General features: G+C 42.7%; 1 long non-coding RNA gene across 1 annotated transcript; it reads left to right on the forward strand.

Moving 5' to 3' along the window:
• Positions 1–16,643: 16,643 nt before the first annotated feature.
• On the forward strand, positions 16,644–50,694 carry LOC144289626 (uncharacterized). The gene is made up of 4 exons (XR_013357469.1): positions 16,644–16,773; positions 17,477–17,647; positions 21,187–21,404; positions 50,372–50,694. It is a non-coding gene; the product is annotated as an uncharacterized LOC144289626 (long non-coding RNA).
• Positions 50,695–72,089: the final 21,395 nt, after the last annotated feature.

The following is a 72,089-nucleotide window of genomic DNA, read 5'->3' on the forward strand; positions in this document are numbered from 1 at the left end:
AACAACAAGGCAGATTGGGTGTGTCCAGCACAGATGCCCCTGCCCATTAACATGCAGTTTCCCGATCAAGTCATCGTTGCTCCCTCCTGCCAAGATGCCAACAGGAGTGCCCAATTAGTGCCAATTTGTTTCTTGTAACACGGACACCTGTCACCAAAGAGCTTGACAAAAACAACCAACCCAGTCACTGCAGATCCGACCTGGGCCCAGACTAATCACCTCGAGGGAAATAGGAAGCCTTCAAATCCCATTGCAAATTCTCCAAGGGACCCCATTCCTCTGCCCGTGGACAAATTTATGGTGTATTTCTGACTGATGGCAAGACACCGACTGGCAATTGATATTTTTTTTTCTTTAAATGCAAGTTATCAGCCTTCCCTTGCAGTCAGCTACAGGCTCCCCCCTGGCAGTTCAAGACTCACAGTGATAATGGATTATCTTTTCTTTTAATAGCAAACCGCCTTCCACTGAGATGGAATGGAAGTTGCAGGAGAATGAGAACAGATTGCACCGAGAAGTCCTTTAACTCTCTTCAGGAAACACCTCTAGTTCAAGCATTTTACAAAAAATAACCTTTAAAAACTAACCAGGTTTCTGCTGCGTGGTTGAGCCAGCCATGAGGGTTGTGCTGGTTACATCTGAATTAGCCCTGCTTGACAATCGCTCTCAAACTCGGTTCCTACTTCACGCCAGCAGTTCTGCTCCCTGGGTGTGTGATCGTATGGGGCAGACGCCTTCGAAGGAGCTATCGGACCCAGATTAAGAACGCATCGTATACAAGAAGCAAATGAGAAGGCACGACATTTTCCCAAAATCACCCAGGCAGGAAAATCAACACGTCCTGCTCTTCAATAGAGGGCCCATCTCGCTCCCTGCTTTATGGGGAGCAGAAATGTCTGGAATCTAAATCTGCCACAGGAGGGGTTTCTTTGCCTTCTCTCGATGCTGTGAGCTGAATGGCAGATTTCATCACCTCCATTGTAAGGCACCTCTCATTATGAGAAACCAAACACAGATCCTGGCTCCTAACTGGAGTATTAATAATGAAAATGGATTATGTGCATCCTGTTTGCTAAGCAATTATCCCAAGGCAAGGATTGAGTCCAGATTTTTTGCCTCACTGCCTGAGTAGCAGAACATGAATAGATAGACAGGTATTTGCATGCAGTGTCTCTGACCTGGAGAAAATGTCAGGAGCTTGGGAGACGACCGGGAGAGCTGTAGATGCATATTCTTTTGAAATCTGGTTGGGATTTTCAGTCTATTCTTGGAAAAGGCAAAGAAAGGGGGAAAGACTCTGGATTTGCTGTCACTGTTTAAAGATAGCCTCCTGAGTCGAGGCGAGAGCATTTTACTTTGCCCACCGTAAGTTTTTCATTAACTGCGAGTGACTCCGGCTCCTACCTTCTCAAGGAGATGAAATGAGTTTTATGTGGTTGATGATGAGGGGTGCTTTCCCTAGATCTTTTATAAAATCTAGATCTGATCTTCTTAACCTAGGCACTTTTTAATAAGAGTAGGCATTTCTCTGATGCCTTGGATCTAAATTTTCCTCTTCCCTTCATTCGCTTGCTGGGCTCCTGCAAGGTGCCAGCTGACTTCCTCTCTCTGATGCCCATGTGCTATTTTGGGGCCGTGCATCTAGGCTAAAATGAATCTGTGCTCAGTGTATGCAGTGCTTTGGGATCCTTCGGAGAAACCACTGCCAACAGCTGTGTCGCCTCCCGTCTCTCCCTGCCCACCCTCCTGCTCCTTTATGGTATACTCGCACATCAAGATGGCAGATTGAGAGGCAGCAGTGAGCATTCCTACGGACAAGCTTCATTATTCCCACAGGACCAGAGAGTCATCTTAGAAGATAGAGGGGAATATCAGGGGCAGGACATCCCTGTGGCAGTCACTCAACCCCTAACAATGACTTCACAATAGATTAAAATTGCCTGGAAAATGGATAGACATCTGTGGCACATCCACACAGCGGAATGCTACTCAGCAATCAAGATGAATAAGGTGCTGAGGCACACAACTCCAGGAGCGAATCTCTGACTCATTATTCAAAGTGAGGGCGGTCAGACATAAAAAGCAATGGTTTCTTGGAGTTGGGGCAGAGAGAGAGGTTCACTGAAAAGTGTGACCAAAAGTCCTGGTTTGCTTGAGACTGTCCCAGTGTTAGCTTATAATGTCTCCCTTTCTGGAAATACCTCAGTCCCAGGCAAACTGAGACAGCCGGTCCCCCTGGACCTGGACAGAGGGATTTTTAGGAGGATGGGACTGTGCTTTGCAAATATCCCAGAGCTATACACTTAAAAGGTAAATTTTACTCTCTGCAAATCATACCTCAGAAAAGACTGGAAAGAGTTGCCTAGTGTCTCATCAGTCCCCCCATTAGACAGTGCGTTCTCTGCATGCAGGGATTCCGTGTCCCATGTCATTGACCCCTAGCACTGACATGGCACGGCATGGAATAATTTGCTGAAAGATTGCACCATGCTCCTGTTTCTCAGCTGCTACCTGTTGTGCTACCACCAATAGATTGTTTAAACTATCCAGTGGTCTCATAGCATGGAATTTTCTCCACAGAACTACAAAAAATTAAGGTTTTATCTCTTTCTTTTAGATTGTGTTTTGATAGCTATGGTCTTGAAATGAGACAACAATAATAATCAGTGCTTTCCAAGTATCCTGAGCATAATGAATTCCTAGAATACTTGTTAAAAGAAAAATACAAGTTCCTGGAACCCTATCTAGACCCGTCAGATCTGAATTTCCAGGGGAAGGGCCTGGGAATCTGTATATTTAACAGGTGTCTCCAAAGATCCTTCAGATCTATCATGGAAAGCAGGAAGACAGAAAACCTGGGCTCAGAAAACCTCAGCACTAGCCTCAGGTGTGGTCCTATCCTGGCCCCCATGTTGCCCATGTGATGCTTCTGCTAGAGTCTTTCTCCTGGCGCATCATTTGTTCATTAATTCTACTTGGGAAATATTTATTGAGCACCTACTCTGCACTAGGGCTACAGCTGTGAAAAAGCAAACAAATAAATACACAAGATAAGCTCAGCCACTGGTAGGTAATGTGAGGGAAACAGCAGAGCAACGTGGTAGGGTAGTGCCTCGACTGGGTACTTCTTAAACACAACAGTCAAGAAGGATGCGGTCTTTGTGGATTTCTGGTACTGACCTTCAGCAGGTTTCTCATGGCGAGCAAAGTTGGAAAGCCAGAAGCGTATGCCCCAGTCCCAGCATTGCCATCAACAGCTGACACAGACTAGCCACAGTGTCCTCATCTGTAAAATGAGGGGTTAGATCTGAATGTTCATCTCTAAGGTCCCACCCAATCCCAATGTTCTGTTTCTGGAGTTTATTATTCGAATAAAATAAAACTAATCTGATACATATTTAATGATATACGTAATTGTTTTCATGTTGCATGATAATTAGCTATCAATGGTCAGCAGCTCACATAAATGACTGTAATTAATATTTCTTATACACAGCCAACCCAAATTTTGCTTTTTTTTCTCTTCCCACTTTATTATTTTGTAATTAGCATCCAGGTCCTCTGTCCTTCTGTACCATGTACCCTTCTCTCTCATGCACCCACATAGCAATATTGACACTTTAAAATATCTGGGTACAGTGTATTATCCCCTGAGATAATTTGGTGTTCCAGCCACCACTGAGGGGCCTTTCAGATAATACCTGCTCTTGGCTCTTTCATATAATGTCTTGAGTGCTAGAAGGACCAAAAGAAGCCATGAAAAGTTTAGACCATTCATGTATTGTCTCCCCTGTTGGTTTTCCAGAAAATTCCAATTTTCAGACAATATATGAATATTAACCCAATGTCTTTGGCTCTGAGACTCTGGTAGCAGAAAGAAACGTGTATTATTTTGGTTGGGCTATCACAACAAAACACCACAGACTAGAGGACTTAAACAACAGAAATTTATTTTCTCACAGTTCTGGAGGCTAGAAATCCAAGATCAAGGAGTCAGCAAGTTTGGTTCGTCAGAGGCCTCTTCTGTTGGCTTGCATATGGCTGCCATCTTTCTGGATCCTCACATGGTCTTTCCTCTGTGCATGCATGTTTCTGGTGTCTCTTTCTGTGTCCAAATTTCAGATTGATTCACAGCCTACTTAGAAACCTCATTTTAATTTAATCATCACTTTAGAGACCTTATCACCAAACACTTACATGCTGAGGTACTTTGGGGTTAGAACATAAGCATATGAATGTTGAAGGGAACACAATTTAACCATTACAGGATGTAAGCTGTGAGGAAGAGTACACTCTCTTACAAATATACAAAAACTGGGAAGGCAGTCTTTCCTCTTGGTCTGCAATTCCCAGACCTGCTCTTCTGAGATCCCTCAAGAAAGCAGTCCATGCCATTCGCTAATGATCAGAGCTTCACACACCTTTCCACCGCAGGAATGGAAGTCTTAAAGGATGTCAATACTTGATACCTGATAAGCAAGCCTTGGGGGTGAGGAAGACTTCCTGACATCTTATCATAGTCCATCCCTCTTTTGATAAGGAGAAGGCAGGAAGCTGAGGGTGAACCTGGCCAGCTCTGCAGGCCTGGTGGATATTCTGTGCCAGTCCACTCATGGTCAGACAGATGGGCTCATGGTCCACTGAGTGAGCCAGCTTGCAGCAGGCCCCTGCGGGCACACAGACTCGTGCTCCCTTCTGCACTCTCTACATTGCATCAGGGCCCCCGTGACTCCCCAGTGGCAAACTGATTGTGAGATTTGAAAACAGAAACTCAAGGGTGAGAGACGCTTGCTCATAAGCATTTAAAACAAAGCAGCAATGGAAGAAAGCCCCCAAACCCCCCAGGACCATTTTCAAAGGGTCAAGAGCAGCAACTCTACCCTTTGCACAGTATGATAGGCATGAAAGCACTCTGTCATGGAGAAAAAATAGAAATGTAAGCAAAGAAAAGTAGATCCAGGGACAGAATTGGAAAAATAGGAATATGTAATGCTAGAAAAGGATTTTACTTTAATTGGTCTCTTAATAGTATAGGCTTTTCTTTCTTTCGTTCTCTCTCTTTCTCTCTCTCCTCTCTCTTCTCTCTCTTCTCTCTCTCTCTCTTTTAAATCCGTGATCTGAAAACAAGAGGCCTAGGTTTCAGTCTTCCTGCTCTGTTACAGTCAATGAGCTAGTCATCTCAACCTCTCTGGGTATGGTGTCTACAACCTTGGTTTGAAGAAATTGTAGAAAACATTATCTTGGAGATTGGACATTTTCTTTCTGCTAATGTTGACAAAATAAGAACTGATCCAAATAATTAGTGAAGGAAAACTTAGTTACTGTTATACTCTTTCTGTTTGTTAAGTCAGCTAACTTGTGCATACTAAAGTCTCCTGTTCTGTTTCCAACAAAACCCATGATTGCTCATCTATAGAGTGGGGATAATATCTGTCTTGCTAGGTTTTCTGATGATTAAATTAGATAAGGATGTAAATGAGACAATGGCGGTTGCATAGCAGATGCTGAATAAGTGTTAGTTCTTTTCTTATTAACCCTGGTAACCCCCTTGGTGCCCGGCTGGGTTGTGTGATAAATATTTGACCGTAGCATGGAGGCACCACTCTGGTGAGAACCTAAAGCAAATATAGACCAAAGGGACTAAGACCATCAAATAAGGGGGTGCTGAAGTTGTCTATCCTCTTATTCCCTAAAACACAGTGCTCTGTGCCTAAACAAACATGCTCAGATTTGCCAAGAACTTAAATTTCCAGCTGTCATATTTCAGTATATGCTCGGCATAACCTGGTGAACTGCAATGGTTCCGGATGGCCTGAGAAGGGCCAAGACCTAAAAAAGGCATTCCAGGTGATTATTAATAATAGTGGGAGTCCAGCTGTGTTCAAAGGGGCAGTCATGAGAGTACAATCAGCAGCAACATAGTAGTGAGTCCATGAGGACTTCACACGTGATTTTATTTCTTGTCACAATTCTTCAAGGTGGCAGTGATAGTCTCACTTTCCTGATAACGGAGTTGTTGCTCCAAGAGATGAAGAACCGTGTCCAGCATTTGAACTCAAGACCCCTTTTCTCCAGAGCCCTTGTAGGCTATGCTTCAGGGACAGATAATCCAGGAACAGCGCTTTAGAACTAGACACTTGCATTAGGGATTTTGGTCAGGTGGTACCCGGTGATCAGGCTATGAGCATAGGGTCAAGACAAACCTCCAGAGTTGTATGAGGACCATCCAAACACAAGAAGGGTCTCCTGATGGATTACTGAGATGGGATCTCAGACCTTAAGGGTAAAGTAGAGTTCCTGAGTTCAGTGCAGCGCATAAGACAAATGGTCTCTGGACAAGCCAGAAACCTTATTGTAAGAATAGAGATAAAAGGTCTGAGGCAGATAAGCAGCCTGTATGGCTCCATGTTCTAACATATAGAGCAGAAGCCTCCTATGTTCTGACAATGATAGTTCCTAGAATTATCAAAAGGATGGGAGAAGCAGAAGGGGAGAAAAGGAGTCCCTACTGGGAAGAGAGAAATGTTCTGAAAGAATCCAGTTCTGGTTCATTGAAAGTTATGGTAATCAGACCAGACATACCTCCCAAAGGATTTGAGAGCATGAGCTTTGGTGCCATCCACTGTCATCTGTTTTATCTTAAAGCCCAGAAAGTTTGTTTATGTGGCGAACAAGCCCAAGAACTAGGGTCTGTCTCATTCTTTATATGAGAGAGCCCTTTCTAGAGAATCTCACAGAACCGTCTGCTTCCTGGTATAACGCATGACTTAAACTGAGTCTTATCAATGCCCATCTCAGCATAGTGTCCTGCAAAAGATAAAAACTGACATTCAAATAAGCACTGAAAAGTAATTTAAATATTTACTGAAATCTCTCAGAAGCACCAGAGAAGATATTACATTTTATGACACAGAAAGATCCCAGTGATTCTCTTTACCTGTCTTTCTCCCCAAAGTCCCATTCATTACTGTTGCTGCTTACTCCTCCTAAATATTTTTTCTCTCTTCCTCCCCTAAATCTAAAAAAATCCCTATCATGGCAGAAGGCAGAAGGAGGAAAGCTATAAATAATAGGCACCATTTTCTATTTTCTCCCCATCACAGCTTCTCTGGGTGGATTGTGAACATAGAGCAAACCAGCACTGGGAGAGCCATCAGCTATTGTTGATCACCTGGCTTTACTCCCCGTGCCATCTGCTTTGCAAGTGTCTCCCTGCCATTGCCACCAAATAGACACACACAGTCATTCTATCAGCCGAACACCTAGTGAAGTGTTGATCCTGCACAGTGCAGAGTGAAGTGAGAGACGTGTAAGACACAAACCCTGCTCTCTAGGAACCTAGAATTAAATAAAGATGATAGGATATACATCGAAATTACTGCAATAAAATGTATTCAGTGATTGGTCCATAAGATGTGGATTAAGATCCAGGATACTCTGGAGAATCAACTGAAACAAATCCCACAATATACTCACTACCTACTCCTGCTTCCATCTGCAAGACACTCATACAATCTTCTTGTTTCTTTTCATATATTACAAAGATATTTCTCCAGTTATGTTACCTTAAAGGAGAATGAAATTAGATCAAAATGGACATCGGTCCAGACTTGATGGAAGAGAATGCACTAAAAGAGAAAAATGAGTCTTCGTAAAAGAAATAACAATCTGACCAATAGCCTTGTGAGAATAACCAGAAGCCCTCAAGAATTTTATGTTATCAATAGATCTTACTGACCTAATCTCTACAGTGACTATCATCAAGACAATTTCTGAGAAATAATCTGATCATGTCTCATTGAAAATGTCTCATCACTTTTGAGTCTCCCTCTTATCCTCTGATTATGTCCAAATCCTTAATATGCTGCACAAGTTCATCTTTGAGTAGATTCCCTCCTATCTCCCTAGGCACGTACCAGACTACTCATCATGGCCTGCATATTCTCTGCTTCAATCCTACTTAATTATTTGCCGTAATGGGCAACCTGTCAGCCCACTCCATTCCTGTCCTTACCACCCCACACTGTGTTTGCCTCTTCCCAAGTATTTTACCTCCCAGGCGATAAGCCCCCCTAGGCCTATCAGAGTCAACATTGTACCCCTCAGAACCTATCTGATACATATTTAAAGAACATTGCTTGAGTGAATAGCTAAGAACATAAGGAATCACTGTCTTTAGTTGGGTTCCCTGGAAACGTACTCTGAGATGGAGATTTTCAGGCAGGAGTTTTACCAGGGAGTGATTGAAGTAGGACTACACAGAGGAAGAAGTTCAACTGTGATGTGGTTCCTATAAGCTCTAAAGCTGAGACAGCCTTCAGAGTTGCCCCTTATAGAGGTACAAGGGCCAGGTCTTTCTATCCCTGGATCGACTAGTCAGCAAATGCCAGCTGCCTCCAAAGAGGAGTTATCAACTTGGGTGATTCATCTCCCTTTGGATAGAAGCTATGCCTGGAGAAGAATTCAGCTATGAGTCCTCAGCATCAAACCCTCATAACAGCTGGAGGAATGATGGCCTCAGTATTGAAAGAGAATTTGTACAATACCCTATGGTGTCTGCTACATTTCCCTTTGACTGGCAACATAAGGCATGTGTGCCTCAATTCGCTAAACTCTAAGTGTCCCTCTGCCTTGAAATTCATCTAATAACTGGGAAGCCCATGTGCTTAGAAAGGAGTGAGAGATGGTGAATCCAGTAGGAAATGAGGTGAGAGAAGCAGAAGGGAGGGGCAGATTATAGAACATTATAATGACTTTGTCCTACACGCTCAGTAAGCTGTGAGGCAATGGAGAATATGAGTAGAAGAGTAACAAGATGGACTCACTTTTTAAAGGATCATCTGATGGCTATTAGAAATAGGTATACAGGGAAAGGACAGGAGCAGGAAGCACAGTTAAAAGACTATTAATGTATGCCAGGCACCAAACGATGGGGACTTGGGACAAGTCAATAGTAATAGAAATGTGGAGAAGTAGTAGATTCCAGAAATATTTTTCAGGTAGAGCTAACAGGATTTGCTTGTAGATGGGATATAGATTATGAGAGGAAATGAGGAACCAAGGATTTCAGTCTGAGCAACGGAAAGCATAGGTCTTCCATTTACAGAGATAAGGAAAAGAACCTCAATGAGGGTAGCCCACTCTAGGGAAATGATCAGGAGTTCAGGTTTGGCCATGTTAAGGACAAAGGCCTATTGGACATCCAAGTGGAGGTGACCAACATATGTGAAGTGCAAAGAGAAGTCCATGCTCGAGATAAAAATGATAATAGCCATCAGCACACAGATGGTATTTAAAGCCTTGGGACTAAATGAGATCACCAAAAGAATGAGTATGGAGAAGCCAGGGCAGTTCTAAAGATAGCCCTGAGGCATTGCACACATGGCCTTTCAATGCTGCGCACGGCCTACTACATCATTCTCATCCTGTACCAGGAGAACTTGCGTTGGACAGAAGTACATCCCTCATCATCCCAGCATGACCAAAAGAGCTTGGGCCTAAGAATGAGATACACTATATTGGACTATGGTGTCTGATATTCACTATGGTGATTAGATTTTGGGTTCTAATTCTTCACTGACCTGTATTTATTGGTCCTGTGATAAGAGGGGTGTATTTCTTCACTCCCTTGGGCTTGGCCATGTGTCTTGCCTTTTCCAATGAGTTTTAGTGATTGTGATATAAGCAGAGACCTGAAATATGCTCGTACAACTGGGTTTGCTCGCTTATACTTACGTCATTAGCATGAGAAGAAATGCTTCCGGTAGCATCACCTCCAGTCTGAGATTCAGAATGAGATGCTTGGAACAAGGCCACCCTAGCTTCCTCACTGACAAATAAGAGAGATGCCTATTATTGTATGCCGCTGTGGGTTTGTACTTGCTTTTGTACTTGACTGATGCAATATTGACTGATTCGCTGTGCAGCTTTGTAACTGTAGTTTGTTCATCTACCCAAAGAGGATTGAATATGCTCCTTCTCTCTGAGTTTTAATGAAGATTAGGTAAAATAATATATGCAAAAATCCTGGCATCATTACAGGCACAATATGGAATGCATGTGAAAAGTTAGTATCCTCGGATTTCTTCCCTTCAGAGTGATGGTCAACAGTGACTTTCTGCACTAGCATGGTTTCCAAGAGTCATAAGATTTTTGTCAAAAACAGGGTCACCCTTGCCAAAGAGAAGGGGCAGGTATCCAAGTTGATTTGGCAATTGGCTTCATCATTTAGAATTTTAACACATGCTACAGCAATGTAATGCCTTAGGTTCGCTGATAAACAACTAGAGCCAGAAAAGCCGGCAAATCTAGTTCCATTGTTTCTTCATGGGACCCACTATCTTTAGAAATATAAGCCTATTTCAGCAGTGCACTTAGGATACCCTATGTCCCTTGAGAAATTACTGGCTTTTGTTTATAACAAGCCAGAATGCATGCACACGTGCACACACTACACCATACACACTGCCCTTCATCAGCCCAGGCTTTTGTTCATCAAAATAATAGCAAGTGGTGGCATAAAGCCATTCTCTGAGAAATAATTCATTGCAAACAAAATCAACCAAATGCCAGTTCTTCTGCCCAGAATGACCTTCAACGGGATAGCCTCTGAAAACTCACCTGCAGCCGCCAGTGGCAGCAACACAATATTAACTCAGCCATGTTCATTGCCTCGCTGGGCTGTCACTAGCTTTGGCTAATCCTTTTTTACCTTTACTTTCCGAAGCTGACCTTTAATCCTTGCAATCAGAATGCAAACAGTTCAATAGCTCAAGTAGCTTTTTCTGAGGCTGTGGTGATGAGCTGGGTAACACTTCATGAAATCCCCCCACCTTTTCAGATAAAGCTAGAAGGAAAGTTTGACCAAGGCCTTTATACAGATCCAGGGCAGCTAGTCCATGTTAAAAAATGAACCAACTATAGAGAGAGAGAAAAAAAAAAAAAGGTTGTTGCAGGTATGAATGCCAGTCCACAGAAACAAGACATGTGATTAACATCCATTTCCTTACTTTCTTAAATCCCCATGGCCTGGCAAGAAATTTAGTGCATTCATTATTGGAATGCACCTGAGGATTGCCCTAGAGTATTAAGGTCTTACTTAGGGTCAAGATATCAGGAAGGTTCTTCCTGGTATGGATCCATGCCGGATACCACCAGGATGCCCATTGTCCCAGTTTCATACCCTTGAAGCCTTTGGTCCCAACGGCCATACATACATGAAGTATCAGAGTCTTTGCCAACGGCTGGCACCCCAGAGAACCAGCCTCCCAATGCACATCACTGCCTTGTAGCCTGCTCTGGGGTCGGCAACAAAGAATGTGAGTCCTGGGCTCCTCTCATATTACTTCAGCTAGTGCTTCTAACTCAGTCTGACCTCTAACATCTTTTTTTAGAGGTCTCTCTTCTCCCAATTATCCTCAAACAATGGCTCTCTCCTCCAGCTATCCTAAGAATACTTAGCACCTCTCCAAAACATTTTGACTTTTGAAAATAAATGATAGAAAAGGCAAAGTCTTCCAAGTATCTTCTTCTCTTGTCAGAAAATTCTCTATGCAGGTTTGGGTTGAGAGTGGAGGAAGAATACAAGTTAACATCTCAGAATAGTGCCCTGCTACAGATTGATTATTTTATTATTTCTAGAACACCTGATCCTTTTAAAGAAAGAATAAAGTGGGGGATCCCTTGGTGACTCAGCAGTTTAGCACTGGCCTTCGGCCCAGGGCGTAATCCCGGCCCCGGGGTCAATCCCACAGTGGGCTCCCTGCAGGGAGCCTGCTTCTCCCTCTGCCTGTGTCTCTGCCTTTCTCTCTGTGTCTCTCATGTGTAAATAATAATAAAAAAAAATCTTTAAAAGAATAGAGTAGATGGTTGAGTTCCAGACATATGGGAGTAGAAAAGAAAAACTGGATACAGAATCTGCTTCTTGAATCAAACCGTAGGAATTTAACCTTAGCCAGGGTGTTCCGGAAAGCAGAGCCTGAGGCAGAGGCTTGTGCAGCTAACAGGAAAAAGGGTGCTCCCAGGAAGCTAGAGTGAGGGGCAGGGGAGTGGAATAGAGAAGCAAGAGGGCTAGTACAAGCCACTGTGGAGCCAACCACCTCTAAATGTGACTAATTGCCCACTTTCACTGGACCATCCCATCTGAAGCTGAATACAGTCCATCTCGGCACCTTCCATCTTGTGGGGGGACCAAGATAAATGTATTCACCACTTCCTATCTCTCTCAGATCAGAACTGGCCCTGTGGGGGCATAACTCTTCCCCCATAATTCCAGCTATAGATGCCTGGGTGCCAAGCACAGTACTGCAGGGGTCCACATCTGGACGTCGACCAGGAAGCCTTGTTGCTGGAGCCAGGAGGCTCCCAGACAGCACCTGTGTGCAGCTGGTTGGAGCATACGGAGCTGGTCACCTCACAGACATCTGAACCTCTAACAGATGAGGCCAAGAAAGAGCATCTAAAGGGGTATTGAACAGGTGGGGTATATGGTAATCTGCAAGGGTACACTAAAAGGAATTATGAGTGAATTCTTTACAAACATGCTAAGATAGCATCCTTAAATGCATACAAATATTTTATAGAAATGACACAACATAAAATATATAAATAATACATGATTAATAGAATATATAAATAAATATCTGAAAACAGATGTAAATATATAACAAATATATAATACATAAACAGTACATTTGTTATGTATTGTATATGTATCACACCCTGAATCTAAATGAACATTGTCTCTATCAAAGTTCCCATTCCTTCCTTCATCCAGTCATTCATTCCCAGGCATTGGTTGGGTTCCCAGTCTAGCAGCAAACAGAGTAGGTGACCTCCCTGTTCAAGAATGATAACATTTGAAGAAATGTTTGTCAGACTCTTAAAAGTGCCTTAAAGGTTGACACTGAATTCTTTTAATATCTAATCATCCTAATCTTTCCTTTTATGGATCCAGTTGACTTTTCTGGAATTACCAGGAGTGAAAACATTCAGATCAAGAAACACTGGGAAGTCAGCCTGAGTAATAAAGTTATTGGCCAAAACAGAGATGTCAGTATAAAAACATGAGACTAAGTTCCTTGTAGGATTTGGGAGTAGGCTCTTCTAGAAAATGCCAAAATTTTAAAATGGAGTATGTGCATTTTAAAAAGTAGAATGTACCTATATTTTCTGAGACTCGCCTCCTTTTAATGTGAGAAGCATTACTTTGGAAGAGACAGCAAGATAAGTGCTAAGTAGCTTTCTTTGTAATCTTCCCTCCTCTAAGACATATCAGGAAACTATGACAATCCTAAAAAGGCTGACATTCTCCTCACTTAAGAATGAGGATTGAGGGATCCCTGGGTGGCACAGCGGTTTGGTGCCTGCCTTTGGCCCAGGGCGCGATCCTGGAGACCCAGGATCGAATCCCACGTCGGGCTCCCGGTGCATGGAGCCTGCTTCTCTCTCTGCCTGTGTCTCAGCCTCTCTCCTCTCTCTGTGCGACCATCATAAATAAATAAAAATTAAAAAAAAAAAAAAAAAAAAAAAAAAAAAAAAGAATGAGGATTGAAATAAAAGACATTTCTCCTTCTTGTTCAAAAAATATACAAGCAACTATATAGTCTTCTTCTAAAATGGAGAAGCTCTTGAATTGGAGACTCCAGATGACAGTTTATTATCTTGGCAAGTAAAAAAAATTAACACAAATAATCACTATGACCCCTCACCTAGAACACTCTAAAATGTGAAATGGAGTATAATACCCACTTTACAAAATTATACCCAGTGTACTTTATGCTCATCAATCATTCCTTTGGTCTTTTCCACAAAAATTAGTATGCACTTCAAACTATGCTTGAGGATCTCTAAAATTACATGCCCCTATTCTATAAATGAGGTAACTAAGGCCCAGAGAGGAGATGAATCTTAGCTAAAGCTCTATTAATTAATGAGCATGGATAGTCCATAAGATGAGGGTAGAACTCCTGGATCAGAGATTTTTCTTATATAAAATCCCTCATGGCAGGGGATATTAAAAATAACTTAAACATCTTATGACCTCTTTCCTTCTTTGTCGTATAAGGCCAGGTATGTTTTATAGAGCAATTCAGCTCTGCCTCAGATTTTGCATATATTCATTATCTTATTGCTCAGCCAAACAAAAAAAGCATTCAATTAACCAGGCTCCTTAGACAATAATTTACCAGTCATAAATGTTTTGTCTAGCATAGCATTCGGGGGTCTCACCTTCTATCTGTATACTACTGCCATCCTAAAAGATTCCTGAAACACAGTATTTATGAGAAATATTATCTCAGATGTGGTTTTCTCCATCTCACTACATATCTGCATATATTAAATTTTTATTTTTAAAATATAATATACTTTTCTGAATCATCATTCATCCATTTATTCAACAAATGTGTGTCAAGATCTATTCTAATCAAAATATCATAAAATATCTTTTCCAAATTACAGAATAAAGTTCTACAGCATTGTTTCAAATGGCTGCATGATCTTCCCTTATGTAATTTTACCAAAGTGTATTTAACAGGTTCCCTATTATTAAAGTGTAGCAATCCTGATAGTCTACCTACCACTGGGTGTCTTTGTGGAGGTGATGGTGTCTCTGAAGATTCTTGTCTAATAGATCAAAACATCTATCTTGTATCCTCTAATGTAATTGGACCAAATCTTGAAGAAGAACATGGAACAGCAGTGAGTCCTCACCTTTTTCTGAGAGAAGAATCATAAGCACTCATTCTTTCTTTAGTGAGTCATTCAACCAGAATTTGTCACATCCCTCTTTCAGGTCAAGTGCTGTGATAGAGCTAGCAGTGGAAGGATGAGTAAGGCATGCTGTTTTACTAGGGAGTATCACAGTCAGAGGACAGCCATTTGCTGAAGTTAGACAGTTATTCTCCCACTGAAGCAGAGCAAAGACTAAGCTGACTTTAACACTTCCTGGTCCAGAATATAATTCCAGTGTATGCACCTCACTTCTGCAGAGTTCTTTTGTTCAATGTCAGGATTTGTATTAGTTATCCGTTGCTGCATAATGAATTACCCTAAAACTTAACAGTTTAAAACACTGAACATTTATTATCTCACAGTTTCTGTGGGTCAGGTATGTGGGAGCTGCTTAGCTGATAGTTCAAGGCTCTCTGAAGCTGGGGCTGCATCATCTGAGGGATTGACTGGGATTGGGAAACCCGCTTCCAAGAGGGCTCTCTCACATGGCCACTGGCAGGAAATCTCATTTCCTTTGGGGTTCTTGGCAGGAAATCTCCATTTCTTGCCATGTGGATTTTCCACAGAGCTGCATCATGGCAGCTGGCTTCCCCCAGAGTGAGTTATCAAGAAAGAGCAAGGTGAAATTCATGAGGTCTTCCACGGTCTAGGCTTGGGACTAACATCACTTCTGCTTTAGGTATTGGTCACACACACACCAACTCTAATACAGTATAGGAGGGGTACAACACAATGTTGTGAGTACAAGGAGGCAAGAATCATAGGAACTTATCAGTTGAGGCTTTAGCAATTTAAAAATCCCAGGCAGCCTAAAAACTCAGAAAAATGATAAGAATATTTTATTTTGGTAGCAGATATGAAGGTTGCACAATAGGTACAAATTACCTATTGTTTCATGAGAGAAAATAGAATAACCTATAAAGTAGAGAACTTTGAGATTATTTTCCTACTCTTATCATTTGACCTGTATTTCAGTGTACCTGATGAAGCAAACTTTACAAAAAAGAAATTATACCATCCACTAGACAGATTACCACTTTAAGAAAGGTTTACTTGATTATAGAAAAAGGTTCCTGAGAGGCCCACCTTGATTCATAAATGTAAGGCAGGTAGGTAACCACAGCCCCAGAAAAAAAAAAAATGTGTATTTTGTGTATGTGTTTCCTCAAAGACCTCCTGTCCCAGTATCTCTTGCTGTGTAGAGCTCGGGGAGGGTGGTACCCATATTTCCTAGAGATCCCAAAAGAAATCTGGAGAAGAGACATCAAAACCAAAATCCTTATCCCCAAAAGCGAAGGAAACCTGTCCAGATAGACCAAGTAATTCTGACAAAGCCCCCAAAGTAGGAAGGGCAATGATGCTATAGAGTTGCAGTGCCTCTGAGGGTGGGCTTTTCTATAAGGTTGGTGTGAAGCAGTGTGGGGACTGAGTCTCTGTGCCTGTGAGCTGGTGGCAGTACTGCATGTTACCTGTTCTCTGCCCTCCAGGCGACAAGCTTTTCGTTGGGAAAATGAATTAGAATCAATCAGCGGAGTGTCGAGAACCCTGACCAGTCCTCTGAGTCAATGTAACCCTGGGGAGGAAGATTGCCTCCTGCGGAGAACCCTGATGGGGGCCAACCACATGGTGCCTGAGAATTTCGGCAGAGCACAGATCAGAGATGGCAGGAAGCTAACTTTGTTAACAGAGTTTGAAGCTCTGGATCTAGTCATACCGTGGGCCCAGGACGTGTCATTAAGAATGACTCTCTGATCTGTTTGAGCTGGTTTTCTTTCTTGTTTTTTCTTATGGAACTCAGGTCCACAGATTTGGATGAATTGTGATCCTTGGTTCATGACAACTGTTATCCCAAGCATTCTCTTCTAATTATTTTTAAAATATAATGACTACTCATTATCTTTCACCTCCAACAGGAACTATAACCTAATATCAGTATCACAGATTGAATTGCATCCTCCTACCTTCACATCTTGAAGTCCTTACCACCACTACCTCAGAACATGACCTTATTTGGAAATAGGACCATTCCAGATATAATTCGTAAGTGAAGATGAGGTTATTCGGGTGGGCTCTAATCCTGTGTGGTGTCCTTATAAAAAAGGGGAGACGTTCACCCAGAGGCAGACACACATAGTGGCAAGAGGATGTGAAGGGACGGGGAGAAAACGGCCATCTGCAAGCCAGGGACAGAGCTTCCCTCACAGCCTGCACAGGAACCAGCCTTCATCTTGGACTTCTAGCCTCCAGATCTGTGAGGCTACTGTCTAAGGCTCCTGGTTTATGGTCCTATGTTACAATAGCCCTGGCAAGCTAACACAATCAGTAACTTGTTTTTACCAACATGCTGTTCCCCATTCCACCCTCCTGCCTTCCCTTTGAATTAACATGACCTAAACTTTGTATTTATCATAACCTACCACTGTCTTTCTTTAGGAGTATTAGCGGCAGTTTTCTTTTTTATTATTTTTATTTTTATTATATATACTTTATAATTTATGCTTTATATATACTTTATGTATGTACAGGTATATTATATAAAGAATATATATAACATATATACTTTACATGTAAAGCATACATAATGTATGTAATGTATACATATCCATAAATTAATATCTGCACACATACGTAGGGAAATTTAATGGGACATTATGATAGATACTGTGAATAAGGTAACCGTAATCTTACTATCTGAATAATAATCTCGATATCCCTTCCATTCTACCTGTGCTTGCCTCCACAGTGAAGCTAAACTCTGTAGAGTAAAATCGTGTGGTACCAAGACGCAGCCACAGTAACACAATCACAGCTGGGTACTGGCTCCCATGTTCTGCCCAGCTTCTGTCTGTGGATCAAAGTTCCTTTCTTCTTCAGGAGAAGGAATGGGGCTAGGAAGTGACCAGGATTTTCTCAGGTCAGTGGATGGTGAGCTAAGTACGGGAATATTTCAATGTTGCTGTAAAACAGTACAACTAGACCAAAAAATTATAATTTTGTTAACCTCAAAGCAATGCAGTCCTGAATTTTATGCAGTTATATTTTGGACCTCACTAATCCATGTGATGGCTGAGTTCTACTGCATTCACTTCCCCAGCATCTCTTGAGCCTGGGATTGGTATCTGACACAGTTCTGACCAATCAGACCTAAGCCTGAATCTGCCTGAATCTGCCAGGGAGGTTGAGAGAAAGCTTTTGTTCTTCTAAAAAAGGGGCAGATGTGGCTGCTGCCACCTACGCCCTCTCCCTTTTTCTCCCCATCCCCTGCTTTTAATGCAGCCTTGAAAGAGGATTTGCTGCCATAGCTGTGGTGGTCAACTCACCACCAAAGGCAAAAAGATAGGAAAGCTGCCAACGCAGCAGTCCTGATATAACTGAGCCGCTGAACAAAAGCCAGCAGCTGCCTATCCCTAGAATTCAAATTATGCAAGAAAATAAACACTTAAGTCTTCAAGTCACTCTTAGAGCTTCTGTTACTTGCAACCAAAGTCATTACTGATGAGTATAGAGGTGGACTGGATTTCCTGCTGGGGCGGGTGGGCATTAGAGTCTGAGAATTATGTTTTGGAACTCAGCTCGTAGAGAAGAGTTCTGAACATTCAGATCACTAAATATAAAGTCAGACACCTCAGCTGCCTAAAAATGGGTAAACAGAGGCTCAAGGAAGGAAAATGATTTGCTCATGGAGAGATATCTGGCAGGAACTAGCTTTGGATAAAGTACTAATATGTGCCCACACTTTTAAGATTGAAACTGAGGCTGAGAGTGGTAAATATAGACTTCTCCCAATTCCCAGCTCTATAATTTTGATTGTCTTATTCCCAGCTTAGCTTTCTATTCACTGGACTTAGTTTTATCTCAATTTGTCTCCCACTTAGCCAAAAGGATCTCACACAACCTAAGCTGTATATCACTTTCATTACTCTCTCCAGTCATGAAGCAACACTGACATTCCTGGATGAGAACCCTGTGAAACAGCTGTTTCAATTAAGTGCTTCTAGGGTGTTTGGAGAAAATTCTAACTTTTGGTCATCGTTAGATGCTGTGTCTGTGCTCTGACTCCCTGTCCTGTGCTTTTCTTTTTCTTTTCTATTACAAATACTCTTCACCCCATGAGTAAACTCACACTATTCTGGAGTGTATTCTTGGAAAATAATCTGCTGAAAAAGATTACCAAGAAATGGCACTTGGTTGAAAAAAAATGATCTAATCACTAATAGGATACATCTGGAGTCCTTGGCTTTGTTAGTAGGAGGGGGAAGATAGCATTATTCCTCTCTCTTGGTATAGAGCGTAGCTGTATGTTTTTCTAATTAAGTTCCCATTGAGTGGCCTCAACAAAGCTGCATTCTGTTGTCTCTTAACTTGGTCCCCAAAGTGCTGGAGAAAACTTTATGCTACTAAATTGCCACAACAAAAGTGATGGAAATCATTAATAGCTCTGATAATGCAGACATTAAGGTTTGGATTACTGCTCTGGGATATTGTTTCTAATGAAACAATGGTTTGCTATACTGCAACCATTCACCATATCACAAAGAACAAATTTCTACATGTGGACACTATTGTTGGTACCTACTTTGGGAGTGGAGTTGGCAGTGTTATACCTCAAGAATTTGAAAGTAATGGCATTGTATTACAGACAGAGTACAATGTCTACACGGTGGATTAGAGCCAATATAGGCCAGTTAATAAGGCACGTTAATAAGGGAATGGTTCCATGCCAATAAAACTAAGCTAGTAGGAGAATAAAGATACTAACAGATCCTGAGAAATGCTGTCAATCAAGAGAAGAAATGGTCTGAAATGAAAGTATAGACCAAAAGAGTTACAGTATCAACTGTTAAGTTGCCAAACCAAACATGACCAGGGGAGGAGTCTTGTCCAGTGGGGCTTCAATATCAGGATTTTGCTGGTATATTTCTGTATAGAAATAAAGACATCAAGCTAATTTACCCTATGCCATTTATGTTAAAAATCACCTATCCCCCATTATCCTGATAAGATCCCCAACAGCCAGGATGCCTGGGTGGCTCAGTGGTTGAGTATCGGCCTTTGGCTCAAGTCGTGATCCTGGTGTCCTGGTATTGAGTCCCACAATGGGCTCCCCACAGGGGAGCCTGCTTCTCCTTCTGCCTATGCCTCTGCCTCTCTCTGTGTGTCACTCATGAATAAATAAATAAATAAATTATTTTTTAAAAATCCCCAACAGCTAATTTCTTGATTATCTGGCTGCCCATGGGTATCTTCATACAAGGGAGAGATGTGCTAATATAAATATTAGAGTTCACAGCACAAAAAGACTTCCAAATATAAGTTAATAAATAAAGATTGTAATTTTCTGGTTTTAAATATCAATATCTGCTAGCTTGGCTAGGGTAAGTCTGCCCCTGAACAATGTACCCACTTTCAGTGGATGAAAATCCAGTTTTGTAGCCCTATGATGAGACTGAAGACTGTGACAAACATAATATAGTGGCATCTCCATGTCACATGTCCTCATGTGGCTGGGACCTTGCCAGGTGTCTTCAGTTTAAATTCAATAGATAGGGTCCAGGGGGAACCAAGGTGATAGAGCTGGATCCTGGAGCTCTTATATTTCCTACTCAAGTCTTCAGAAGGCTAACATTCCTGTCTTCATCAAAGCCTTACTCTCAAGTCAGAATGACCCATTGGCAAACACTACAATTTGGCTAGAGCTTACATGAACATCTAGCTCATCTTCTTGAACTCAGTTAAACCATCAACTTGCTTTTGTCAAATACCCACAGAGAAGAAGGATATCTGTCAAGAACCCCCTGAAGACAGATGCCATTTTTGCATTTCAATTTAAAGTGGCCAAATGAGACTCTTTCGATGAAAGTACAAAAACTAGCCAATTTTAAAAATAGAGATTCTTTTATGGAAGCCACTATTCTACTGTTAATTGTGGAAAAAAAAAAAAAAAAAAGGACTTGTCAGCTTTTGGAAATGGGTCACTTATTGCTCCACATACTGAGGGATAGGAAAGAACGGTGAGAGAGGCAAAGTGGTGTAGAGACAGCTGCAGCATAGGAGCCCCGATGCCCGAGTTTGAGTTTTGGTTCAGTGGCTTCAGAAAGGCATGACTTCTGTCTCCTCTCTTCACTTTACTACCCTCTGTCAAAGCATAGCCCTGACCTATGTGAGATCTAAAATCCCTTCCAGGGCTAACATTCTGTGAGGCCAGGGGGAAAGGGAGGAAACTTCTGCCTAGAAAGGGCACTCGGCTTTTGTCTTTTCTGCTACGTAATTCCTCAAAGCCCCCCAGAAAATTTGCATGTGAGTCATTAGGTGGCTGAGCATCTCATTGGACCAAGCCTCCCTAATTCATACCCCAGCTGTCCCTCCATGCCAGAGTTGGGTTTGCATTCGCGTTATTATGAGATCTGCTGGTAAGGGAAGTAATGACTAATTTGTATTATTTGGGAACTGCAGATCATGTCACCTTGATGCTTCCCTGAAGCTGCAGGAGTCTCACTTCCAGCTGAAGGTGTCTGCAGGCTTGTCATTCCTGGATGTTGCTATTTATGCTGGTCACCCACTGAGGATGTGGAAACTTCGGGTGCCTGCATGATCACTGAACAGCATGGATCTGGTGATGCTGATGGCTCCTGGGTGAGGACCTGAAGTGGCAGCAGAGGTGCTGGGAAAGGGTAAGAAAATTGAGACATATGTTGAATGTGGGAGGTTAGGATGGACTGTGAAGCCTCAACAGGGATCTCGAGCAGAGATGCCTCATTGACAGAAACTATGGAGTTAAGTGCCTACTCCCTCAGTCGCCCCTGCAGGGTTCACCTGCAAAGTTAATAGCAACATTTTCTGTAGCAATCTTGTTATAAGAAACACACCAACCCCAAACAAGAAATGTGACATCTAAGAAGCTTTGTAGGCAGAGAATTACCAACCATTTACTAACTTATCTTGCTCTATGTGGGCAAATGAAAAATTAAGCCAAGTCCAGGGATCAGCTCATCTTCCAGCAGAGCCATACATTAGAATAATTCATTTTCTTCTCAGCACTTAGAAACTAAAAGAAGGCATTGAAAAGGAGGCCTTGCATGAGACACACACCACCCTGAGGTACAATGCACTTGACCCAAACAAATGCTGCCCTGAATTTGCAGAACATCACATGTATAGATGCACCAACATATGTGCATATATACAAGAAGGATAACACATACTTAAAGAAAAAGCAATCTTCCCAGCATGGAAAGAAATAATTTCTCAGCATGGAGAGTATACAACACTAGGGTAAGAGTCCCTTGCAGAAACATAGATTCTTATAAGGATCAGATAGTAAGTACAACCACCCACCATATTTTAAGTCAAAAATGATTAAGATGATTGGAGTTTGGAGTTCTCCGGGATACTGCAAGCAAGCATTCAGTGGGCCATCTGGTCAGTGGATGCCTTCTGGCCCAAGCTGACTGCACCTAAGTTGATAGGAAATCCTTTTATAGATTTTGCTGCTGTTCTATGTTGTATCAGTTAAGCACCCGTGTTGGTGAGAACATAATATTATGGAAAAGGACATAATGATGACTTACAGATTGAAGGGGGGTGGCTTTCATTCTGGAAGGGATGGTTACTACCCACCGGATTCAAAGTGGATGTGGCAGATGGAAGGAACGGGAATAGGTTCTTGGCCTGCAGGGTTCAATGAATGGACAAAGCTGCCTTGCCAATGAGCCGAATGGCTTCAGATAACTTGGCAGGCCTCTACCAGAGTAATCTCTAAGAGGGCATGGAAAAAATAATAGAGTGCAAATTTTAATTTGGGGGATAATTTTATGTCTAATGAACTTGAAAAAAAGTGATTGAGTAATGGACATCAGCCCTTTTTAGTATTTTATACATGCATCATTTTTTGACAAAATATACAAACCTTATCAGCGTTTCCTACAAAGGCATTTGAGGAGAAAAAAAATGTTTCCTTCTGTCACTTCAAACTTCAGGAAGCACAACTCCACTCACGATACTTTGTTTTGTTTTATGGCCATGTCAGTATAGACTTGCTCTTTTTAAAGTGCATACTTGGGCTTCGCCTATCTCTAATTATATGTTATGAATCATTATGATGCTTATTTGGATTTTTTCTAATCTAGCAAATGACAGTTCCGGAGCCCAGTACTCTCAGAAGCCTATCATAAATATCTGTTGCATTAACTATACTCTTTTTGCCCGCCCATATTAAAACTCAGTATTTTGAATCACTGTCTCAAGTGTGGTCCTCAGATAGGATAAAAGATGTAGGAATGTAAAGGAGGTTTCCAATCTCATTCCAGGAGGAAAAGTGCATTCCATTCTCCAGAAATACTGAGTATTTTATAGATGGAGGCATTGCAGATTATCTAACCAGACTCCTTCATCCTATAGATGAAGACAAGCTCAGTTATAAGATACGTAAGTAGGGATGTTTCATCAGACTACCCTCCTTCCATAATGCAGTGTTCTTTAAAAAACAAAACAAAACAAAAAAGTCTTTTTTCAAAATAATACTTGTAACATTAAAAATAGTATAGAATAAAAATTAATAAGTATTAACAAAATATAATAGAATACCCATTCCATCCTTGCCTGGCCCCGGTTCTGTTACTGAGAAGACCATTTCTCTAAATGTGTAATTCTAAATAGTAGTAAGTAACTGGATTCCTTGATTTATTGATTTTAGCGATTTTTCATTGACTTCTTCATTAAGAAAGATAAGGATTTAGCTCACTTCAAATACCCTTTTTGCACAGATAAATTTTATAATATTGTTACCACTGCTTCCAGTAGTACTTTGTAGCATTAAATGATGTGCTAGGACATTGTAGGTCATATTTCATTAATTTTATCCAGTGTTTCTTGATTCTCTATGCGTAAGATAAGGATATCTCTGCCTGAATCTCTGCCCTTCCAAAGCCCAATTCCTGTCCTCAGATCCTTAAATTTGCATTACAGTCTATAGCCATAATTATAATAAGTCTTTATTTTTTTTTGATAGATTGATTTTTAGAGCTGAAATGAACAGTGTTGATTATTACTTGCCCACGTAAAGCCAAGTATGTTCTAAGGTTACAATGCCTTTCTCTGTGAGGCTGAGATGACCACTGTACCCACCAAGAGGATGATCCTAGAATCTAGGTCAAATGGAAAAAGTAGACTCATCTACTTCATCAGTCTCAAAATCATGCTACCTTTTAGTTTGCTTCATATTTTGACCATGACTTTCCTATTAGGATTTTATTTCTCCTGGTGTTAGTTATATTTTCTTCAGAGAAGTGGTGCATGATTTCTTTTTTTTTTTTTTTTTTTTTTTTTTTGGTGCATGATTTCTTTATCATGTTTTTCAGACTTTCCTTTTTTTTTTTTTTTCAAGATTTTATTTGAGAGAGAGAGAGAATGTATGTGTGCATATACATGAGCCAGGGAGGAACAGAGGCAGAGGGACAGGGAAGGAATCCCAAGCCAGCTCTGCATGAGCAGAAGCCTGACGTGAGGTTTTACCCTGTGACCCAAGAGACCATGACATGAGCCAAAACCAAGAGACTGACTCTCAATGGACTGAGCCACCCAGGAGCCCCAGACTTTCCTTTCTAATGCCTTGAAATCATTCCATTCTTCTTCTTGGAGACATTCTTAGAGTTTGTTGACTTCCTAATATAAAATAAATCAGTTGCTTTCAAATCCTATCTAAATGTCTCAGCCTATGATTTCATTTCATTGGACTCTGTATCATTCAATGCCCAGGGCAAAAAAACAGAAACTACTCTAGATAATTAACACAGGGGGAGATGAATTAGACCTTGAGATAGTTCATTACTAAAGTGTTGTAAAGACTGGAAGAGCAAAAGAGAAAAGATGCTGTTACACGGGAACAGTGACTCCAGTAAGCCTCTAACCACCACCCTTGCTGGAACTCCTGAGACCATAGTCTTTTCTGCCACCAAGGAGAAGCTTACAAGCTTCCAGCCCCTTGATGCTCCAGGAACACATGCTCCATGAGTGTTGTTGGAAGTTCTACCAATGGACTGGTGCTATTGTGTTGCAGATACTGAAACATAGTCAAAAGTACTTCTACCTCCCTCCTACTTCCTAATTTCATTCGAAATTTGACCATTGGCCAAAAAAAAAAGTAAAACAGAACCAGCTGGCAATGGAGTTTCAAAAAGATAGTTTCAGACTGTCAGAGCTAGAAGTAGAGAGGAAAGTACAGAAGACTATTGTGGAGCTGAGTGCCAACAGACAGTATCTGAAACAGACTTTTGGATTAGTTCTATCATTTTTATGGCTTATATTTTCCACATTCTTATTTATTTTTTTTAAAAAATAAAACCTCTAATCCCTCAACTAATTCTTCAGAAGATATGACCACATGGTAAACATTTCTGAATCTTTGCATATTGGAAATATCTGGATTTTGTCTTCACATTTGATTGATAGGTTAAGTACAGAATTCTTGGTTTGAAATAGTTTTCACTTAAAATTGAAAGGCCTGGCTCTGTTGTCTTCTAGAATTCTTTATACCTCTTGAGAGGTCCATTACAAGGCTGGTTTTTATTCCAGAGTTTTTAACTGCTCTTCTCTCTGGAAAACAAAACAAAGCAAACAAACAAACAAAAAAACCTAGCCTTGAAATCAATTCTTCCTCAAACTCTATCCTAAGTATATTCCCTTCTCCCACCCTAGACAGTTCTGCCGTCACCTTAGAATAGACCCACTAAGACTTTCAACTGGGTTATTGCAATATGGCCTCCCCAACTGCTCTGTTTCCACTCTTGGCACCACCTCCCCAAACTATTACCCACAGAAAGCCAGAGTTATCTTTTTAAAATGTAAGTCAGCTAATGTTATCCTTCTAATTAGAATAATTCAGCAGCTTCTTTTATCTTCCTGTTAACTTCTGCATAACAAATCAACCCAAAAACTCAGTGGCCACAAAAAACAAATATCTGGATTTCCTTTGCACTTTTGTGAGTCAATGGGAAGTACTTCTGGCCTGGCTGAGTTTATGTAAAGCTGAATATACAAAGATAGTCTCGCTCAGATGTCTGGCAGTTGGTAGACTAATTGGTCTCAAGGTTGCAGGGGTGGCACCTAAGTTGAGCAGCTTATCATTTATCTGCATGGCATCGAATCCTCTAATACACTAGCTTCCCTCCTTCACATGGCAGTCTCAGGGCTCCTTCAGCATTGAAAGAGAACATGACCCAGTGTGCAAGTACTCTTCCAGTTTCTGCTGGCATCATATTTACTAAGGTCTTCTACCTAAACCAGATCACCTAGCCAAAGACTAATAGGTTAAAGAAAAACCTATTTTTGTCCATATAGATCTAAGAGATCACATGAAATCCAATGCATAAAGCATCATCTATCAACAGATGGGTTCTTTAGTAGAGATCTTTCCAGAAAAGTCTAAACTTCACTTGAATAATCTGTCACTGTGTGTCTACTATGTACCAAGGGCTGAAGATACAAACGTCCCAAAGACATAGTCTCTATTTTAAAGAGGCCACTGGAATGAGGCAGCCACACACAGTTAATTAAGATTAAGATAATTGAAGGAACCTACCTAAAGAGAACAAGACAAATGTGCCAATTGAGAGAGCCTACGGTGTCACATTTTCTAAGAACTGACAAACCAAATTTATACAAACCCTGGCAAAATATCTCAATCTCAAATATAAAGAAAAAAATTCTTTAACTATAAGGGAAATAAAATATAGGAATCATCAAAGGGGAAAGATATCACGTTGACCTCACATTTTTCTGAAACATATGTAGGAATTCATGGGAGCATGAAAAGGTTGTGACCTACACATTTTTTCCCAAATGATTTCTGTCTTTAAAGAAGAAAAGTCCTCAGATTTACAAGGACTTTCCTTTAAAAAAAATTGCTTGGGTATGCACTTCACTTAATGGAGAAATGAAGTCATATTAGGAATTCTAGAATGGAGAATTTAGGTTATAAAAAGGCTTGAAGGTCATCCCTTCCCATTTAGCCTATAAACTCAAGAATCCATTTGGATTGTATTCATGTGTTGTGAGGTGGAGCCTGCAGCCTGCAGCAAGGGTGTGGCCTTGTATTCAATTATTCTTTATTTCTGTTTCTGCTTTTTTCCCAGGAAGATGAAATATTTTTATTATCCATATTCATCTCTGGGGACCCAGACCCTCTTTAATTTGTGGTTCTTCCATTTCAACAGGTGACCCCTAAGGTCTTTCTGGGAGTTGTGCCCATTCCTGCATTCCAGAAAGAGAAAAGATGTCCCGCTGGGAGGATTGTATGGGTGGTGCCTGGGAGTCACCTACATCACTTTTCTCCACCTCCCTGTAGGCCAAATCTCAGTCATTTGGACACACTTAGTTGCAAGAGAAGCTGGGACATGCAGTCTAGTTGTGCTCCCATCGTGTAGAAAAATGAGTGCTGGCTAACACATCAAAGTCTTGGCCACAATCTGCTCCTCTGGTTACTAAATAGCCATTTACTCTGATTCTCACACACAGAACACATTTGCCCTTCCCCAGAGACAACTTGGAAGACAATTCAGAAGTTCCAGCTCGCCCAGCACCCGTCTCAAAGCCCTACATTTCCAGAGGAAGCACAGTCCATACCATCTGTCCAGATGTGGCTCCTTGTGGTCCAACAGACTTTAAATTAAAAAGCAGGTAACTTTCCATGCATCTTATCCCAATATACCCATCCACTCAGTTCTGGGAGAGGGAGAGGATAAAAGTAATATGAATTCCCAAGCAGGCAGTGGAGAGATAGGGCCACATGCCGCAAACTCTGGTATCTGGCAACACCGTGATCCTGCCAGGCTGGCATTCTGAGGTTGTCTGCCCTAGCCAAGAGAGCTGGCTTTGTTTAAACCCTGTTTTTCCTCTCGGGGAGCAGCTCTCGCTCATGGTTCCTGGCCTCTGGTTCTGCCTCTTGAGAAATTCCTTATTGTCCATTTTCAAAGTTACTAAGTGAAGAAAAAAGAAAGCCTCCCTGGGAGCTGTACAGTTTTCACAGCACACTTCAAGCCATTATAAATTTGGGGGCCTGAAAGTTGTTTTAAGCCTCAAATAGTTAGAGGGATTTTCATTCCAGGCTTGTGGTTTGGTTGGCAATCCCCATGCCCTAAAAGACATAGTCGCTTCTGGCATATTTGCCTTCATTTAGTTCCATGTATCACTAGCTATACTCAAAGTTCTTTCCTAAGCATTTCTGTCAGGCCTAACTTATTGCTTTGCATTGTTTCCACCCCTACTCTACCACACCCCAACACCCCCCCGCCATGCCTTTCTCACCTCAGGGATGACTTTCTTGAAGCTTTCTAGAATTCTGATGCATCTGGTAAGGCCATGCCCTCTGCTGGCGTGCACCACAGAGCTGAACATGACTGGGCCTTTGTGCACAAATCCTGTTCCATGCTTGTCTCTTACTATGCGGGGCTTAAGAGCAAACAGTTTTTCCAATCTTTGGTGCTCTAAATTTCTGGGCTCTGTAATCCATTTCATCCCACTAGCAAACTTGTCAATTCTATCCTGAGGTTATCTCCTTTTTTCTTGTAATAGCCAAATATCCGTAGCATAAAGTTTACCATCTTATTTGTCAATGGACCATTCTTTGATTCTTGGGCAACCACCACCACCACCCACATGATCCTTGTCATCTTCCCCAGCTAAAACTCCATCCCATTCAACACTCACTCTCCACTTTCCTCCCAGCCCTTGGCAATGACCATTTACTTTCTGTAAACCAGTCTGATGGCTCCAGGTCCCTCATACATGCAGAATCATATAGTATTTGTCCTTTTATGTCTGGCTTTTGTCATATAGCATAATGTCTTCAAGCTTCATGTTATGTCATGTGTCAAAAGTCCTTTCCTTTTTGAGGATGACTGGTGTTCCATTATATGCATAGACCATCCTTTGCTTATCCATTCATCCAGGATTTTCTTTTTTTGCAATAATATGCTAAAAGTAGAAAATAAAAGCCAACAAATTCCATCACTCTGGTTTGGGCAACCACTTCCCCTCAAGTCAGTCTCAATAACTCCTAGTCTGTCTTGTAGGCCACCATAGAAAACAGTTTTACCCAGTGTTTTGTCACTCTATAAAATATCTTTTCTTCAGCCTCCAATATCTGTTTCTTCACCACCCTGTTCTGACCTCTACATCAGTGCCCCATGTGTCACTGTTATTTATAACTCAGCATCCCACTAAACAGTATTACGTATTTTATTTAAAGAACTCTGGTAAAAAAAAAAAAAAAAAAAAAAAAGAACTCTGGTAGTTGTAATTGATAAATCCTGAATATCAATGGCTATCTAAAGTTTGTGTTTCCCCAAAAGCAGAAGCCATCAAGGACCTGCGGGATGGGGGTTCACATGCAAAGTGATCATAGGAGGCAAGAATGGAGGAATAAGCAGAGTAAGGGAGGGAAGGAGAACATCATATAAAATGTGTTCTCTGCTGTGGGCTCAGCTCTGGAGTGAAGTGTGAGGCCTCTGCTGTGGGCTCAGCTCTGGAATGCAGTGTAAGGATAGTAGGTAAAGTGGATTATTTTTTAAATTTTTATTTTAATTAAGTTAATTAACATATAATGCATTATTGTTTCTAGAAGTAGAGTTCAGTGAATCATCGTCTTATATAACACCCAGTGTTCGTGACATCATGTGCCCTCCTTAATGCCCATCACCCAGTTACCTCATTCCCAAAACCCCTACCCCTCCAGTGACCCTAAGTTTGTTTCCAGTGATTAAAAGTCTCATATGGTTTGTCTCCCTCTCCGATTTTGTCTTATTTTATTTTTTCCTCTCTTCCCCTACGATCTTCTGTTTTGTTTCTTAAATTCCACATATGAGTGAGATCATATGATTATTGTATTTCTCTGATTGGCTTATTTCGCTTAGCACAATATCCTCTAGTTCCATCCACATCATTCCATATGGCAAGATTTCATTTTTTTTAAAAGATTTTATTTATTTATTCGTGAGAGACACAGAGAAAGGCAGAGACATAGGCAGAGGGAGGAAAAGCAGGCTTCATGCAAGGAACCCGATGCAGAACTCAATCCCAGGACTCCAGGATTATGCCCTGAGCCAAAGGCAGATGCTCAACCCCTGAGCCACCCAGGCTCCCCCAAGATGTCTCTTTTTTTCATGTGTGAGTAGTATTCCAGTGTGTGTGTGTGTGTGTGTGTGTGTGTGTGTACCTCTGGAAAACAGTTTGGAGATTCCTCAAAAAGTTGAAAATAGAGCTATCCTATGAGCCAGCAATTGCACTACTGGGTATTTACTCCAAGGATATATAAGAAAGGGGTTATTTTACATGAGGTTATTCATTGAAGGTGCCTCTGTAGAGTAAAATTTGGACAGAGACCAGAAGAGGTCACATGTGAGAGATGAATGTTGAGAAGGAGTGGACTATGAAAGAGCAAGGGCATGACCGTGAGGTGAGCGTGCAGGTCACTTTGTCACAAATGACGGCATTTCCTTCTTTTCTGAAGGCTAAATAATGTTCTACTGTATATATACAAATATATAGAACATATATATTCGTTTATCTGTTGAACACACATATACAAATATATATATGCATGTATATTTACATATATATTTAGATTTTATTTATTTATTCATGAGAGACACACAGAGAGAGGCAGAGACATAGGCAGAAGAAAAAGCAGGCTCCCTGTAGGGAGCCTGATACGGGACTAGATCCCAGGACCCCAGGATCACAACCTGAGCCGAAGGCAGACACTCAACCACTGAGCCACACAGGCACCCCACAAATATATATTTATATATATTTACACATATATAATCATTCATCAGTTGATGGACACACATACATATGCAAAAAAAAAAAAATATATATATATATATATACATTGGTTGATGGACACTTAGATTGTTTCCATATCTTGGCTACTGTGAATAATGCTGCAGTGAATGTGGAGTGCAAATATATCTTCAAGATAGCAATTTTATTTCCTTTGAGTAAATACTCAGAAGTCAGCCTGCTGGATCATATGGGATTTCTATTTTTCATTTTTTGAGGGGTCTGCATACTGCTTCCCATGATGGCTATGCCAATTTACATTCCCCACCAGTAGGGCACAAGGGTTCCCTTTTATCTCCCATACTTGCCACACATAGTATCTCTTGACTTTTTGATAATATTAATCCTAACAGGTATGAAGTGATACCTCACTGTGGTTTCGATTTCTACTTCCCTGACAATGAATGATGTTGAGCATCTTTTCATCTATCTGTTGGTCACTTATTGATCTTCTTTGGAAAAATATCTGTTCAAGTCTTTTGCCCATTTTTAAAATCTGGTTACTCATGTTTTTGCAAGTAAGTTGCACAAATTCCTTATATATCTGGGATATCAAACCCCTTATCAGATATTTGAGACAACCTGGATGGACTTGAAGGACATGGTGCTAAGTGAAATGAGCCGGACACAGAAAGACAAATATCGATGATCTCACAGAAGTGTGGAATCTTAAAACAAACAAACTCTTTGAAAAAATCAAACTCATAGTAACAGAGAATAGAATTGTGGTTACTGGCAGCTAGACATAAGGAAAAAGGGGAGATACTGATCAAAGGGCACAGACTTTCCTTGAAAGATAAGTTTTGGAGACCTAACCCACAATATCATAACTAAAGTTAATGATACTGTAACACATAAGAGTAGAGTTCAGGTGTTCTCCCTACACCCAAATGAGAAAATGATAACCATGGGAGGTGATGAATGTGTTTATTATGCATTTCAAAGTGTATATATAAATCAAAATATCACATGGTACACTTTAAATGTTTATAAATGTATACAATTTCTATTTGTCAAAACAAAGAGAGAGCATGTGGGATAGACTTGATGATTAGCAAGAGGCCATGATGGCTGGAGCTCAGTGAGTGAGGGGGAAGTGTAGACACGTGTAATCAGAGGGACAGCGGGGATTGGAGGCCACAATAGGAATTTTGGATTATATTCCAAACATAAGGGGATGCCACTGAATGGTTTTGAAGAAGGGATTGTTTGATATGATTCACATTTTGAATGGTTCATTCTGTGCATCTGGAGAATATTGGTAACCTCTTGGTTACAACTTTTGGAGTAGTTTTTGTTTTCTTTGTGTTTCTGTTTTAATAATAAGCATATTTCAGTTTTACAAGCAAAAACAAGGCATAAAAAGACATTTGTATTAGTTATTTATTGCTGCATGAAAAATTACCGTAACATTTAGGAGCTGAAAACCACAAATGTTTATTGTCTCACAGTTTCTGTGGGTTAGGAGTCATGGGGCAGCTTAGTTGAGTGCCTCTGGCTAGGAGTCTCCCAAAAGATGGGGTCAATGTGACTATAGTGCCGCAGTCAGTCTCTGGCTTGACTAGAAGATCTGCATCCAGACTCCGTCAAATGGCTGTTGGCCAGCCTCAGATCCTTACCAGCTTGATGACTGGAGACATCAGTTCTTCAACAAAAGGGCAACTTTCTTTCTTTAGAGTGAGAATATCCCAAGAAGGAGAGAAAACAAGAGAGAGTCCTTAAGACAGAAGCCAAAGCCTTTTTAGAAGCCAAAGCCTTTTTATAACCTAATCTCAGAAGTGATGTCCCATCATTTCTGCCATATTCCAATTATTAGGAGTCACTAGATCTCTCTAGCACACCAGAATATCTCTCACTAGCATACCATCAAGGAGGAGAGGATGAATACTGCAAGGGCATGAACATTGGGGAGCCATCTTGGAGGTGCTACCACAATAGCCATTTCTCCCAAACTCCCTATTTTCAGAAGCAGAAACCCCCCTGAATTATAAACCTAGACTCTACTACTCACCTTGGGCCCCTCAGAGGATGGTTGTGATGGTATGTCTGAAAGGGCTTTGGAAACTACCCAGCACAAGAAAAATGTGGGAGCTTATTTTGCTTTTCTCATGGACACAGTCCCTTGGTGTTCATTCCAGATCTGGTCTGCATTCTTCCCATTCCCTTGAATTAATGATTTGTCTCTCATGCATGGGTAATGTTTCTTGGTTTGTTTGTTTGTTTGTTTGTTTGTTTAAAGTGAAAGCCTTCCTGTTTGCACAGAGAAATAACACCAGGAAGAAAACAGAGTGCCAGCTCCTCCAGATTCAGGAAGAGCTTTCTTTGTAATTGTTTACATCCCAGTAACCGAAGTTCTGATAACCCGGTCCCCAAAGACCTGCACATCTAGCAGAGATGAGGGCAAGGGCAACAGAATGGGTACGTTGTGCAGGAAGGGGTCAGTATTCGAGACTTGTCTTACATCATTGCACACTTATCCAAATGTGATTATAAGATCCTCCAAGGTAGAGACCTTCATTGTCTCATAACTCTGGATTCAAGCTCCACCATTAAATAGTTCCCTGGGGAAAATGCTCATCTATTAAAGGAACTGGGTAAAAAAAAAAAAAAAAAAAAAAAAAAGCAGCAGTGACAAAACAACCTTAAAATTCAACCTTGCCAACATTATGTCATGCTACTCCACAAAAAAAGAAAAAAAAAATACTTCCTCAGAAGATAGCTCCTGTTTCAAGACACAAACATCCAACTCTGGGCCATTTACAGCCTCTTTGTGATGGGCTATTTCACCCTGGCTTCCATTTCTGGGCCCTCCTCCTACCGCAAGTGACTTCTTCATCTTCAGCCTCCTCTTCAAGTACTACCATTTTACTCTTCTACCTACTTCCGTCTGAGTTCTCTGAGAAATTCATTCATACTCAAGCACTACCGCAGCCCAGTATCTGCACGGACACCATCTCTCCCCTGGTCTGATTACATTACGGAAGTCTTTTCCATCAGTTGGAAGAAATCTTAGGGAGCAGCAGGCGGCCATTGGGAGCATGGAAGAAAGGGAGCCCTCAAATCACAATAGATCTATTTGTTTGAGCCTAAAATTAAGCAAGATTCAGTCTCTTTAGGGTGAATGAATTAGAAGGGAGGTGTCAGAATGGACTGTCCATTATCTGAATCTCTTGTGAATACATTAGCATTAATTAATACATACATGAATATGTTTTACATTAATTTGTGTTGTTGAAATATGAAATATATGTGGGCCAGCCATCTGCCTGAGGGCATGCAGGAAGCGTTCCCAGAATTCGCTCAGTGGCCACGAACTAAAGAGTTCGCCTCTATGTTCTCTGTCCATGGTTAGACGAGAGATGTTTCGGCTCCTCACACAATTAGGTAAAGACTTGTTTACAGGAAAGAAGATGAAGACAGGAAGATGCTGGCATCAGTAAGCATTCTATTTAGATCCATGGCAAATGACACCCACTCTAAATGTCTGGTGGTTAAGCTCTGCTGGTCATTGACTCTCTGACTGTATTCAGAGAAGCTAGAGGGGAGAAGAGGCTAGAGGTCATTGATCCATTATGAGTCTCAGATACCTGACACACGTTATTTTATTTAACCCTCCACTAGGGGCCTCCAGGTGGGTGAGTCAGTCCCGCTGAAGGGAGGAGCGAGGCCCAGAGAACTCAGACTGTCCAAGGTCAGAGAACCAGGATCAGTGTTCACTTCCACCTCAGTCCAGAAACCGCTCTTAGAGACTGTGAATCAGCCCTCACTTGGAGAGACCCAGAGGCTGAACAGGCCGAGTCCTCAGGAGTCCCTTCCTGGAGCGAGAGGCCAAGGAGAGAGAAGAAAGGAAAGGGGGCAGAAAGGGGAAGCTAGAGGAGAAATGTGAGAAGGAGAAAACAAAGAAAACAAGCTTCAGGAAAGGAATGGGGAAAAGAAGTGACCACAAAATAGAGGGGAAATTGCTTTCATTCAAGAGTGAAACTCAAAGATATTGTTAAGAGTCCTATGGCTGAGCAAAAAGGAGTCCTGTTTTTTGTTAACTATCGACAGGTGTGCTGACGACTGCCGGGGAGATGGGACTGGTGTTTGTTCCGTGCCTTCTGTCGGGACCTCTGCTAGCCCATGAGTGTGGAGAAAGTGAGAAGCAGATGTCTTGTCTCGCTGGAGGCAACTCCATAAGCACAAGGCTTGGTGAATGGGCTCTACCTTCAGTCCTCCCTCCCTCCTTCCCTTCTTTCCTCCCTCCCTCCTTCCCTCCTTCCCTCCTCTGGGGAGCAACCTGCAGACCTGTGCAGGGTGGTTCTGCCTGCTGTGTGGTAGTTCCTTGATGTACATTATCACAATATTGCAATACAACACTTATTCCCATACTGAGAATCTGAAGCCCAAAGGAATTAAATCTCACACTACACAGACTTAGACACACACAGACACACACATCAATATCCCAAAGTCACACAGAGAGTGAATTCACTAAAATAGTGTTGATTGTAATTTAAAAACTCAATAAATCACAAAGTAGTTTAATAGCCAGTGTGAGCATCAGGTTAGGGTTGATCCGGGGACAGACTGCTTTTCCTGCAGCGCTCTCACCTATGTTCTCTGGGTGCCAGCTTCCTCATCACACCTCAGCAGCTGCAAAATGCACAGCTCTGTACCGCGCTACTTCGAGTGTATCTCCTAGGAGTTCTCGCAGCATGAAAAGCAACCTCCCTTTCCAGGAATTCCTAGCAAATGTCTCTTTCATTCTCAGTGGTCCAAATAGGATCACGTGTTTATTTACAAACCAGTACTTGTGGGCCAGTGGATAGGATTAGGCTGGTAACATAAGCCTGATGCGTATACCTACTCTCTCTAGAACCTGGTGGGGCATCAGCTTCTCCAAAAGGTCTAACTGCTGACTAAATAGGCCGGACAAAAATCAGATTACCAAAAGAAGGAATGGATGGGAACTTGGGAGGGCACCCGGATGCCTACCAAGCACGTATGATAGATGCTATGATACCACTTCATTATTTCCACCCCTTTCCTGTCTCCATGGGGGGAGTATATTTTCTGATCCCCACTGAACCCGGGCTTAACTTAGCATGTGACTCATCCTTTCCTTCCCTGGACATGGAGCATGGTCCCATGAGTTGTGCTGGCCATGGAGTGTCAGCATACGTGACACAAGCACGGCTGGATCTCTCCTCTTGCACACCTGCCATCACCGTATGAACATAAACCAGGTAGTCAGTCCACTGATCCAGGAGGATGACAGACACATGGAGTGGACCAGGCCGTGAGCAAGAATGAGTCCTGATGGCGTTAAGCTGTCGAGTCTCAGAGTGCTGTCATAGGTAGCATGACCGTGGCCCTACCTGACTGAGGGCAACTGAGTCAGGCCTGGCTTGCACTGTTCTCTCACGTGGCAGCACAGAGCATCACTCTGCCCGTCTTTTCTTGCCCTCCCGGCTGCAATCCGGCCTGGGCCTCCGCCGAAAGTGAAGGCTGCAGCTTTCTTCCCCGTTTTCAAGTTCCCCAAAGCATCAGAGAGTCAGCAGCCCCCTTCGGAAGATCTTTCTAGAAGGCTAGCTACCTATGACACCACGTTAGCCGGTCAGCCTCGCAGGCCGAACCAAGCAGCCGTCACTTCCCGATCCTGCCAAGCGAAACCTCGCAATATTGAAATGGCTGCACCTCACACTGTCATGTGATTTCTGTATCATAGGAATTTTAGAAACAGATGGTGAGCACAGACGACAGTGACGGCTGTACGACGCGTTTGGGGCAAAGGGGAACGAGTGAGCAAGGGCGAGGAGCAGGCAGGGTCTGGAGGAGCCCCGGAAGAGGGGGGCATTGCAGGGAGCTTGTCTGAAAATGTGACCACAGGCTGCAAGAAGTTGAGAAGCAGAAACACCTGGCAGCCAGTCGCAGAGGCGAAGGGAAGAGGCAGAAAGAGATGTTTTGCTTCCAAAGCAAGGAGTATCCATTTAAACAGTTTTTTTTTTTTTTTTTTAAATCACACCAGAAAAATAGGCAGCAAAAATAATCAATTCACCTGAGCCCAACCTTTGGGCGGGTGGATGTGTTGCTTGAGGAAACACACAGCATCAAGAGGAGTTGGAGGTTCAGCGAATGTACGGGAACCAGGTTGGGATGAATGATCCCGTACACCCCACATTCCCCCAGCCACCAGCGCCCTGCTCCCCAGAAGCCCCCTTGCATTTTAAGGTGGGGGGTGGGCGATTTCTATGGACGTCTCAGATGGCTGATCTCCTAATTCTATCATGAAATGTATTTCCCCTGGAGTTGGCATTTATCGCTGGATCCTGGCTCAGCTCCTGAAATGTTGCATCTGCACCACTAAACTGAGGTTACGTGTAGTTCATTAATATGCAAGAGGGGCCGTGAAATCATCCCTGTTTCTGACAGGAGTTCCTACACGTCTTTCTGGAATGCTTCATTTCTGAAGTGGTCTGGCACCAAGACTTTCCTTGTCTTGTTTTAATCAGCTCCATCTTGTCACTACACAAAGAGTTAAAAAAAAAAAAAAAAAAAAAAGCTTTCTGAAATTCTCAAGGAAAATGCAATGCATCCTTCTTTCTCTTTCTTTCCTTCCTCTCTCTCTCTTTTTTGTCATTCCCCCACCCACCCCCCCATAAACACATCAAAGTAAGAAGTGACATGCAGTGCCCTGGAGCTCTTAGCAACATGCTTTTAGGTTTGGGAAAATTTCATTTCCTACCTTATGATGATTACATGAGGAAAGATGAAATGCTCGCTTTGAGGTTTATTTGAGAAAGAGATGTAATAAATGTTGTGGCTTCCCACTGAATGGAACAAATCCATTCTGGTCATGTGGGGGACATTAAAAATTACATATGTGTGTGCGCATACACAGGCTGTGTGACTTCAGTGGCATTTGTGGTCCTAGATTCTGAGAAAGGAGACCTCGGATGGCTTCTTTCAGAAAATGCTGAATAAAGTTTTTCATTTTATCCAGCTCTGAATGCATTTGATTCCAAATGAAAATGAGTTCCCACCCTGTTGGAGCTACAGCCGTCTCCTTTAAACCAATCCCCAAACACACACACACACACACACACACACACACGAGTGCATGTGAACACACATAAGCATGCACACACATGCATGTATAACTCACAAAGGACTGCAAGATTCACACGGATTAACAGAGTTTAGATTCCCCTAGGCTAAAACCCACAAGTGTGCTGCCTGTTGAAGAATTAATTCAGCATCCCTTTTCCAGAGAGTTCGTTTTTTTTCCAAACCCTAGAGCAGGGCTGAGAACATTTGTGTTTTGTTCTGGCTACCACGTTTTTCTTTCCTCTTTTCTTTTTTTCCTTCTCAGTGTGTGTTTGCTTTTGCTTCGGGAACTTCTCTATTAGCGGGGAGCTGAATGGAAAGTGATAAGCTCCTCTTGCCCAGGAAACAGAGCCAGCACACAGGGGGATCTGCCCATGGTTTCAGACCTAGGCTCCTTGGGAGGAATGGATGCTGGAAAGAAATCGAGTATTCACCGAGCGAACCGTCTCCCCGCACCCAGAAGCTTGCAGTCCCGGCTCCGTTCAAAGCTCTCCCCCCACACTCGCCGCTCTTTGTTCAGCCCACAGCTGGACCACACAGGTTGTAAGATGCAGGATTTGCGCAGGCTTCGCTCATCCCCATCGGCTCGGGCAGGCCACCCTCCAGATCAGCCGATCAGCAACCACCCCCAGGGGCCAGTTCTTCAGCCTCTCCTGATGGGGGAACCGTTCGGGTTTGGAGCAGCACGGCGAGATTTTTGCTTTGGGCTGCAGAAACAGGAAAGATCCTGATCCCGTCTCATCAATGATCTCCACCCCAGCTATTCAGTAATGAGTAATCTGTTTACTCTCCCTCTCAAGGAAATAAGAAATCGCTTTGATTGAATGCTCTGGGCTCCCAGATGGATTCCTGCCCTTATTCCGATCAGCTCTGTATTTAAAGGGAGATGACAACCTGTAACCACGTTTAAGTATTTAATCTTTAAAAGTTTTCTCAGTGAAGTCCCACACGCCCTCCGAGGCAGGTGCTGTTAGGACTCCTCCTTTACAAAGGAGGGATATACAATTCGCCTTTTGAGTCTTTACAGTTCCCCCAAGGGCATGAATGGAGAGAGTGGAGATTCACAGCCCGGGCCCAGGACTCCAGAGCCGGTGAGCTGGACTGCTCGCCATGGGGTGGGAGATTCGAGGGGTCCCCTGGTCTTCTGTTCCCCTCTTGAGCACTGGCACTGTAATTCCTGTTTGCAGATTCATTGCTGCCAGGGTTGTGAGCCCCTTGAATTTCCCATAAAACATTTGTTCCCCAGAGTCTGACTCCTTGAGAGGGCTCCATAAACATTTGTCGAGTGAATTAAAAAAATAAAGTAACCAGGAGGCACAGAATGTCAGAGCACTTGAAGGAAGATGAGCAGAGAATGAGATTCAAGAGAGGAGAGAATCAAGCCTCTGGTATGAAAACAAGAGATGGCAAGAGGCAGGGGTAAATGAAAGAAAGAGAAAGATTTGTCTTGATGCGCTTTGCCACTGCTGTTGGGCACGTCTGCGTGAAGGGCGTGGGCAGGGAGAGCGTGTTGTCTGTTGGCCTTCCTGGTGAAGTAGAAAGGGCCGCGGGTTGGGGATCAAGACACAGGCTTATGGTTCTGGGTGTCCTCCTCACTAGCTGCCTAGGGTGCCTGTCCTCTTTGGGCTTCAGGATCTCAGTCTGTATAGTAAGAAAACCTGATTGAAGTGGCCCTGTAGCATCAGAGAGAATCAGAGGCATGTGATTGTCTTGTAAAGTGGCTGTGAGCATTTTGCAAATATGACCATGTGAATAACAGCTATTATTATTGGTAATAAAAATGATTCATCACTGAATGCATATATATGTATGTGTATGTATATATATATAGCAGAGTTGGCTGTGGATACTTTAGAAAATGTGGTTAAGCTCCTCTAAACCTCATTTTATATATATATATATATATATATATATATATATATATATATATTCCTGCCCATTTTTATGAAGGCAGAGATAGTGATTCAAAACATTGCATAACATGAACAAGCTCATGTAGCCAGTTAGTGGCTGAGTCGGGATTTGAATTCAGGTCAATCTGTCTCTGAAGTTCGCACAAAGGCACATGAGGGACTCAGAGCCACTATGGTTCTTCTCTGCAAATATCCCTCACAGGAACCTGCTATCATTTGGACTCAGAAAACCCTAATGACCACCCAGCTGCTGTGTGCGGTCCTGGTCTGCCGGGTGATGACAGTCCCCAGGGAGGAGTTCCTCAGGGGTTCCCTCTGGACCATGACAAAACACTCAGCAATGCTCTGGCCGTCATGCCTCCCCAGCAACAGCCATGCCTGCTGGTGTTTCAGACCAGCAGGATGAGCAAACTGTTCCCTAGAAACCAACTCTTGCTGCTTCTCTCCCTTGTAGATCTTGAAGCCAAATCCCCTCGTTAATTCAGGGGAAGCATCATGTGATGCCACCGTCTCCAGGGCTGTCATTTGCCCATTCACTCACTACATATTGGCAAAAAAAAAAAAAAAAAAAAATCCTTCTGTCTGGATGCCATCAAATCTTTTTTCCTCAGTGTCTCTGTCTCCTCCCTTCCAAATTTGAAATTTGCTTCCATTATTGTATCAAAGACATCAATAAAAATTCGACACAAAACATAAGAGCTTTTAAATGAATCATCCTTTGGCTTTGATCATTACCTTCTAAATATCTTTAAATAAACTGCTTGAAGACTCTGTATAACCATAGTCCTTTAAAAACAGTCGTATTATATATATGTGTACATATATATGTATAGATTTATAAATGCTAAATGTGTGTGTGTGTGTGTATATATATATACACACCTGCACAGTAAATGCCAATATCCACATAGAGATCTATACCCTAGTCACACACAAAAAGTGTATCCTGCTTTTGAGGAATGGAACCTGGGCCGATCACTTGCTCATTTGCTATCACATTAATTCCACCTATCTTATTCTCTCTGCATGTTTTTAAAGATGAGAACTTGTAAGTATTTTTAAATATTTATTTTGTAAATATTTAAAATATTCATTTGTGCCCACACTGTTCTCTCTGTTGGGCCTAGAACAAAAAGCTAGGGGCCTCGTCTTGGGATATCTTGGGATATAAGGTTTAAAGGAGTTTAACCACATTTTCTAAAGTATCCACAGCCAACTCTATTAAATTTACCTTTGGAGTAAAGATGACTGAAGCTTCTAGCCACTAGACAGGTTTGAGAAGGGTAACTAATTTGTAGAACAGAATGGAGTCTGAATTATGCAGGGTTCAATCAGGCAAACAGAACCCACACCAGGTCATTCAGTGGAGGGGATTTAAAATGAGGAACTGTCTACAAAGGCATTTAAAGAGCCAAAGGAGCAAGCAGTGAAGCGACTGGAAATTGGGAACTGTTGGAAACCAGTCTCATCCCTGGGGCTGGATGGACAAATAGAGGAGCCTGCAGGTAGAATCCACTCACAGGCAGTGGGGGGGACCCACAGGGAAAGAGGCCTAGAGGTTAACCTGCTGGAGCTCCAGAAGGGGTACAGCCATGCCTGAGGATGCTACCAGAAGCAAGATGCAAGAGAGAGAAGGGGAGAAATACTTTGGCTTCTCCCCTCCACTCATCCTCCACTCTTCTGCCAGAGTCTCCCCTTGAGCAAACCTGAACAAAATCATGGAAGCCCAAGAAGCATCGTTTGCAAGGATCAGAACCCTGAAATGCAGAGCAGGGTTGGCAAGTTGAGGGAATGTAGCCAAGAGGAAGTGGAAAGGGCTCTCCCCTGATTTCAGTGCTCAAAAACGAGTTAAGAACCATCTTAATAATTGTGGTATGTATCTAGATATAGATACTGGTGTTATATACTGCATAAGCATAGTCTCTCTCCATGCAGGCTGCTTGTCCATGTGACTTCCAGCACCTTCCCTCTGGAGGAAGCATACTGAACTCAGAATGCAAGTGCATGACTTGCTCTAACCAATGCAAAACAAGCAGAAGCAACATGTGCTGTGTCTGAGCCGAAGCCATAGGAGCCATGCATGGTCCCACCATGTTTTCTTTTCCTTCGCCACAAGATCTGTGATAGCTCAACTTAGACCATGAGACAATCTCACTTATTACCCAAGCCAGGACACTGTGTTTATTGGACTTTGTTTCAAATTCACAGTTGAACCTCATTGTTTTACACATAGAGGAACTTCACCTGAAAAGATGTTGGATTTTGAAGGAAAACATCATTTGAAAACAAAATTATCATACTGTTTAAAAATGAGTATATTCTAGGTTTCCTAAATTTTCAGACACCAGGCAGAGGCAAATAGAGGCAGAGCTCAACAGTGGGGGAAATGCAAAACAATTAAGGCCTCAAAATCCAGAATCCCCAAGTTCACACAATCATCTCTAGCTTTGAGATGAGTAATAGTAGAATAACCCCGGTCATGTCACCCTCTTGCTTATTACCCTCCACTGACTCCCTTTGGTACCCAAACTTCCAAGAAGATAAAAAACAGACTCCTTGGCTTGGCAAAAGTCTAATTCCAATTTATCTGTCCAGCTGTTTCTGCTCAACATACCATGTATTCCAAAAGCTTAACTTCTCACTATTATCATGTTGTCCTTCCTGAGTTTCGTGCCTGTTACATGTTCTTCTGTTACATCCAGAATTTCCTCTCTACATCTACTCCTCCATCCTCCTTTTAGCAAAACCTTACTCATCTTTCAAGTATGGGCTCAAATGTCTCCTCCTCTGTGAAGCCTTCCAAAATGAGCACTCCCTGGGGCACCTGGCTGGCTCAGTCGGTAGAGCACATGACTCTTAATCTCAAGATCATGAGTCTAAGGCCCATGTTGTGCCTAGAGCTCACTTAAAAAAAAAAGAAAAGAAAAGAGAAGAAAAGAAAAGAAAGAAAAGAAAAGAACACTCCCCATTCTTTCCACTGTAGCCATTACTACAGTCCATTATAATTACTCTGCTCAACTCTCTCCTCCACTTGACCATAGCTCCCCTAGGAGTACATTGTCTTCGTTCTTATAGGCCAACTATCTATTATGGAGTCCAGTGTATTCTAGGCCCTCTCTCTAAATATCTGTTGAATAAATGAGTAAATGAATGAATGAAGAATTTTCCCTATTTACCTTTACCTGATTCTCAGAAATCATGGAAAACCCTAGAATTCATTGGGATTTCTAGATATTCCCATGTTAAATTCCAGATATTTACCTATGCTAACTACAGTATAATGCTGTATGATACTACATATAGCTGAGTTTCATCTGTTTCACGCAGAGTACTTAGAACCATTTAGATTGAGAGTTAGAAGTTAGCCTCCTTCAGAGAAAGAGGTGTGCTGGACAGAAAGAAGTTGAGTTAGAAGACGATGCTGTTAGAGGTCCTGCAACTAATCCTGTGCTCGTTTCTTCTACTACATGTGGCTGTGTTTGGAGACAAGGTTGATTATGTGAATATTCACAAAAAAGAAAAGAAAAAGAGAAAATAAAACATATGGAAAATAATCATGCTTGATAATAATCAAATAAATGCAAATTAACTTTAATTTGTATCATTTTACACCTGTTAAATTTTTTTATAAATGATCCAGTCCGAGGCTTCAGTGAAATTAGATCCTTGTATACTTCTAAAGGCATTGCAGATTGGTATGGCCTTTTCAGAAAGTAGTAAGAAAATACAGAACAAGAATCATAATGTTCACACTGTTTTGACTCTGTATCTAAAGTACGAGGAATTAGTTCTGTGCAATATTTTAGCAGTACTAAAAAACTGTTTGTAAGTGTTTATGGCAGCAGTACCTTCTGAGGACAACCTCCATATCCAGCAAGATGGGATGGCGTATTAAAGCAATGAAAAATTGTGCTGCCATCAGACAAAATAATTACGCAACCTACATATAAACGTAGCAAATATACAATACAAATTGGATATGGTAGAAATCAAAATACTGTGTGCATTGTGATAGCAACGCTATAAAAGCATTCTTACAGAAAAGCATTGGAAGGCAATTTTTACAGAGTTGTGATAGGTTGGGATTATGGTTTTTCTATTTTTATCAACATTTTTTTTAATGTTGCTATGACATATGTTCTCTAATAAGAAACAGGTGGAAAGTAAATGCACTCACCAGTGGGAATTGGAAGGATACAAAGGGACTGAGTAAAGCAGGTGAATCATATATGTTTTTGCCCCGAGCATCCCTTAGCCTGCAGTGGTGGGAATGGAAAGTGAAGTCAAGAAGCGTGTCCTCTGTGGGAAATCTGTTTAATTTGCAGGAAACAGAGGATAAGGGGAAATTTGCTGAAGAAATCTTACTTGATTTTGTTAAGAAGAGAGAATATGATTTGATCAGCTGCCTTCATGTCTCAGGGAGTGCGCTGCTTTTCTTGAATCTCTACCGTCCGCTCATCGCTCATCGTGGCAACAGTTTATCAAGAGACCACGAAGTGCCAGGCGCCAATCCTTTGAAATTTTACATATTCATGTCACTGAATCCTCATAACAATCTGGCAATGTGCCGACTGTAATACTTTCTACATTTCACAAGGGCAGATTCTGGGACACAAGGCCTGCATTGCAAAATCCCTTTCTGTTGAGTCATACCATAGACCAGATTGATCCACTGACAAGCAAGTGTTCCCATTACCCAAAGGCAGCTAGAAAGGAGCCAAACTATTACTGGCCCACCACTCTACTGGGCACTTTGCATATGTTATTTCAGTAAACCGTAACTGGGGTCGGGGAGATAGCAGTTAACTTTCATTAGTATCATTTTACACCTGTTAAATAAAGAAAGAAATGACCCAGAGCTTTGAACTCCAGAGCTCAAATAGCAGGGTCACAGGCAATAAGGTGCTCCTAGGCTAAGCCTGAAGTCTTGAGAGACCTTGCATTTCAGCTACCTTGCAATTATTCTCAACAGAGGAGCGACTAGCATTTGGGATAGAGCCCTTCTTTGTGTAGGACTGTCTGACAGATTGCAAGACATTCCATATTCCTGGCCCTGGTCACTACAGGCTAGGAACATCACTACGCAGTGTTGTGACAACCACAAATGCTCCCACACTCCCAAACACTCTCTGGGCTGGGAGGATGCACCTCCACTTGAGAAACATTAAGAGACTCATATTCATTCCACCAAGAAATGTTTATCAAGTGCCTTCTCCATGCCAGGCACTCTGCTGGCACAAGAGGCATTTAGTGGGGAAGAATGACATTTAAAGTGGTGCCATAAAATGCAATAAATGTGACAACAGACCAACGGTGCTGTGAGCACAGACAGGAAAATGTGTCTAACTGCCTAGAGCATCCAGGCCAAGCTTGGTGACCTGTCATTAAGAAGTGACTCCAAGGAGAGTTCCAGATTTGCTGTTCAAAGACCTCTATTCAAATGTTGAATCTGAATCTTTTTTTTTTTTTTTTAAGTAGTTTCCACACCCAGCATGGAGCCCAGTAAGAGGCCTGACCTCAAGACTCTGTGATCAAGACCTGAGCTGAGATTAAGAGACCGACACTTTTCCTGACTGAGCCACACAGGTGCTCCACAAATGTTCAACCTGAATCTTTATTATTTCACCTTAGGCTCCTTGCTTTTTCCCACTAAGAAGTAATTTCTGCATATGAAAAATGGAAGACAGGGGCGCCAGAGTGGCTCAGTCTTTTAAGCACCAAACTCTCGATTTCAGCTCAGAACATGATCTCTTGGGGTTGTGGGATCGAGCCCCAGCTCAGGCTCCATGATCAGCAGGGAATGTGCTTGAAGATTCTCTCCTTCTGGCCCTCCCCCCTGCTTGCTCGCTCTCTCTCTCTCTCTCTCAAATAAATAAATAAAATCTTTAAGAAAAAAAAAAAGAAGAATGAAAGCCATAATAATATCTGCTCTACCTGCCTCACAGTAAGTGCAGGAGAATGCGCTGTGATGTGCTGTCCTCATTGAGTGAGTAGCAGGGGATTCAAGTTTGAGCCTAATTTGTGTTCTCAGCTGGGAATCAGGCATGTCTGGAAATGTCCAATGACTTGGTGGGGCAGGCAGCCTACTGGCATCTATTTTTGAGATGTTGGTTTCCCTGGATTCTCATCTGAGCCCCACGGAGAGAGGATGTCTGTGGATGTTGAGGAGACTGTTGTCACAAGGGGCTCTGTGAGATGCAAGGGCTCCAGCAATGCTACTCGGGTACCCAGATAACAGTGAGGCTCTGAGCCAGGGGCTGGGACGGGCTGGTTCTGGGGCAGGAACACCTCCCCCCACCAACCCTTCTGCTCTAAACACAGCCTGTCTTAGCTCCCAGAGGATTGCCAAGTCCCTAGGTCCGCCTTGGCCCTTTAATGCAGGCATCAGGTCCCTGACTGGCTGCAGCAACAGTGAGGAGATGCCCACCTTTGAATGACTTCATAGGCAGGAAACATCTGCCAGAAGGGCCAGGAGCAAAAGCTTAAAGGGCAAGCCATACAGGAGATAACCCCTGCGTACCCCCCAAATGCTCTCTGAGATGAGATACCAGGAGAGGATACTAGCCAATGAGATGTGATTCATTACTGTGCCTGTGGCCTCATTTGCATCCACAGGCTGGAGAGCTTGGGTCACTGTTACAGTAATAACACACATGTCCCCGGCAGGAGGCCAGACCGTGGCCACCCCAGCGAGCACTGCCTGCCTCCCTGGGTCCTAGGGTGGCCGTGACTGGAGGCCCTGAGATGGAGGCCCACTTGGCAACCTGGCTTTGGATCTGTCCTTCCTCTCAGTGGGCAGTATACAGAAGAGAACCATTTCTTTCCAAACCACCTCATTTTTAGTAAAAGCACAATAACTGTGGGGTGTTTATTGAAAGTGGTAGTGCCTGGAAATTCATTTATGACTCTGAATTTCATACTTTGGTGCACCCAGTGACTTCTGGACTGCTCATGGTGCTAATGGGCTGCGGGGTTGGAATCTTGTCTCCTTCTGGGCTCTTCCCAGATGGTGTAAGAGCTGGTAACAGGGTAGGTCAGTTTTCAGGCTGATTGGGTGATGGAAGGACTCCCACTTTCCCTACTGTGAACTTGTTTTTCCTATTGCGGCTGTCCATATTTTCCCAAGATGGGGACCGCAACCTCTCCCATCCCACTTGTTTTTCTTACAGTGTGACCTTGACATTACTCTCACAAAATTGGTGGGGTCTGGGCCACCTTCTCTTGAGTCTGGGCTGGGTGGATCTTTGTGAATGTTTTAAATACAAAGTATGGTAAATGAAGAGCTACATGACTTCTGAGGCTAGAGCATCAAAAGGCCATGCGCTTCTGCTTCACCCTCTTGGAACACCACCCTCTGGAAGCCAGCCTCTATGCTCTGAAGCAGCCACAGAGAGTCCCTTATGGAGGGAAACCAAAGCTTCCAACCCACTTGAGCTTCCAGACAGTGGCCATCAGAGAAACCAAAGCTTCCAGCCTCCAGTCCAGTTGAGCTTCCCGGCAATGGCCCGCAGAAAAACCAAAGCCTCCAGCCCCCAGTCTAGTTGGGTTTCCAGACAATGGCCAGCACTGATTTGCCAGCTATGTGAAGGGAGCATCCAGAAAGTGAGTCCTGCAGAGTTTATCGTGATCATTTCCTCATGATGCTAACATACTGTTTCATCTGCATCCTGACTACTCATGATAAGGTCTGTCTTTGGTCTGCGCCATTTTGTTTTATTATACAGCAGGACTATTTGTTTCCTAAATCACACTAGTTTAAGCTCTAGAATTTGTCTCATTGCAAAAGATTCAATTTTGTTCTTTCATTGTGGCTATTCTTGAGGGGAAAATAGCAGAACTTGAGAAACGCAAGACAATACTTTGATGCCCACATTCTGAACACCTTTCTGAAATTATCAAAGACTTAAAGAGTTGAGCATTTCTTTAAAATTCCCACAGACCTGGGACTGCAAAAGGATGCCTTGTGTTGGCCTGACGTGTTGTTCAGGGGAGACAGAAGCCGGTGGGATTTTTTTCTTATTCATCCTCTGAGTCCGCTCCTTTTACCACCTCCTTTAGTGTGATCCTCGGAAAGACATGTCCTTGTTTTGCACTCATTTAAAACAAAGAGTCCTCTCGATGATCTCCCCAATTTTAAGCTTGTGAAGGGAGAGAAGAAAAGTAAGATCTGCTGTTACATTAATTTCACTTATTCTCACCTCATTTCTAAACTGAGTTATTCTTCCGACTGCATCTCCACCAGCCACTTTCCTCTGCAACCTCTGGGTTTCCTGCAGAGAGAGGACAATGGGCAAGTTAAGTGAGAAAGATGATTTACAAGGCTTTTTTCCTTTTGCTCTAATTTACAGAAAAATCGTCCTTGCGTGGAAAGACAAGCTAAAGCCCCACATCACTGAGGGATCCATCGTGATGGGGGCGAAATGAATAAAAGGGACATCTTTTATATTAGTAATACCAAAGATATCTGATGATAGCAGTTCACTTGTTTCTCAGATATGACTAAAAATGCCAGTTTAAAAAAAAACTGAAAGAATATTTGCCTTTATTTCAGGCAGTGCTTCCCTCCGATCCTTTTGCAAGTGTTAATTTGTATCTGTTTCAGCGAGGATTATGTTCAACGGCATAAAATAGAAAACCAAAATAAAAGAGGTTTAAAAACCACAATGTTCTATTCTTTCATGTGAAAGACGTCCAGAAATGAGCCATCCAGGGCTGGTAGGGCAGCACTACAAAGACTCAAGGCCCCTTCTATCTCCCTGCTTTGCCATTCTTAGCACGTAGCGTCCATCCTCAAGCTGGCTACTAGGGTTCCAGCATCCAGTCTGGGATCCTGGCAATCAGAAGAGGAAAGGGGAAAGGAAAACCTGCACAGCATCCAGTGGAGTCACCTCCCTTTAAAAGGCATCCCTGGAAATCCCACACAACAGTCCACCTACGTCTCGGTGGCCAGAGCGCATCCACACGATCACCCCTAGCTGCAAAGGAAGCTGGAAAAACTTTAGCCCCAGAACACATGGAGGGTCCCTCCCTTCTCCAGTTTCCACTGGTGCTTCTTGTCTGCACTACATGATCCAAGACCCAGCTACAGCTTCCCCCTGTTGTTCTGGTCCCATGAGCAAGCAGAGTTCTTTACTAAAGTGTAAGCTTCAAGTCAAGAACTATGAAGGGTGTGATAAAAGTGTGTCATGTAGTAATTAATTACCCTCAAGGAGCTTGCAATGTTAGTAAAGAATTCTAGTAAAGAATTCATGAGATACAGCGCAATAGATGTGAGCCACAATCAGGTCTTCTGTCACATAGTACAGATAATACGTGTTGGAGGAAGCAAAAGGGAGCAATTTCTAAGAGCTGTGATGCTAACGCTTTTCCAAAGGAGATGGAACCTCCAGTGGGGATTGAATATGGTGGATGCGTGTGATAGTTCCTTTTACGTGTCAGCTCGACTGGACCACAAGATGCCCGGGATTTGGTTAAACATTATTTTGGGTCTGTCTCTGAGAGTGCTTCCATTGACTCAGCATTTGAGCCATAGACTCAGTAGAGCAGAGTGCCCTCCCCAGTGTGAGTGGGCCCCATCCATCCTCTGAAGGCCTGAGCTGAATGAAAAGGCTGAATAGGAGGAAACTCTCTGCCTGACTGTTTTCAAGCTGGAACATCGATCTTCTCCTGCCTTTGGACTCAGACTTGGTCTGGAACCTTACACCACCAGCTCTCCTGGTTCTCTGGCCCCTGGACTTGGACCGGAACCATATCATCAGCCTCTCCCGACTCTCCGGCTTACTGACTGTAGACCTCAGGACCACTCGGTCTCCGTGATTGATTCTGTGCAGAATCCTAATATAACAAATATGCAACAAAACTTGCAGCACCCTGAGCATATCCAACCCCAGGCCCAGCAACAGACACAGGACTGTAAAGAGGAGAAATGCATACCCATCCCTGAAGTAACTCATGGAACACCACCACCAGGAGAGAGGAGGGAAGGGAAGGCAGCCTGGGATGCCACTCCATGGAAATGCTGTGATAGGCAGACATACAGCCTATAGAGGGGACACAAGGAGGGAAGGAGTTGGGAGCCTCTGGGGGACAGGAAAGGGGTGTCTCAGAACATTCCCCAAGGACCACTGGTGGCCATGTGAGGGCGTTAGGGCAGACTTGAAGGAGAGTGTTTTCAGTTTGGTTTGGGTTTGGTGGGAGCACTGCTGATAGAGACATTGAAAGTGCTGGAGGCACACCTGGGTGGCTCAAGGCATGATCCCAGGATCCTGGGATCGAGTTCCACATCAGGCTCCTCACAGGGAGCCTGCTTCTCCCTCTTCTGTGCCTCTCTCTCACTGTGTCTCTCATGAATAAATAAATAAAATCTAAAAAAAAAAAAAAAACGTGCTGGAAAGAAGAAGGATGATGGGTGAAAAGAGAAGGCAGGAGGAGGAGCAACTTGGAGCGGTGGAAAGAGCTTAGTCCACGTTCAGAATAAGCAATAGCAGTGTTGACAAGGCGCTGGGGCACAGGACTAAAAGGGCCCCTCCAGATCCCTTTAATTTAGCAACTCTAGATTCCCAGCGTGAAAAGAAGGCACAGAAACCAGAGAATAAGGGCTGTGGGTGTCTCATTGGAGTCCTCGAGCCACATTGTACAGGCACCTGGTCATGACCTGCAGAAACTCGCCCAGTAGCAGGACTCGGCAGAGGGCCCTTGGGGCCCCAAATTGCCTCTTTTTTCCTCTCTACCCTTCTTTATGATATTTGTCCCATACACTCTGACCCATGCCTGTTTCCTCTCTGCTCTCTTACCCATAGGTCACTATTTGGTCTCACAAACCCAGTGGATTTCCTTCCATCATCCATTTGTGTGAGTCAGCCGTTTGCCCCCACTGACCTGATTGATACAATTCATTCTGGAGCCCTGAAGGCCAGTCCAGCCACCTGGGGGTCTCCAGCTGCCATGCTGCAAGTGCAGGGATACCAGTGCCCTTGGAAGTCACCGGGCAGATGTGGAAGTTCCTACTTGCTCTCAACGCCATGCCATGCAGCTTCTCTGCATCATGCACTGCCTGCAGGTCCAGAGGAGAGTGAGAACAGTCCCAAAGGGATTCAAAATATGTAAATGATAGAGTTTCAGGTTGGGCTGGTTTGATTTGCGTGATTTGTAATAAATGCAATAAGAGCACCATTTATTTCCAACTCTCCAGTAAGATTATTAACTTTTTTCTTCCAAAGGTAAACTTGATTACATTACTTATTTATACTATGTACATTGCATTAGAGGTAAAAATGCATCAGGGTAAAAAAAAATCATATACGGTTTTTTAAAATTAGTGTTTTCTTATCCAATGATAATAACAGCTTAGATTATTAAAAAGGAAGAATTTTAAATATGCAACTCACCTTCAGGTCTTGCTTGTTTACTTTTACATGTTTTGCTAAACTTGACAGACAATCTAGAAATATCATCTCTACTCACTTTCAATTCCTCATCTTTATACCAGTGCTGTGCTTTTGTGTTGGGGTCTCTGACATATCTGGAGAGGCAGCATGATATAGGTGAAAAAATAGGAGCTTTGGAGCCACATATATTTTAAATTTAAAATCCAAGTGTGCCTTTTACTAGTTGGGCATCAGGGGTACGTAATTCACTAGCAATTTGAATTTTATTTTTTTAATTTGTAAAGACAACAGATTGACTAGCTGCTCATTATGAACAGGGCACTATGCTGAGCTCTTTACTGTGTTACCATGTGCAATCTTGAAAACAATCTGATGAAATTATTATTATTATTATTATTACTATTATTATTAAACTCCTCTTTACAGATAAGCAAGTTAAGGCTTAGATTAGCTAAATTGCAAGGGATATTTAAAAATAAGCAAAAGGTCAAAACGACACGTCTCACCCTAAAGACTGCCCTCTTGGTAGTTGTCCAACACTGACTGGTATATAAATCATCTCCGGTCCTCATAATAGCACCCAAGTGGTTGGTAGGTGTCCTCTCTAAATAAAGATGAATGAATAGAAGTAAGAGAAAAATTTCACTTCCCCAGAAGGCAAGCCCATTACATTTTAGAGTCCTTCAGCTTTGTCCCTGTCCTGGTCCCATTTCCTTTCTGCTTGAGGGTATTAAGCATTGGCCCTCCTAGTCCTCTGGAGGATGTACTACTTTGTTGGCGGGCTGCTAAGAGGGGCCATGACACTCAATTGAATTTATGCCTTCTTCATTCCAAAAGAATTTAAAATGCACTTATTGTTTAATATGGCGTGGTTCCCTGTTCCTTTACATTTCACAAAGTACTAGCATATATTATCTCACTCAAACCTCCCAACAACCCTGATGAAAATGAACATCGGAGACTTTAAGCGATTGGCTCAGGGCAACAGGATAATTATCAGTAGTACAAGGGGAATTTGACTGCAAATTAACCATGTCTGTGTTAGTTATAATTCTTAGTTATTATGACTTCTCCCTGAGTGTTAAACATGAATGCAGTAAGAAATGAATGCTTCATTACGTGATCGTGACCTCCCTTGGCTTGAGCACCTCTTCTGGAAGCCAGTCAGTGATGATCTCGAGCATGACCTATGCGAGCTTTGCCACCTATCCCTGGCCTAACCTGTCTGGTCCCATCATTTATCGCTGCCCTAAACACCCTGCCTCTTCTCAGGCCATGTCCAAGCAGCTGCCACTACAGAATACAACATCCCTTCATCCATTCAGGCTTCCCTCATGCCATTCCTTCTTCATGGAACCACTCTTGCCCAGTGTCCCCTTCTCTGCTGAGAGAACACTCACTACTCTCTGAAAGCCCGGCTTACCCTCTCTATAAAGTTGCCCCTGTATTCCTTTGAAAATGCAGATCAAATTCAACCATAATTTTTTGCTTACGTATCTTTCTTCCTACTGGAATGAGGGTTCTGAGCCCAGTAAACTCCCATTCATTTTAATACCTGCCACCCAAACGCATGTATCTTGTAAACTGAGGTTTTGGGGGGTTTGTTATTGCTTTTTAGCTAAATGTATAGTGTCTACTATGTGCCAGGACATTTATAGAAATGTTTTGCCTGTGATAACACATTTAATCCCCACAACAACCCTGTGAGGTGGGCTCTGTCATTTTCCCTACTCTATAAATGAGGAAACCATAAAACAACTTTAAAAGGTAAAACAGCTTTCCCCAGGTCACCCAGTTAGCAAGTGGCTAAGGCAAAGTTCAGACCAGGCAGGGCTTCCAAAGCCCATTGTCTTGGCACCTCTGCAACAGTGACCCATATTTGTTGGTAAAAGGTGTGTTAAAGGAGTGAATAAGCCACCCAAAGCTCTCACAGTGTTCAAAATGTATTTAGTTTGATCCTATCCCTGAAAGGAGGGTGGCTGGGCAGCCTATGTAGTCAGGGAGCCTGATTTCCCAGTTTCACCAAAAATGAAGACTGCAATCATTCTCATCGTCTATGAAGAGAGCATCACTGCACAATTATATCTTCAAGGTCATTTTACAAAGGTCTTTGAAAGAACACAGCCTGATTGTGTCATATCTTCATCATAGTTTGTGATGGCACATGCTTTTCTTCACCAGCCCTTCAAAGGCCACATATGAATCTTATAAAACCTATAATGAGATGGAGAACCATGGCTTTATCTTTTTTTCTGGTTGTACTAAAGGTAGTATTTAGGGTGGGAAGGAAGGAATCATGAAGCACATCCCCTCTGGCATCCTCAAGGAGATGAATAAGTAAGGAAACCCAGGGAATTTCCCTGAGATGCCTCCCAATGGGAACAGAAGGATGCAGACCATTTTTTCTTGAAGTTGCATGGTGAAGATTATATCTTTGTTTGTTTGTTTGTTTAAGATTTTATTTATTCATGAAAGACACACACACAGAGAGAGAGAGAGAGAGGGAGGGAGGGAGAGGCAGAGACACAGGCAGAGGGAGAAGCAGGCTCCATGCAGGGAGCCTGACAGCCCGACGTGAGACTCGATCCTGGGTCTCCAGGATCAGGCCCTGGACTGAAGGCAGCACTAAACCGCTGAGTCACCTGGGCTGCCCAAAGATTATATCTTTAGATTGATTCTCCAACTGAGTAATGAACTGAAGGGTGAAAGAGGATGAATTTTCTTTACTCTTCCAAGTCCATGAGAACATCTTATTGCATTCCCTGTCCAAGTCAATAAATATTTTGGGGACCCCAAATATGATAGTACGGTAACGGAGGGACCAAACTGGGCCTCCCTCAGGGAGCTTCAGATCCCCTGGAGAATGCCATCTAATGCACAGACTGTAACACAGTATTTGGTTAAATTACAGCTCAAATAGGGAAAGAAGCAAAGCGATAGAATGGGTTATGGGGAAGAGGGATTTTCATGGAGAAATGGAAGATGCTTCGTGGATGGGGCATCCTTGCACCATTGCATGAGTGAAAAGAAAGTGAGCTCACTGATGTCGTGAATTCTCATAACTTCTTATTGCATAACTTAGGGCCTGGCAGGATCCCATCACTTCACAGAGGGATATAATATTAAAAGACACGGAACTGCAGAAGGAAAGAATAGAAGATAAAATAATAATAGACAGCATTAAACACAGTCCTATAAATCCAATGCTTTCCATGTATTATTTCATTTAATCCACAGGAAACCCTGAAAGGCTGATGCTATGGTCCATTTCACTGTTGAACAAACCAAGACTCAACAGTGTTAAGTAATTTGCCCAAGTTCACAAAGTTCCTAATTGCCAGAACCAGGATTTGAAACGAAGGCCTCTCTTTTATGGCTCTAGCTTTCTCTCTTTCACTGTGCTGCCTTTAAAAACTCATATAAAAGGCAAATAAGTGATTGATGGTGTTCTTCCTCAAGGACATGAAAGGAATGTACAAACAGCACAGTCATTTTCTGTAGTAAAATCTTTTAATTATGACCCAAATCACAGCACTGCAGTGATAAGCTGATTGTGAGCTCACCTGAAGTCAAAGCACTTCACAGCGAGTTCAGTGGCAACAATTCAGCTCTTTTTCTATTAGCAAATAGAGAACCCTAGGAAGGTATGTTTTATCCAACTTAGACCAAAATGTTATAGAGTGAGACATTTATAAGGATGCCAGCAGGAGGGGAAACCAAAGGACAGGGTACAGTTTGCAACTTATTATCCTTAAAACTTTATTCCAGGATCTACTGTTATTACCTTTCTGGAATAAAGTACATCCCGCTTGAGGACTGTCTTAGGGAATATGTTCAGGGAATGTAGAGGCCCTCAATGGACAGGGTAGCAGGACAGGGTGGCTGGAGGCATCCATCTAACTTGATGGGTGTAGAACCAATTCTGCAGCCCCAACGGAGAGTCTCTGTATTTTAGGTGAGACTCATGATCCACGAATGGTTGCTTTTCATTAAGTAATGAAATAACTCATTTCACTGGTTTCCCAAGGTAGGTGATGATTTCTACAGTTGCCTTCAATGATTGATTTACCCTTCATCATTTTTAATCTTTGGATGTTGTCAGTATCTATAAAACACTTTGGAATTATCGGGCCCAAAATATTCTAAGATTTTCTCCTCTTAACAAGTTCTGGAGGTGCCTGGGTAGCTTGGTTGAGCATCCGACTCTTCATTTGACTCAGATCACGATCTCAGGGTCACGGGATCAAGCCCCACATCAGGCCCTATGCTCAGTGCAGTGTCTGCCTGTCCCTCTCCCTCTGATTTAAGAAAGAGAGAGTCCTAGGAGAAAGTATACTTCTAGGAGATCGAATAAGACACTGTATTTTAATTAAGCTCAGTGTTCCTACTAAGCCACTCTTGACTTGATTTAATTCCTTTGGAACAGCATGACAGCTGCCCTCATCCCACATAGAAGCAAGAAAAATTCACTGGGACCTTGAAATTCATTGACTCGCTTCTTCAACACTTCCTGAGGATATACTATTGTGACCCTTCGTGCATCACTATACTCCCAGGTGTGAGCAATTGAAATAGAGGCTTGAGCAAAGAGGAAAAGCAATTTATCCCCCAAGATTTCTACTTAATCTGTTGGTTGTGTGTATTTGTCACCAGTATGGGTATAACGTCTGACTCTCTGTAATGGATCATTTATTCACTCAAAAAGTTTTGTCATTGTGTGGGAAACGAGTATGCGCCATAAGTCTCAAAAGAACTAGAAGCAGGTGGAGTCATTTTCATCAAAAGTCTAATATATAACCGAAGGAAATGTGGCTTACTGTGTGGTCTCATTAAGAAACATGGCAGGGATGGTGACTTACCATGACAAGGTAAGTGACAAAAGATAAATGCTGAAATGTTAATGAGAATGATTCACGCTTGCCCTATAGGAATTTTAGTAGCGGGTGTAGTCTGAGTATTGGGTTCATACTTTAGAGGCAAGTTGACGGCTAATGGATTTTGTTCATTTAAAAAGTGGGAGGGGTGGGACCAGGGTCCCGGTGACGAATGGGGCCCTAGCGAGTGTGGGAGACGTGGGAGAAGCGCGGAGATGACTCGCTGGTGCTCTCGGAGCACCGCCCGTTACTGTAGCTGCATCTGGGCCCAGGGCGCTGGGATCGGGGCCTCCGTGAAGATGCGCGGGAATGGGCCCGGCCTGGAGGACCCGGCGCCTGCAGCTGTGGCCGTGACACCTGGGACAGGAGAAACCAGAGTGGAGGCTGGCTCTCAGATGGAGGCGCAGAGAGAGGGCAGGCAGGTTTGACGGGGCCTCTGAAGCAGGACGGGGGGCTGTCCACCTGCCCCTCCCGGGTTTTCCTCTGCGCCTCCGCGGCCCTCCCAACCCGGGCTGGGCCAGGGCGCCAGGGCAAGAGCCAGAGCCAAGACCCCAGGTCACCCCTTCCTATGCAAGGAGACCACCAAGCTCCATGCAGCGTGGTGAGCGTGGGGGCCCGGTGGGCCGAGATGTCCTCGAAAGGTAATTCTCCGGGCGAAGTCATCACCGCCACATTTTTCTTGGGAGCAGCTGGTCTGTACCAGCGCCCCTGAGCAACCCCCAGCTGGGAGAGTAATGTGGGTATTTGTATGGAGCTGGGTGCTGACACACGTCATTTTCATAATTACTGTATTTCTCATCTCCTCCATTTCCATGGGCCAAGCGTGAAGTGTGCAGGGAAGCAACCACCTATATGTGCTTCCATTTCCTCGAGTTTACAGCGATCGTGCGACGCCGATTAATTCTCCCTTCTCCGTGACACCAAGGCGGTAGCATCCTAATGTTATCTTTATTATTGTTCGGCAGATCCCATACTACTACATACAGAAATAGTGTAAATCATGGAACCAGTGTTTGAGGTCCATAAAATGCAAGGTTATGAATATTTCATTACTATACATTTTATTTCCCTGTCTATTCTGCATCTCCCAAAATGTTGTTTGTATATTTATTGGCTCACTGTTCACCAGGAATACTTAATTTTCAATATAAGGTATGGACTGGATCACCAACCCCAGCCTTGGCGGTCTGAGCCACGCTGGAACGTGACGATGGATGTTCTGGTTCGGGTTCTGGTTTTCCTTCTTACACCCGTCTTCGACAGACAAGCACTTGGCTACGAGGTGACCTTACTCACAGAAGTTTCGGCTTCTTCCGTCATAATTGCATTGATTTGCAAGCCCAACAAATTGACCCCCAAACCTTTCTCTCGTGAGCTCTGGCTACGTATTTAAATTTTTTTCTCCATTGTATCCATCTTTGGCTGAAGTAAGCAGACTTCTTCGGCTGCGGATCTTGGCAGTGAAAGACACATTGTCCAAGCGCAATTAGCTTCACTCCCTGCGCCGGGACGAATGATTTGTATGAATCAGCTGGTCCTGCAAAAGATGCAGCCATTATCACCTGCTTGTGAATTTCCCTTTAACCACAAAATTCATATTAGTAAATAGCCCAGGGGATTCAATCTGAGCAAAATCAGAACCTTGAGTGCCCTGCATTAAGGTGCTAACTTCTCTCCTGCTATAGGGCATAGTAGATATTAATACAACTCTTTGGTACAGGCTGCAAAATATATAAAATGTCATAATTATATCTGCAATTCAGCAACGAAACAATTTTCCCCCTTTCTTCACTGTCATCAGCATAATAGCAGCCTATGGGATTTGTACTTTCTGGCTGCGAGCCCTTTTATGGGGCTGTAGAAAAAAAAAAATACAAGCAGGTTAGTTTCACAGCTCTGAGAAGGCCTCATGACAGAAATATTGCTTTTAATGTTATTGTCTCTAGCTTGTAACCCACTCTTTGGGTGGAGAGGCCACTGTGCTGAGGCAGCGCCACTTAGGTTTTTCTGATAAACCTGTACGTTCCCTTCCCTGCTTCTCCCACCCTCCTGGATGGGGAAATAATTAACCAGCTTTCAGGATCTGGCTCCAGTATGGATAGGGAGGGGGTTAGGCAGAGGAGAATGAAGTCAGAGGAGGCATGTCTCCCGGGTTTCTCGTGGAGACATAAAAGAACCTAAGAAAGACGCATTCAGATTGAATCCTCACATCCCGTGTATTTTGCTAGCCAAGACAAATATCACTGCTCATATCTAACATTTGAAAAGCAGGGCCAAATAAAATGATGGATTAATAAACCCAAGGACAGAATAATAGAAGGAAAATATATTATAGAGAATGATGCCCGTGTCAATCTGAAAGGGGCGGGGAAAAAAAGCTGAAATGGAAATGAAAAAAAAAAAAAAAAAGCATGCCATAGCAACCTTAAGTAATAAAAAAAAAAAAAACCTCCTGTAGTTATGCTAAATATTAATTAATGTTACCCAAGACCCCTATGGGACTATTACTTGAGAAACAGGTATCTTCAGACCATTTAAGATTCTTTTTGTTATAACCTACACTCCAGGGCATCCTGGATTGAACACCAGGCTAACTGTTCCCTCTATAATTATTGGTAATAATATTCCGTGCACATTTGTATCCCCCATCATCATCTATGATGAGGCTAATCCAGTACTTTCTGCATGAACTGTTATAATACCCAAAGCAGCAGGGCAAAATATTATCAAGCATGGGTTTACCCATGGAAAGCCTAGTGTAACAGAGTTCATTTCTAGAAAATAAGCTAGGAATGGAATTCATATGAATGGGCCATATAGACAGACACCTGTGACACTCTCTAAGGTGACTTGCTGGGTGACCATTGCTCAAAACAGCATCATGTCATTCATGGGAAGCCATCCTGAATACACTTCCACAGAAATAAGAAAATGTTCTTTAGTCAAGAGGCAGCTCCTTTTAAATAATTTTTTTTTTATTATTTATTCATGAGAGACACAGGGAGAGAGGCAGAGACATAGGCAGAGGGAGAAGCCGACTCCCTGCGGGGTGCTCAGTGTGGGACCTGATTCCAGGACCCCGGGATCATGACCTGAGCCAAAGGCAGATGCTCAACCACTGAGCCACCCAAGGTGCCCAAGAGGCAGCTCTGTAATGAGAGATGAGGTGATCTGAATTCTGTTGTCATCTCAGCCACCGATACTTACGTGGCAATGTTCTGCGGGCCATTCTGAGACCCTGTTTCATTAGTGAGAAAGTTTGGGAGGCGGACAGCCTTTCTCTATTAGAGAAAACTCTCTAGAAACAATACCATTTTAAAATCTGTGAGGAGCAGCCCAGAGAACCCCAGCGACAAATAAGTTTCTCTGCTGTTTTTTAAAACGAAGTGAACGGACCAATAGTTTCACAAGCAACGAATCATTATTTAAATAGACTTGTTCCAGATGTCCTATAAAAGAAGTTAATAGAAGGGAAAGCCTGGAAGTTCCTAGAAAGGACTCAGTTGTGAGACAGAATAACTGTTGTCCATGTTAGACCCTTCTTGAACTCTGAGATGATAGTAAGGAGACTGTGGTTGTGCCCACATTTAAGGGGAAAAAATGCAGCATACGAAAATTCAAATTTACAAACCAGATCAATTAATGGGTGATTATTCACACTATAAAAGGATTTATCGCTTTACAAATGGATTCCCTGCAGGGTTCCATTTTAATAACTGAGCTTTCTCAGTGCTAGGAGCCACTGCCAATTAAGAGTCAATCAGAAGTGGAGATAAAGCGCCTCTGAAATTAAAATGTATGTCAATGGGAAGTCACTGGTCGAGCCACAAAAACTCTCATCCCATACAATTTTGTAGGGACACAGAACTCTTTTTTCACAAGCCTTTCTTGAACACCTACTACAAACCCAGGTGGTCCTGAAGAGTCACTGTCAAAGGAGCTCAAAAAGTGGAATAAATGGTACTTGTCTTGGGGACCTGCGCAGCGTGGCTGTGGCGATACCGTATGAAGGAGGGGCCGTCCCCATTTGCGAGGGGAGGACACTGCTTTCTTACCTGTGCACGCTGTCAATTCCCATCTGCTAAATGCTGAGGAAGCTCCCTTGTCATTGTATCAACCACAAAATGCCTTCACACACATTCCCAATTTCTTTTGTCCCACCCACCCAGCACCCCACTAATTGAGGGCCTTTCTGATGTCCAGAAACTCTGCTTGAATCTTAAGACATTGATCCTAGAGACGTCTTAGAGTTGTTGTTGCTGCCCTAGCAAACCCTCCATGGCAGGTTCCAAACCACTGACAAGTGGTTAAATCTAAAGAGATTGAGGGATCTGGATATGATGGCAGACACAGCGTCAGAACAGCCGGTGTCGAGGTCCGTAACAGAGAGGCAAGGTGACACAACAGGTGGGCTAGACCCCGAACCAGGAAGCTTCAAGAAGCCAGAAGAAGGCATTGGACATGCTGACTCTGATGGTGAGAGAATGGGAGGACAGGAAGCAGAGTTTCCAAAGTGAAGTTCAGAGTCTTAGATGCAGACATGGGACAGTTCTGTGTGACTCTGGTCTGGCCAGCTGGTGTGGTTGAGGCCAAGTGGAAATGAAGTCATTAAGAGGAATGTTAAAGCCTCCAAAACACTGGTACAGAGAGAGAGAGAGAGAGAGAGAGAGAGAGAGACAGGTGCTGAAGTCATTTTGTAAAGTAAATGGAAGTGAATTTGAAAAGAATGACTCAAATTTCCATTAAAATGCCTCTGGGACAAAAGATTACAAGAAGATATGCAACAATTCTCAGCTGCCTTCATATTAGTATAATGCATTGGGGACCTCAAATAAGGCTTCATTGCCCACTGAATTTCCACTGATGCCATTATTATTTAATCGACAGGTAGGTATTTTGGATACAGTGTACATAGCATAAGCAATCTGAATATCAAGCCTGTGTCAGATGCAGTACTAAGCGCTGTTTTGCAATTGAAAATGAACAAGTCCGTGCCCTTAAGGTGATAAGCCCAGTGACAGAGGAAAAAACTTCAATTTCAGCAGACTGTACCAAGTGCTAATGTAGTATATGCTCATAGGAGGAACGCCTAACCTGATCTCTAGAATCATGGAAGGCTTCTTGGAGAAGGCAACATCTAAACTGGGATTTGAAAAGTAATCTGAATTAAAGAAGTGGAAGGTCATAAGCGATAAATGTTGGCAAGGAAGCAGCAGGAATGAAGGCTCAGAAGCAGGGAAGGAGCAGCGTATACCAAAGGAAGTACAAGTGTGGAGGTGACAGGAAGTTAGACCTGAAGGGAGTGGGGAGCTCTCAATGGGCAAGGACCTCTTGAGTCACTCCAACGAGCTGCCATTTTATCCTGAGAGCACAGAAAGCAATTAAGGGGTTTTTACACTGGAGGAATGACGTGATCCCATCTGCATTTTAGAAAGCACATCTCGTTGCCATTTAGAGAGTGCATTAGTCTGAAGAGGGCTGGCATGGCTATATCACGTCCAGTTACACCAACTTATTATACTGGTGATGGAGAGGGAAGAATGGAAGCTAACAACCAAGACTTCTGGCTCGTGCAGATAGGAAGGTCTTGACACCGATGTCGGACATTTGAGCAGTTGGTTTGGGCGGGGGCAGGAGGAAGCTATTGGTCCTGGTTTAGGCATGTTGAGTTTGAAGTGCCAATGGGACGTGCAAGTGAGCATGGTCAGTGAACAGATGCGAAGTCAGATCAGGGGAGGGGATGCACATGGGAACTTTGGCATCTGTCAGGTGACTGAAGCTCCAGGAAGGAAGAGACCCACCAGAGATGATGGATGAGAAGGGGGTGTGTAACAGCCCTGGTACAAATTCAGGCAAAAGATGATGCCAGTCTGGCAATCCACAAGATCATAGCAAGGGGGGGGGGGGCAAAAGAATATGGGTGGGTTTGTGGAAATGTTAGAGATGATTCCAGATTCTCCATCTGGATGGCCTCAGGATATCTGTAAATACAATAAACGCTTGACCCAGGTACTTTAGAAAGTAATCTTATTGTTGTGTTTTATACTTAGGGTATGATGAAGCCAGTACGGGTATCCCTAGAATAGAAAACTCACCAGTCGGTAGCAGAATTCAGGGCCACCATGATACAAGGATATTTGCTGCAACATCCAGTCACTTAGGGCCTGAGGCTAAAATCATGTAGTGTAAGCAAGTCTTGAAGGTATGGGCTCCAAATGGGTAAATAATTTTATAGCAAAGGCAAATATTCATTGACCTCCAGTATATCTAATAATACAGTAATTAGCTCTCCCTCATTGTCCTCTACTTGGCCAAAAGACTTGTTCTCTCAATCTCCCAGAGGCCCTAGGGAAGAGCCTCTGCTTTTTAGAAAACCAAGATATACTCTTCCATCGTTGAGGAAAGACACCAACCAATAGCTTCCTAAAATCCAGCTTACTGAATCTCTGTCCTCCATCATGTCCACTCCCTACCTCTTCAGATATTATACTTTTTCTCACTTGTTTTCCCAGTTTCCAGTCCTAAGTGGCCTGCCTCCAATCAGTAATGTATCTCTAAAACTTCCCATTCCTAAAAAAAATAAAAAATAAAAAAATAAAACTTCCCATTCCTGCTTCAGCTAACTTCCCTTGGTCTTTAGCCCTCAGACCCCATACGATGAGCTTCCTCTGTTCTCCAAACCTGCCCCCACTGTCAGCTACTAACTGGCTCACAGCTTCAAAGAAAGCCTACAAACTTAAAAATCAGCATTTAAAACCTTTATCTCTTCTTAAGTGTTAGTGACTTGGGTGAGGAGTATTCTCAGTTTTCTCATCCATCCAATGGGGATGATACATACTTATGACAAAGCTGGCACGTGGCTACAGCTCAGTAAATCTTAGCTATTGTTGTCATCATTACTGGAGCTGAAGTCCCAGCTCCCATACTCTGTAGCTGTGCGACATGAGGTAGGGCACCAACTCTCTGAGCCTCAGTGTTCCCGTGTAAAAAATGGGGATGATAATGCCTACCTATCTCCTACCACTAAGGAGTTCCAATGGGAGACCGTAAACAAAGAACCTTGCATATTACAGAAATTCATGGAAATATTACTTTTTCCAAGTTTTTTTTTTTTTTTTTTTTTTTTGAAGATAGTACCCTGCCTAAGCGCTATCACCAGAAAACCTACAGCAGTCACATGGGATGCTGGCTGGGGCTGTGGAAGACGTGACAAATGAGAAGCTTGACTTTAATTTTGTCACACAGCTGCCTTTGATACATGATATTCAAAGGGTACTCCAAGATTATCTGACTTTTATTTCAGGTTGAATTCTCGAAAAGCTACGTAGCTGAACCATGAATACTTAGCTCCCAGTAAAATGTCTTCTCTGAATTATTTAATAATTCGAGGCTTTTGCAGTTAAGGATGAATCTAAGAAATGACCCATGTGAAGCATGTTCTGTCTCATGTATAGAGTTCCCACGAAAACATTTGTCCATTCTTCTGTTCAGCATTTTAAGGATCCACACAGCAAACACTGGCAAAACAGAAAAAAAAACAACAAAACAAAACAAAAAACAGCACAAGTACTAAATTCAGTTCCTCTTTCTGTACAATTAAGGATCCTACCTATGATGCAGTGAGTGCTGTGTAGCATATTCCCTCCCTCCCCCTTACTTTTCACCTTGGCTTATTAAAAAGATTACGCATGGCCCAGAACGGGCCAGCTGACGGGGATTTAAATCGATTGGAGACGAGCTACTCGTTTCTCCCTCTTGCAGAATTGTCTCCTTCTTCCCTCGGCACATCGCTCCCCCTCTGCTGGCTCATAATTTCTACTTATAACTCACTACCTGGCCCAGGTGCTACCTCATGACCTTGTTTTAGCTTCAACTCCTATCACTGACTGGACAAATCCTTTCTTTTCCTGCAGTCCAAATTCCAGAGGGAAGGGATGTGATTGCCTCGGCTGAGCACTTGCACATCTGCTTGGGCAGAGCCCCTCCTGCCAGGCCTGTCATGTCTGCTGGCAGACTGGAACGGGGGATGGTGGCCAGCTGGGGGGTGGGGGTGGGGCTGCAGATGCAGATCACACCATCCGCGCACCTTCCCTTCCTGACTTGTGTTCTTTTACCTTTCCTTGTATTGTTGTTCATTTGGTTGTCTGTTGGTCTTTTTATGGTACATAGGATGTTTATGATACCAACCTGCAAGCCTTTTCCAGAGCAGAGATTTTTTTCTTTTAAGAAATGAATGAATATATTGCCTTAGAAACCTTTCTGAGCAAACACTAAATCAGACTTATAAATTGTTTATTTTATAAAAACATTAAAAACAAGTCAACTGAGAGGTTTTCCTAAGGATTCTAAGGAATTGGGGTTTTATGATGATGAAAGTCCACTCTGACGTCATCCACAAATGATGGAGAACCCACCAGTTCTCATCTATTTGTCAGTGTTCATGGTACAGAGTGTTCATGAGACTGTGTAGCTTTCAGTTTCCAAAGTGGGATCTTTGGATCCCAGTCCAAGTACCACAGTCCTGAGTAACAGGATGTAGGTGCTAATGCACTGGAGTCCGTTCCTACCAGTTCCCAAGAGTTGATCGTTAACCTTTCATGCATTTTGTGAATGTGGCTCCTTAAACACAGCCATTATTAAATTAAGATAAGTCAACTCATAACCAAATAACTTACATTAAAAACAAAGGTAATAAATAGTCAAAACCCATCACTTTCTCTTTTTTTAAGATTTTATTTATTTATTCATGAGAGACACACAGAGAGGCAGAGACACAGACAAAGGGCAAAGCAGGCTCCATGCAGGAAGCCCGATGTGAGACTCAATCCCGGGACACCGGGATCACAACCTAAGCCCAAGGCAGGCACTCAACCACTGAGCCACCCAGGAGTCCCAAAACCCATCACTTGCTTTTTAGTTTTTTACATTTTACTCTCATCTCTGTTTCTGAGGTTACTGTCATGCATTGTGTCTATGTGGTTTAAATACTCTAGAACTGTGCACTCCTGTGCACCTCTTCCCAAGTTCATGTTCATCACGTTGACATCTTGAAACCCCACAGGATGGAAGTATTTACATCAGGGAAGTAGATGATCATGCCACAAATCTGCTCTTTCCTCTGATACCCCCTTCCTGGAGAGCCAGTACACACTTACCAGCACCACACTGGTCATCTGTTTTGCTAATTAAATGTAAAACTTCCAAATTTGCAACAGTTTGAGAGTTGGATGAAAAATCCTTTAAAAAAAGGAATCATTGCTCTAACCCTGAGCTACCTGTCAATCCATGAAATTTATTCACCAACAACACCCACAACTTTATATGTTATGTTCTGCACTAGAATGTCCTACCCATAAAAAACAAACAAACAAACAAAACAAAACAAAACAAAAAAACGAAACACATTATTTTGGGAAGGAGGAGGTGATTAAATGTCTCTGAAACTTATACACAGAAACCCATATACATGCACCTGCACAAAATGCCCAGCCGAAAATAAAAAAATGCCCAGCCGAGAATAGTGGTACATTCACCTAATGATGGATTTTTTTTTCTCTTTTACCTAATGATGGGATTTAAGCTGCTTGAAACAATTACAACTTACACTTCAAATCAGGTGTTTTACTGTCTCTACTGCTACACATACTCTTGAATACCAATGAAAACAGAGACCAACTTTTTACTCCACATTTTTGATGCATGATGACCTCATTAGCTGCCAAACAAATTCATCCTAATTATAACCTTTTGAAACATTACTCCACTAATAGAATGTGGAAGAAGATGACTGATTGAATCTCTGGTTAATGTATTTTGTCACTTAAGAGGCTGTCAAAGTGGCTGAGTGTTTCAAATGTCCTTATAGAACAAATGGAGAGAGGGACAGCAAATAGAAAAATATATAGCATAATTGCACTTGGACAATATATGTGGGGGGTGAGCTTTGTGAGTCTGGCAAACAGGCAAGGTGGGCCTGCCATAAGTCGATTTGTATGATGAGCTAAGGAGCCTCCCAGGCAGGTCTCATCAGGATGGAAAAAAGGAAGCAAGTGCAGCTCGGTTAGGAACAGAGCCAGGGAGAGGTGATTATGAATACATCAGAGCATCTGTCACTTGGATGAGCTCCTGGCCTAGTCCTCCACCCTATGTCTGAGTCCTGAGGCAAGCTGAGATAATAGAAGTAAAAATGATAGAGCTGCTCAGGAGATCCAGAGCTGAGATCTTAGAGCACATAGGTTATTGCTTTGAGAACCCTCTAGTGCTAACAGAAGGCTAAAGAGAGGAAAAGTGCACCTCCACCCCCGTTTCACAACAGGATTCTGAACAGCTGTGGTATCTCATGGGTACTTGGCCATTGGTGGCGGAGGAGCCCTGGGGGCAGCGGCCTGCCAAAGGAGCAGCTGGGCCCATCGGAGGCTACAGTTCCCCTGGTAAGGTGATCGGGACGGGCAAATGTATCAATATCTAGTAGTCAAGGCAGAAGTAGACATCACACTTGGACCCACACCAAGCACAGGACATGGGGAGCAGTGTCAGAAAAACAAAAGCAGAGACAGTACATGGCAACTAACTTGACTTCTTCTTTGGATTCCCTGGATGTACTATGGAAGGATTTCTGAGAAACCTGGGGGAAGGGGAAGAACCTGCAGAGGCCTACAGTCTTGCATTAGTGGGTGGTGACAAGAACTTTTCAAAAGGAGTTCCATCTTTTCCTGTTGGAAGATTCCCGCTGCAGATCTGACTCACATAGAGCCAAGGGCATGTTCTCACCCCAACTGCTCATGCTAATCAGCCATGGAGGCATGTACCGGTGGAGTCACGGGTTGTGCTACTCACTGAGTGGCTCCGCCAAACAGGAGGAAAGCCATTTTGCTAAAACTTCAGGGAAGTTTCTGGAGGCAAGTGAAAATACTCACCCTCCTACCTGCAGTGCTGTAAGAATGCCCACTTCCTGCACTGAGGTACGTGCACGAGCTTCCTCTCTTGCAGCATTCGGGTAGCATCTGAGTGCTTAGGGCAGGAGCCACCTGGGTTCCTTGCATGAGAAGCTCTGTGAAGAGACCTAGGGCTGGCCCGTGTTCTCTCTGCCAAGTGGAAAGACCGTTGGAAGGGCAGAGACAATGAAAAATCTAGGCTGGCTCCCAGAGGATGTCATTAGGATGGAGAAATGAACCACTCCTACCAACACCTGTCAGGGCAGCACAAACAGTGTCTTTGTGCAAATTCCAGAAAAATGCATCCTCTTAGTGGCCAAGTTGCAAGGAGGTGCACCTTTTTCAGGCTGACAGCCCCCTTATCGGGGCACAGCTTGGCCAACAGGGAACAGGCCCCCAGCACCTTGGTGCATTTCTGCACGGCACAAAATGCCCTACTGTCTGGAGCGGCCCACCCATCCTTAACAGGCTATGGGAGGGGAGTTCATTGAAGGCCCCCCCAAGCAAAGAACCAGGAGTAAACCCAGAAGGATGTGCTCCCAGAGATAGAGCCAGAGGCTTTGCTGGGCCTGAAACATGAAGGGTGTGTGGCTAGAGCAGTAGCCTGAGGAATTAGCATTTCCATCTGGCCGGACAGTACATGCGGGGCACTGCTTGTCGTAAAGGACACAAAAGGCCAGGAAAATAACATTTGCAAAACCAGAAAGTGCCCAATCCGTACCTGAAAAAAACCTCATCGCAGGCCTGGAACAGATCCTGGAACTGCTGGAGGTCATGTGCTCACAGGAGAGGCTAAGAAATCCACAGGTGGCCTGGCTGCTGGAAGTGCCCCAGACGCCTCAGTGGGGGCGGCCTCACACACTGATGGGCTCCCCGGCGACAGGGACCCTGGCAGGTGAGTCCCCAGGGAGATGGATGCTGCTGGACAGGACACAGACACGCGGGGGAGCAGCAAATTGAGAGACAATTACATCCACTCCCAGGGGCTCAGCCACTTACATTTGCATGACTCCCAAGACCAAGATCTATTTAGGGGAACAGCAAGCTGGACTCCACGCACGTCCTTCTGAGGACACATGGGTGTTCTGGCATCCGGGGACACAGGTGAAAGCTGAGATTACATCCACAGTCAGAAATGATCTTTGGTATCCTATAAGAGCTTGTCGCCTTTCTGAACTCAGCTGTAAAATGTGAAAATATTCAGGCTGCTGACGCAGAAGCGCCTCGCGCCTTGCCTGTTATGCTCAGGCCTCACTCCTCACCGGCCTTATCGGTCCCTGGAACATTCCAAGCTGGCTCTCACCCGAGGGTCTTTTCATTTGTTGTTCCCCCTCTCTCTGGAATATTCTCCCTCCAAGCTGTGTAAAGTGGGCTCCTTCTTGTCATTCAGATCTCAGCCTAAATGCCATTTCCTCGGAGAGGCTTTCTCTGACTATACAATTTTTTATCCCATCTTTCCACCCACAGTCCCTCCCGCACATTATGTAGTTTTATGGTTTTAATGACACTTATCATTAGCTGAAATTATCTTGTTTGATTTTTTTTTTTTTGGTTACTTATCTATCGCCTGTCTATCTCCAACAAAATGTAAGTATTAAAAAAGCCAGGACATTTGTCTATCTTATTCCCAGCTATATTCCCCAAACACGTTACTGCCTGGCAGCTAGTAAGTGCTCTTTAAAAATTAGTTCGAATCAATTAATTTTAAATGTTCATTTTCAATTTCTCTGTCATTGGGGTGAATATTCACCATAGGTCAACATAAGAAAGGGTGTCCCTAGACCCTTCGCCTTACTCATTTTCCAGGTAAATGAGAATGAGGACTCCTGCCTCAAACTGAGCAGGGAGTTGTGATTTGTTCGTGTGTGCTGACAAATGATTTTCAAGTTCATGTCTCCCTCCGTCGTCTTTGTGGCCTCACCCTTTGCTCATCTCATACTTAGCATTCATTTTGCTGGAACACCAGATCTCGATTGTTCTGGCTGCACCGCTTCTAACCTAGTGCTGTTAAAACAACACCTTGCTACTGAGAATTTGTGATCTATCAGTGACTTAAAGCATCACATTTGCTCCCTTAGCAACGCTAACACCATCCTCATACTTTGTGGCGATTCCCATCCTCAAAACTGTGCCTGTTTAAACGTATTGTAGCCAGAGACCCTGTTTGGAACAGAATTCAGGTCCCTCCCTTGTGTTTTAGTAACTTTGCATACCCACTGGGATTGTGTGTGATGTTTTCCAAGTTCTTTCATGTGACTGGTTTGACACCAAATGAGCTTCTAAGACACACTGCTGAATCATCTTCATTGGGAAGTTTTAAGAATAAAATATGTAACTGTCTATGCTAGATGAGATGTCACAGCACTTAGAAGCTGGGGAAAGAAACCCATTCACCCCTTGAGATTTGCTCCTGCAAGGTGATTTTTCTACCTTTGGATAATAATTAATCCTCTAAAACTGTCAAGTTTTTGCTCTTAACAAACAAAACTATCTTGAGGAGAGAAAAAAACACTTTATTAATCAATATTGGGGAAAGTATACATATTTTTTACACTTACATATTTTATATATTTTACATTCACATACTATATGCCTATCTGTTAAATATTTTTTTACATTTATATATATTTTATATTTATATATATTCCTTCCCCCTACCCCAGTTAGGATTACAGCAGAGTATTGAAGGGATGTTTAAGACCCAAAAAGACTAGTGACTTTTGGGGATATTTCCTGATGTGTTTGGCACTTTTAAATTTTTTTTGTTGTTTTTCTTTTTTCATGTAAATCATCCCCTAGTAACTAGCATAGGGTATTTCTGAAATTCATTTACTGCCATTTTGCTGTATTGTCCAACAGATTGTTTCTAGTACCTTCTGATGTGTGGCAGCTGTGTTTTAACAATTCCAAGTGTACCATATGAAAGTAATCAAAGACATTAACACACTAGTGTCTGCAGCTCTGGAGGTATTTCCTGAACGTGGTACTGCTGGGCCAAGCAAAGTTGTACGTAAATTACTTTTTCTTTTTTCTTTCTTTTTTTTTTTTTGGCATGCTGAAGTGTTCTCTAAATATATGTAGGATCATCACATGTTTGTGTTTGTGAATTCCTGCTTTCATGGACATAGCTCTCTACAAAGGGCAAGGGTACTAAAATCTGCAGTCAAGTGCCAGTTTTACAGAGCATAGAATACATAACACATTAATCTGTGCAAAGTGATCTCTCAGATTCCCAAAGGAGGAAATAGTTAAAGTTTAGTGTTTTCTCTGATATAGTGTACCCTGGGTAGAGTAGTAATCGCTCACGGCGTAACATCCTAATGTAAGCGGTTATTGGGAAATGTTTCACAAACAGTATTTTATTATAGTAAGATTGCAGTGTACTTAAAGTAAACATCCCTGGATCCCCTCCAAAGCCAAAAGAATGGAGTTAGGTTACAGAATCTGCTCATTCAGCAGTTATGTCATGATAAATTAGGAATTTGAAAAAAAAGAGCCCTTTGTTCATCCTAAAAGGTGCGGAGATGTAGAGTAACCTGAAGAAAGTACACTTTGAGAGTACTGTTGGTCAACAAAATGACACATTGTGCAATCCTGAAAGAAGGTATCACAATATGCATGTCGTGTTACATCACAGATGTCAAGTCACGTATGTCATGCAAGCTGGGTACCCAAGGATAAAGCTTCAAAGAGGGAGGGTCCACACGTGGCAGATGCTGTCATAAGTCACATTTCAAGATTGAAGTTTAGCTTTCCACACACCCAATTTTACAACACTTTTATGATCTTCAGCAAAAAAACGTAAATTTTTTCACTAGTTGACTATGGATTCCGCATTTCAGTGGACATACGTGTTACAGACAGAGGTACAGATCTGGATAGAGATTTAGGGAGAATGCCTAGTGTCGCACTTTATTGTACCAGCTTCACTTTCCTCGCTAGAGGAAATACGCTTTCCAAACATGCTTTAAATAAGGGGTTCTAGGACTGTGGTAGAAGCCAAGAGCCTGCGTTTATTTGACATTCCACTTCTCCCCTATGACCACTACTGACAGAGCCTCGGCATGTCTGGCCCTTGTAGAACTTTCACTCTTAATTAAAATAGTGACACCAAACGCTTTTAATGATTCCCCAAATGCTATTATAAGGTACAGGGTAAATGTTAGAGCTGGGGCCCATCTTTGGGGAATAAAACTGTTTGGAAGTAACATTTTCCGTACTGCTTTGTCCATTGCCTTCCTTTGGCCTTCCCACAGGACTTCACTAGGCACCGGGCCACATCTAACCTTAACTCCTTGCTGAAGGAAACTTTTTGCAAACATCAAACACCAGAATAGGACATTTTTCCAATCAGAAAGAAAAATATTAAAATGTTGAACTCTGTCTTTTCAGTTCCTTGCTTTCTTCTGGATTCTATTGTCTTACTTCTTTACCAGGATAAATATGGAGGAACCATGAAAGAAATTGTTCCCTTCCCAACAGCACCTTGAAAAACGTACATGTTATCAATCCCTCGTGGAATTTGTATTTCTGGAGTACTTACTACTGGCAAACAGTGATAACGAAGATTTCTCTTTAATTTCTTTTTCATCCCTGTGCTTATAGTTGTGCATGAATGTAACCTATTAGATCGCCGTGGATCTATTGACAGATAGACAAATAGATGTTGCTTTGGAAAGGAAGAGTTAAGGATTATCCTGCAGTACAGAACTCTTGCTGTCTACCTCTCTCACTTCTCAACCTCAACTTTGCCTGTTTTTCTCAAGCAAAGAAAATGAGAAACAGTTTCTGAAAAACTGCCATTTGGACCAGCTACTTTAATTTACTACACAAATTCTTTTGATGATACTTAGAATGTGCAAGGTACTGTGCTATGCAAGAGAGGTGCTCAAAATGTGAAATCAAGCACCCTTTCCTACCATAGCCTACTACCCAGTGGGAAGCTGGGTATTTTAAGGAAGGGACTTCCAGCTGGCAGAGGAGCAGAGTGAAGGTCCTGTGGAGGCCACATACAAGGGAGATCTTGTATAGCATGCTTGGAAATGAAGAAATTGATTTGGCTGAAGATTAATCTGCATGGAAAAATAAAGAGAGGAGAGGGGCTAAGAATAGGAGTGAGGCTGAGGAGAAAGCCTGTATCCAGATTATAGGACTTGGAACATCAATCTTAAGGTTTGGGTGTCGTGTCCTAAGCAACAGAGGATCACTAGAGACTTTGCAGTGACAATGACCATTGTGATAAAATATCTTTCATAAGATCTTCAGTATAGAAAACTCGGAAATTATTCAGGAGACCCTTAACAGCATCCCCAGGACCACCTA

This window comes from Canis aureus, chromosome 1 (assembly GCF_053574225.1).
Source record: "Canis aureus isolate CA01 chromosome 1, VMU_Caureus_v.1.0, whole genome shotgun sequence".
Lineage (NCBI taxonomy): Eukaryota > Metazoa > Chordata > Mammalia > Carnivora > Canidae > Canis > Canis aureus.